Source organism: Coturnix japonica, chromosome 6, assembly GCF_054131305.1.
Source record: "Coturnix japonica strain WE chromosome 6, WE-NBRP24, whole genome shotgun sequence".
NCBI lineage: Eukaryota > Metazoa > Chordata > Aves > Galliformes > Phasianidae > Coturnix > Coturnix japonica.
The window spans coordinates 27842696-27914784 of NC_140668.1; positions in this window are offsets into that span (position 1 = coordinate 27842696).

The following is a 72089-nucleotide window of genomic DNA, read 5'->3' on the forward strand; positions in this document are numbered from 1 at the left end:
TCTCTGCAGCAAGCAAAGGCATCAGATCCAATGCCTGCAGGCTGAGTCTTGATTTTATTTTATGAGATAGGAAAAAAGTCTTTCTCTGGCAGTATTGCAATTAACAGGAAACAAGGACCAACAGTAACACAGAACATGATGCCAGGACTGCTGATCCTCCTCCAACTTCTGAATCCATTTAGCACATCCCAGAAGGCCCTGCTCAGACGAAAACTCTTTGATATGTTTTTAACCTCTCAGAGAGTTGCACAGGTGCAGCCCATTTGGAAAGCAGGCAGCTCCCATTTTTCCACCAGGGGCAACAATACTTTGAAATCATTCCATGAAGTCATTAGATGTGAGTTTGTTGTTATTGTTTTTAAGAGACATAATTCGTTCATTTTCTGGTTTCAATAGCTTAAGAGCTGCAATGAATTCAAAAGCCATCTCTGAAACCTATTAAGGTGATTCACCAAGATCCAGCCTGCTTTGTTGAACAAAGTGACTTAAGTAACTGCATTTATTACTAAAAGTAAAATGAGAAAAAACAAAATGAAAATCCTACGCAGTCAGCATACACATTTGGTTTTTTTTTCTCCTCCAAATTCTGTGTCTGGAGATTAACCAAACTTTTCTGTTAAGCTGTCCTGAAGAAATGGGAAGCAAAATAATGCATTATCATATGAACACATTTTCAGGTAGTTTTAAGAAACTGGAGACTGCTGACAATGTAATGTCTAACATTATTTATTTCAATTATGAGCTCATGGTCTGTTTGAAAAAACTTCACGAGGTAGCTTGGAAGCAGAGTCTTCCAATCTGTTTCCTGAAATAAGCGGAGCAATGTGGCAGTCATAATTTTAAAGTCTAGATAGATGCTGCCTTTCTTTATAGATAAAATGCTGAAGATAAGCATACATCGTAAGTATCAAATAAATAAAAGTTAAGTAGCTCTGTCTACAACTACTGAGCTGCACACATAATTTACTCACTGAATCAATAGGTGTTACAAGCAAAACAGACTGTTACGACCACTGTATTTGATCTCCAATGAGTAACACAGGCAAAACAGCCTCAATCATTAATATCTGCATCAAAATCACTATTTCTGTTAGATTGACAAAACCTCTTATAAAAAGATACCCAGTCTTAATACAGACTTCAAGTGAAGAAGAAACCAGTGTCCCTAGGTAGATTGTTCCTATTGTTAATTTACCCTTCCTGTTAAGAATGGTCACATCACTTTAAGCATGAATTTCTCTAGCTCCAGCTTCTAAACTCTAGACACTGTTATATTTTTTTCTACTTAAAAAGAGAGATTAAAGATGTCAGCAGTAATTGCATGAGTTGATCTACAATAACACATAGCCTTTGGTGTCAGCACTAATCAAGGTTAGGGGACTCCAGCAACATCTAGATACACAGCAGGAGGCAAAGGTTTTGTTAATTCAGAATTCTCTTGCCTTTGTGCTTCTGATGAAATTTTAATTCAGTTTGGGTGCAGGTCTATTTCATTTATTGTTTGGTGTTTGAAAATATTAAAGTGAACATTGGGAAAAAAAAGGATTTGTTCCTAGGTTTTGGTTAATATGATGATGTTTACTTGCATATATGTAGACAAGAAAATGCAAAGTGGCTCGGGGTCTCTTAAATGTTTGACAGTTGTACTCGCCCCACTTTATAAAGTTTATACTCAACAATGATTAGACACTCCATGCATTTTACAATCTAATAAAAAGGCATAAAGACTACCTTGAACAGTTGTAGCCCAAGCTGACAGAAATTGTAAACTGGTAAAACTTCTCTCTTTATATCAACCGCAAATTTCATCTAAATATAATTATTTTACAATAACTTATTAAAATAATAGTGGAAAATGGAAATTTCTTCTTTTTTTTTTAAAGAATTTTGCTTTGAATAGTCTAAGCTCCTTCCTAAACAGTGCAGAAATGAACAACACTTCAATTGAGATGTATGTTAGGAAATTTAGAGATCTGCTTGAATATTTAGAGATTTGCTAACAAACAGTGACACGAAAGACAGGGCAAATGGAAAAATATTGCCTCACTATGAAATCAGGGCAATTCGGAGGGCATTGGGACTCAGTAGGATTGAGAAGATCCTGTCAAAACACAAGACTTCTTAAGTGTTCCAAAGTAGTTACTGGTGGTTTTAATAAAATTGTAAACACAATTGGAAAAGAAAATAACTGTTGAGGTCACCCATGTATTTGTACACTGGGCAAAGAAAAGACAAAAAACCCCACAGAAATTATTAACTGAATACTTATAGTAGCATAGTATAAAAATAGTTTTCTTTCTGTGTAGCACTTCTTACTCCTAATCAGAAGCCATACAGATCTGTCCCACACACCATGTGGTAACTTCAGCCACATCCACTAGCTGTCAAAGGGAAAGCAGCTATTACACTTATTTATCAGGACTGGTAACAAACACAATACAACTCCCTTCACTGCCCACCCTTCAATACCATAGACTGGAACATAACCTCAGCTGAAAGGCTCTCCACATATCAACTACATACTTCCAAGCCTCAATCAACTTCAGTAAAGTAAAACCATAAATTCTGAACATGCTGTCTTAGTGGGAGCCAAAGTTTGGTGGAGGAAGGAGAGGTAGAAAATAAAAATAGAGCAGTTTGAAAGGTAAAGGTGCAGCTTGTAACTGGGCCTTCAAGAGGTGGATAAGCTTAACTAGAGATTTCCTTGTTTTTCTAACACTTGTGTTGATGTTATGTACACTTCAGAAACCTGGCCCTGGCCCTTGCTTTCACAAAGCAGGGGAGAGCATGTGGAACAACAGCTGCACTTCAAAAGCCACATGGCTTTTAGAGTGTTTTGTTCCCCTTCACACGTTTTTATGCCAGAAGGGAACATATGGTCCACTGTTTGGAAACTTCCCAGCCTAAATTTTTGTTTGATTAATTTCATCCAACTACTCCCAGTTACAAGCCCTCATAACACCCCCAGATAGTTATGTTCCTTCCTTTACATTTATATACTTCAATTAGCTTTAGATGCTTATGTGCCTTCTTAATCATCATACAGCTATGCACATCTAGTTCTTTTAATCTTTTCTTGCCATCATCTTTCCGCGCACTTCAGTGTTTGTGGATCTATTCTGAATTCCCTCCAACTTCTTAATCTTTTTGTCTGATCCGTAAGTGTCCAGAGCAGTACAAACTCCTGTAGGTGTAGTACTATGCATGACTGCTTCTGTACCAAGAATCACTTTATCTTCAGACTCTTACACAACATCTATCACAGTAGCATCTGAACAGTTTCTGACATCTTAAAGAATGTTACTGTCACTTTGGCCCATGACAACACACATCCCTGATTTTGGAACTTTATCTGACATCCTACGACAAGTTCATTCTCAATAATATGCTTTAACTATTGGTTAGTCCTGAAGTGATCCGGCAGTTGGACTTTACAGTCTTTGTAAGCTCCATTCAATACAACTATTCTACGTTATTTTATGATTTTACTGACTTCCCATCCATTTTTATTCTCCCAGTGAATCAGCTCAGGAACTCTGTATGAGCATCCTGTATAAGGCCTGGATGCCTTAAAAAATGCTAATGCTAGGCATGAATCCTTGCGCAAGCAACTAATCTTTGCACTGTGAAGAACCTGAACACATAGTAGCTGGATACATGCACCTATGCAGTATGCACATACAATATGCCTTGGATCTTAACTCATGCCTGCTGCTTATGGGAGTTTAACTAAATCATGGCTTAGTTAAGCCAGCTTGACCCATTCAAAACTCCAGTGAACTGATGGTACGCAAGTCTTCTCACATACTGCTTGAGCATGATCTAAAGTCTCATAATTTATACATTTTAAACAGTTTTTCTTCCCCCTCAGTAAATGGGTAACAGGAAACAGACAAAGCTCCTTAACTTTTCTTTAATCTTCCTCACTAGTGAAGTGAAAATCAAAAGATAATTGTCTGGATGATCTCATTATTGTCAACAAAACTGAAACCTTGAAGTCCATATACACTGAAATGCTGATACATTAAACAAAAAAGGGAACTGTGCTTACATGTTGTTCAATAAATAAATAAGAGCTATAGAGAGATCCATGATGAATGAGCACCCTGGGAGGGCTTCAGCTTGTCAGAATTATACAGTGACATTAATCACAGCATAACAGGATTGCTGCAGGCTTCCAGTGCAAAGTCCTCATTATATCTTCAAAACAAGACAAAAGAACAAAAATCCCCACCACTTCCAAGTCCCTCAAAGTGGAATCTTAACTAACAGATTTTTTCAGCTGAATACAAAACTCAAAATAAACTGGCCTTCATCCCATAAAAGATCATATAAGTAGTGGAAATCTGTCAATCTAATTGTACCATCCAACCAGGCTATATGTTCACCATGACCACTTGTATTGTCTATAACTTGGGGTCTCAGCTACATTAGCAAAGAACTATGACCTATGTGCCTCGTGTAATAAGTCATATTTGTAAAGCAGCCTCACTAGCAAATGCGGATATCATGTCCAGAGTGCTCTTGGGGGAATCCCACCCCTTCTGCACTCAGAAAGATGCTGCTGGTTGGCAAAACTCTACAACATTGGGTTGGCTCCAGAAATAAATGATGTTCAAAAACACAATGACCAGAAATGATTGTAGTATAATTAACTGGTTCTAATTTGCCTGAATCATTATTTTTTAATCTAAGAATTACATTAATGGGCCATAAGAGTGCTGACCATCTTATGAATTATGATTCATTCAGTTCACTACTTTGAATAATACATATACTCATACTTGTCAAATAAAAGCACTTAGGTGGACCTTTCCTAAGTCAGCTGCAGTCAGTTTTTACTACTAAGTCAACTGCTTTCAGCCTTTCTTTACCAAGTTTTTTTGCCACTTCTAGTATATTTAAAAGAAAAAAAAAGACAAAAATGTAATAATATGCATTGCTAATAGAAGAACACTTCAAAGAGGTTTGTGGTTTAAATTTCAGTAGTTTTGAGAAACAGTTTGAATCACTTTATGTATTGTCTCCTGACTAGTTTGCTTACCTTTAGTGGGACCACTTTGGGACTTTTTCTAATGGAATTTCCACAACAGCGATCATGTTGTAAACACCAACAAATGCAAAGAGTTCAGGTTCACAGAAGCATCACTCACACTACACATTTTATGTGCTATTTTGGGGAATTTATAACTTTTCTTTTAAGTACAGTTATATTTCTGAAAAGAGAACTTAAGTATCCAAACAATTGGGCAGATTTTCAGGTGTTCGCTACATTTGGTGCTGAGCTGTTTTTAATGTCTAGCATATACTTAAGCATCTAGTGGGAGTTGAGCAGTATTGAAAATCTGTTCCCACTTATGGGTGCTGAGAACATAAAAATCCTACCCCCATATAGACCAAGCCTTAAGCGTCATTGATCTTTTTCTTTCCCATTGAGCTCTAATCCTGTATCAGCAGAACAAAGAATTAGTACTGCATGGCTGGGAAGTTAAATTTTCCTCCACACCTGCAGGTCATTCCTCCTGGGCTCCCTCCACTGATAGCCAAAAAGTTATTTGCTTAAAAAGCTAATCATGTGGTGCAGCTGAGCTCCTTCATTTCCAGAAGAAAGACATCTGAAGTTAGGCCCATTTCACAAAGAATTCATATGAGAGCTGGGTTCAATCAGTGGGATCAGCCTGCAGAATCAGGGCCATGACTTTATTACTGTTTGTTTAGTCTAATTAAAAACATGTATCTCAGGTAGAATTTTCTTACTTTCAAAAAACTGTAATGCTCTGCGGTTTGAAAGCCTCAGATGAAAAGTGTCACATAAATGCAAAGTATTAAGAACACTGAAAGAGATTTTCATGTGAGATAAAAAAAAAAACAACAGACTGAATCAAGGTAATGATTTCTTAAAAGCCACCATTTTGAGGTAGAATGAACTGAAGAAAACTCATATAGTGCTTCATGGCAAGTGATTCGACTGAGGATGTAATATTCTCTGATTAAATCCTCGTTTGTAAGGAAGAACAAAATTATGAAACAAGAAAGACACAGAGAGCAGTAGATAAATTTCACATCTCCAAGGCAAAGGAATTCAAGGTACACAGCCCTCTTCTACCTTTCTGGATGTGGTCATCCATCCACCCCAAGTGTGTCCCACAATGAACTGGAAGGAAGCTGGAAGGGAGACAAGGAAGGGACTGAAGCCCTATCAGCCCCTTGGAAGACACAGGGAATCCTCCCCCTTACTCAAGCAAGTAAGTGGTACAGAAGGAATATCTTGTGACTTTCAGCACAGTTCCTCACTTAGCTTAACAAAACATGGAGAGAAACAGGAATTGCAGAGAATTCCATAAAGCAACAACAGCCATTTAGTGGTGATAGTATACCAGCTATCCCCTGCCCCCACTGTAGACTCATGTTTCAGCAAAACCAGAGCTGTTTCAAGGCTGCTATCCCCACTAGTCCCATTAAACTTTTTTGCATGCTGGGTCCTAGTTGTTTGGATTTTCACATTAGATTATATGCTGCAATAACTGTGGCCTGTGCTGTTTTATGTTCAGTCCCTCAGCACAGCGTTGATGTCAGAGCTGTGCATCCCCATGTCCTGTTGAAACCATCACTCTGACCATATCTTTGAAATACGGTTTGTTAGGCATTTTTTCAGTTTAATGCAATGCTGCTAGAAAAGCACTTGCTGCTAAGGACTATTGTCTCAGAAGAGAATGAGCAAACTGTTTATATTTATGGCTCAGAGCTGAACTGCTCTCAGTAAACAGTTAATCATTAAACATTCCCTAGAATCAGCGGTGAAACATGGAAGAGAAAACACAGAGAAATAGAAATCTTTCCTTATAGACATTAAAGAATCCCAGCTAAGGCTGATGATAGCTTACTTGAATAAGGATTGTAAGATTCTTAATCATATCACTGCAGAAATGTTACTTTTCCTAAGTTTTTGCCAAAAATCCCATGTTTCCACTTTTGTCTTGGATCAATAGATATATTTCCCAGGCTTCTCTATCAGGGCTATTTCCAGAAATAACAACCAGTCCAACAGACATTTTCCTAAAAGGGGTAGAACAGACAATATCCAGAAACCAAGCCACACCATAAGCTATTGGTAATATGTGAGCAAACAGATGACTTTGTTGCATGCATATCACTTCCAGTACTGCATGCCAATGAGGAACTTGATCACACGGAACAGAATTTTCTTTGGCAGCTCTAGGTGGATTGATGTTGTTATATACTTTATAAAATAAATGGAGATTTCTTTTTTCAAGAATCCAAAAGTCAGCATCATCTCCCAAATCCCCAAACCTTTCCTGGAAAAAAGAAGTTAAATAAATAGAAACATTGTTGGCCATACTGCTCATGTTCTCCTTTTGCTTTTTGTATGAGCTGCTATTTGTGTTTAGTAAAACTAATAATAATAATTCAGATGCTCTGTAGATGAAAGGGAGATAGAAGTGTGCAGACACTTTACCTTCTTCCCCCCATGTATATTTAAGCTTCTTGCTCTGATTATCTTACAGTTAGAACCATTTAAACATTCAAGTAATAAAGATCTTGTATATAGGTGAAACTCTGTTAGTACTAGTGTGATTGTATTTAGAAGCATGACAACTCCATCAATCAGAAAATGGAGATAATAAACATCTTTGAAGAGTGTTTTAGATGTCAGTGGAATATTTACAAATATAAATTTGAACTCCTGATCTTAAGGCTCTTGGGTTACTCTAATTACACTGTAATTGTAGCTCTCCATGTATACAAATACGTTTAGGGGTGCATAAGAATAAAGTGATTAAAATATTTCTGCATTCTTCCTGAAAAAAAAAAAAATCTTAAAATATATGGAATATTACACAGATCAGTAATTGAAGATTATTCTGATAAAATAGATAATTTTGGGACAAAAATAAATTTTGCATTTGTTGCATCTCTAGCAACTATTCAACACTGTTTACTATATTTCAATGTCTTCATTTATGCTTTGATACAGCCAAACCATTCTTCATACATGTGTCCCAGTCTTATAACCAGTTACACAAACCAGTACTCAGACAGGTTTCACAGTTGTGTTACTCCATGGTAGGTCCAAAATTGGAATTCAGATGTCTTCACTGGGAGAAAAGTTGCTGGAAACTGAATTCACAACAGGGTTTACCAAAATAAATTCCCTCTGCCTACTGGGACAGGAGAACTAAGGCATCCTGGGCCCAAAATAGGTACCGTGGCCTTCAATATATACAGAAAGATATTCAGAAGAGAAACAGGAATAAGGCAGCCACGCACAGAGCCTGACACACAGAAGAGAACTGTGCTACCTAAAGCCAGAAAGGACTTCGGAAAGGTATTTGGTGCCTTACTCCCAGGGCAGGGTCAGTTATACTCTTGTTATTCCTGTTAGATGTTTACCTAAAGAAATCTAAAACAAAGCTTCAGCAATTCCCTGTACATTAGCATTTTTTAGTTTAACTACTGGATTATTATTTTAACATTAAGCCAGAAGGCATTTGGTACAAGCTAACTTCATTATTTTCCTTCCAGTGTCTCACAGATGCAGAGGACACATTATTCCTTTCTTCTTTTCAAAGCTTTTTCACACTTGTATATTATGTCTCCTATTATCTTTCTTTAAATAACCCTATATCCTTCAATCATTCCTCCTAAGACATATTTGCAGTACCTCAGATCACCCTTCTTGCTTTCCTCTGGATTCTTCCCACTTTGTTCACACCATTTTCCAGTGAAGGCTATGCACACAATGACTAGGGCAGAAAGAGCAATTCATTTCTTACCCAAAATACTCTTAAGCAATAACAACATTCATGAGTCACCTTCAGCTTGTGAACCGCTGTAGTCCTTAGACACTTCCTGAGTAAATATTAGTTAATTGACTGTCCTAATCCATAATTCATACACTATTTTGCTCAAGTGCGCTGAAGGTGTATTTCGTCCATGGAAGGAAAATATAGACATTTTTCCAACCTGCAAACTTATTCTGAATTCCAACATTCCTGTAACTTTTCAGTCCTGCAGATTCATTTCTGTGAGCGGTTCCACTGGCACGCTCAGTGATCAACTTCCTTAGCCCCACTGCTGATCACTTTGTTGCATTATGTAATGTTTAGATCAATTTTTGTTCTGAGGTAAAATGACCATTAAGCAATTTTTGTACAGCAATAATATTCAAAATATTTTGATTTTTTAAAAATGCTTGTATTTAAAAAAGCCTCTTACTGTACCCCTGTACTTCTGTCTCATCTTTTTCCTTCAAGTTTAGGAATTCCTACAGCACTAAACACCACAGAAATCCAGGTCTGCCAACTTCTCCTTGGAGGGGAAGACAAGTGGCACACCAGTTGATTCGAGACATCTGGGAGATCCCATGTCTGAAAGGCCTATAAACTAAGTTGGGAATTCTTTCCTGCCAAAACCGAGCCTGCCTCCGAATTTGTACTTGCTTAGAAAAACACCGCTACCACTGCCAAGTCCTGGCCTACTCCATGTGTGCAGTTTTATGTAAATTCTTTAATAGCTTCTTTGGGTTGCAAGCTCATGACCATTAAAACATGACCTAGGGGAAGGAGGTCCCAGAGCCACTCAAGGCGTGGAAGGAGCTGCTGGGTGCGTCAGAGCTCAGAGGCAGAAGTCTCAGTGGGAGATTCAAGATGGTTGACAGGGCTCATGGCTACGGGTGGGTCCCCTTTCAGCACCGGGTACTGCACAGGGTGCAGCTCTGGAGAGCTCAGGGCAGCTGGCTCAGCCCAACACCCGCAGTAAACTTGGGCAGGATGAGCTTGGTGGCACTGCCTCACACCCAGGGGGAAAAGAACAAACTGCTCCACCGAATACTGTGTGCAGTCTGAGCTGCAGAAATGCATCACTGCCAGATAAAGATGCTGAGCAAGATGCTCAACACCAAGCAGCTTAGCAGACCTCTAATCATGTGTGAGGTTGCTGAGTGTCTAACAATAACAGAAATACAAATGCATCTCACTGGGAGAGACTGGAGAAATGCACTGTCAGAAATCCATACCTACTTCCCCTTCCATTTAAGGACAACAACTGAGCAACTTCAGTGATCCAAAAATGTCTGCAACAAAACTATGAAAAATAACGCTTCAAAGTTCTGATAATTTTAAGGCAAAAACCAAGCCAAAGGAATTCTCCCTTACACAGAAGGAAAGAGAAGATTCAGACACAAACCCTTCCCCTGCTTCTCTTTGCAGGTCCCCTTTAAACAGATTGTGCCCTTCCCCCTACCAAAAAAGAAAAAAAAATAAAAAGAGCTGTTGAAACAAACAACAGATGCTGTCCAAACTAACTGCACGGTAAGTGCACAGTACAGACACATGTTGTCTTCTGCCCAGCCATATGTCCTTCCCACACATGGACTTCCAGCACTGGTGATGTCTTAGAAAAACAGAAGGAGGGTGCACGGAGTGGCTGTGCTCCAGTAAAGTTCTCAGAAAGTCCCCTAAGATTTGTTTAATTGATGGCAGACCTAAAAAATAAACAATACAAATAAAATGCTCCAGGAAACCAAGATTACCTGCAACTATTAAAGGGATTTTTAAGTATAGACTGCATCACTGACTAGAGGTTGCCATATAACTGTTGCTTGTAAACTTGAGTGAGTGTAACATTAGATTAAAATGATCTTCAAGACCGATGAGGGAATTTATCACCAAAGAAGTCCCTTTAATTTATAGTAACTTGATTCACAAAGCTTGAACAACAAACTCTCAATTGAATTATACATTGTTCCCCCTGGATTCCAAACAATGTTCCTTCCCAGATGATAAAGTCATATGCTGTCGAACATACAGCTTAACTGTACCAGAACTATTACAGCTGGAAAATCAGGCTTGGAAAATATCAATAGTTACGCTTTGGCAGGGAAAGCTGTTGCTTCTAAGCATACGCTTGGAGGATTAAGAAAAGATCAAGAGGTAAGAGATCCCAGCTCTGGCCAGCTGTTGGCACCGATGTGCAAGGCACTGATGCTCCCAGCCTTCACATTGACCTCAGTGCTGCAGCTACAGCACGCTTGGAAGCCAGAAGAGGCTGTGGCCCACAGTATATTTCAACAACCCCTTTTTTGTGGGATAAATCCAGTTAACCTGAAAATTGTTTTTAAAAATCACCCAAGCCCAGCCAGCTTAACTACAGTTTCTCTTTATTAACCTCAAGTAACTTTGGAAAAATGTCATCTTCTCTCTTCCCTAATTTCCCCTTAGTCAAACAATAATTTACACATTGAAATCATTTTCAGGTGCTAGGTTTTGTGCATCATTAGAAACTTCATGACAACATCCTGGCATAAAGCCAGGCTGGATGAGGCTCTGAGCAACCTGGTCTGGAGAGAGCAGGGGATTTGAAATAGATGATCTTAAAGTCCCCTTCCAACCCAAACCATTCTATGATTGCTACTTCTCTGCTGTAACGTGGTTACATCAGCCAGCTGAGATGCTGCTCTAGGAAGCTCTGCCCAAACATACGCTTCACCTTTGATAGCACTGAGTAACTATTCCATAAACTGAAAAAAACATTTCTTTTGTGCAAAACTAAGTACATGGAATGATTACTTCTGCTCAAGAGGTCCTCTTCATTTCCAAGCCCAAGAAAAATCAGCCATTTTCCTGTTTTGTTTCTCCAGACAGTCATTTCTCCTACACCATGACAATCCTCAGATACAAAGTGCTGGCTAACCTTCTGAACAAAGTCCTGCAGCAAAAATGCTATGTGTTCTTGGCTTCAGGTAAGTCCAGGTACTTGAACATACTCAGAAACTGAAAATCCAAAAGGGATTTTCTTTGACTTCTGATACAAATACCACATTTTTCTGAAGACCTAAAGGTGAGTGGCTCAAAGTCAACCTTTAAATTCAAAGTCAGCATTCGTTCGAGAAAGTCAGAAGTAGATTACATGAGGATTTTCCAGTTTCCCTTTACAATTCTGACTCTCTTTTAATTATATTCTCATCTTCATATGCATGTGCATACGAGAATCAATTAGAAATGCTATAAGAACACTGTTAAATATGCCCAGTCTTGTACAAATGGTAATTCTGAGGTTTGTCAGTTCCAGAAATAAGTACTGCACTTGTTCTAATCTCTAAAACTGTAAAAGGTTTGCCTAATAATATATAAATAAATCACATTTTATAGTATCATTACTAAAGCATTTGAGCCAGGTAGCTACTGTGGACATACAGGTGGGTAGATAAAATGAATTAATCGTAACTTTAAGCAGTACTGTTTTTTTTATTTCCTAGACCTGAAGGGTTCAATTCTTGCTCCTGAGGAAATTGCTATGGGAGAAATATCTTCTCAAAATGTATTACAAAATTTTAATGTATTTTCTTTTGCAAAACATAATTCATATAAATCATGTATGAAGATAATTTCTTAAAAGTTTTAAGGACAGCATTTAAAGGGAATTTGCATGAAAATTTACTAAAGTTTTACAACCACACAACTAATAGTCATACCACTCTCAGGCTAATAAAACATTTTCCATCCCCCCTTTTGGCTTCCTCATTAATGCTCGAGAGGCCAAACTAGTTTTCTCTTTCACCACTGATTTATAAGTACAGGAGTTCTTTGAAACTGAGTATCTTATCTGTACTAAAACGTCTCCCAAGAGAACAAAGGTTGCATCTCACATTTCCATATTTGAAACACTTCTGGTGACATACCTGCTTTGTCTATCCAATCCACTCTACCTATTCAGCTGCAGCATGTCGACATCCAGCTTTCTTTAAGTTCTCCTGCAGGTGAACATGAATTTAGCAAGTTTCTCTGCCTGCATCACTGCTGACATGGTTTAGAAGGCAAATTCCCTGATGTTACAGTCACAGCTGGTGACCAGTTTGGTCACCTTATTTATTTCAGGGCAAACAGGGATTTCTTAGTCAAAGGCACGCTTTAAATCAGTTCAAAAGCTATTTGAAAGTCTCCCACAAAAGCTGTGTATCCTGCAAATCAGCATTCTCCAGCAGTTAGATCAAGAATGTGTGTCAATAAATTAACTATGTACCATCCTTTCAAGTGGATATATTTTATGGCACATCTGATGTCAGAAGCCCTGTAGTTTTCTAGTGGGTAAGCATAAAGTTTACATTGGTGGTAATTCTGAGTTTACTTCCAGATAACAAGGTAGCCCAAGGAAACAGACTTTGCCACAATACATAAGTGGAATGTGACAGAAAGATAAAAGATGAGCTTGCTTAGTTGAGTTTTCACAAACCCAAATATTCATTCAAGGTTTATAGCATCCCACTCAACAGTCACATCTTGGTTCCCTCCCCTCAGTCACTCATTTAACATTACAGTGGTTCAATGTAACTTGAAGTCAGTATTACCTTTGGATCTAACAAGACAAAACAGTACCTCCTGGGTTATCAAAAGACCCGGTGTCTCATATCCTTCCACTGTAAACCTACACTGGCTGTACAGACATGCAAGAAAGGATATCGCTGTACCATTGAAATGCATATGTAATGATTATCTGTCACTACATTTTGAAAACCAGCAGACTGTCTTTGAAAACACTTTAACAGTCTTGACTTGCAAGCTTCAAAACAAAGCACTCAAATCTGAGCTGACAGGGTTAAGTACTCATAACCATCAGATGAAAAGTTGTAATTAGATTTCAGATTTTGACTTACTGAGCAGGATCTGACCAAACTCGTACTCAATGATTAGTAGGCAAATAGAGAAGGGATCATCTATAACCTTTAAAACTTTTACATAAATGGTTACAGAGAAGAGAAAAAGGGAAAGGAGAGCTGGATGATTAAAAAGAAAAAGAGTAGCAGCAAGTTGTTCAGAAACCTTGATTCTTCCATTAGTAATTCCATAATCTCCAGTGACTGTCTCGAGTAACTAAAAATACACATGGATTCAAGAAACCAGATGACTCTGAAGATAAAAGCACAACTCAGGGCAGCTTTTACTGTGTTCATTAGAGATTTTCTGAAGGAGAATAGGAAGAGGAAAGCAAGGTGGTAAAAATTTAGGACATCATATTAAAGTCAGTCCAAACAGCTACATTAATATAAGGGAAGAATAATTCTGAACACACTAATGCTTCCACTTACTATTCACATCTATGTCATCCTACAGATGACAAGGTGCTGCCATTTTTTGTCACTTGCAGCCATTCTAGAATACTATTATGTTGGAATTATTATACTATTATCCAGGAATTTGGTGAAGAGATGGTCAGTAACTAGAATCTCAAGGAAGACCTGTGCCCTCAAGTAAGCGATGTCACGGATAATGCATTCTGGCCTTATTTTCAACAATGTTCAGTACATTGGATTATTTATTTATTTACTTTAAACTTCTTCAAGTAAGCTTTATGGTCTCGCTGTCAAGAATTAAATCCCCTAGAGGAACAGTAGAAAGAACATAAAATCCATTTCTAAGGCACAGCCAGATCCATGCAAATGCAAGTAAGATTGGAACACCTCTCTCTGATTCTCATTCATTGGTTGACGTGGATCTGGGCCCTGTAAACAAGAAGCCACTAACATCTGTGACCTTGCAAAAATACCAAAGATTTTATCTCAGTATCTCCTTTACAAGCACATTATAAATAGTTGGCTTTGTACATCTTTTCCATGAGGAAGTTTCCATACAGAAGATTGTCTGAGCAATATCAGTTTCCACAATCACTGAATAGCCCAAGGCTATTCCAAGGGAAGGATCATCAAGTCCAACTCCTGGCTTAGCATAGGACAAACCAAAATTCAAATATATTTTAGGGAGCACTGCCCAATTGTTTCTTAAATTCAGACAGGCTCAGTGCTGTGACTGCTGCCCTGGTGAGCCTGTTTCAGTGCCTCACCACTTTCTGGTGAAGAACAATGCTGCTGGTGGCTCAGGTGTGGATGGCAGCAAGTCACTCTGGAACAGAGCTTCCTGTGAGACATCGAGCTATTCACAGTGATAGGAAAACACATGCTAGTGTTTTTATACTCATGTTTAAAAGTTTTTTCAAGCTTGCTTCAGTGATAAACTGAAAAACAAAGAAAAATTGTTTCTTCCTGCTTTAAAAATAACACAAAAAGCTGAAATTTCTTTTGAAGAAAGTAGTCCAGGAATCAGAGAACTAGGGAACAAAGAGTTTAAGTTTCCATCTAAGAAAACCAAAGGAAATTTCTGCTTCCTACTGTAGCACATCAAACATTTTGTAGGGTCACTCTAGCCATCCTGTAAGCCCTTCATCCTCAACAATGTTCCTGAAATGAATAGTATGAATACTAATACAAATACATCAGTCCTTCCTGTTAAAGGGAAAAGATGGACTTTATGTTAGGTCTGTGCTACTTTAATGTTAAAGCTCACAATTTATTCCTGTTTTTGTTCTGCATGCAAAGTATGCAGCACAATGACACAGCAGAATATCAATTAATGGAGATCACAGCTTCTCTAAGAATGTACATAATTTGGAAAACCAGATGGATCATTTAGAAACATTGATTTTTTTTTTTTTTAAAGCATTTCACATTTGCTCTTTACTGGCAGTCAGATTTTACCGACTGAATAAAGTTTCTAACTATATACACACACCACTGTCTGATCTTATGTATGTGGTCTGGGTAGCAGTCAATACTACCGGTCCACCCCTTACATTTTTCAGAAAACCTCCAACAGGTGGTACAGGTGCAAAGGACAGACTGCTACATCAGCACTTCACTTTAATACTGCAAACAATCAACGTCAGTTCCTTGGGAAATAAATATTTGTCAGATTAACTGCTAAAATGAAAGCTTTGTCCACAGAATCTCTTCTGGGCAGTACTTGGAGAATCAAAGTTATTGAGAAATCTGGTGAGAAAACCAGCTGCAGGTTTTCCAGATATTCCTAGTACTCATAAGCATCAGTTTGAGTATCTGGAAAATATCTAAGGCAACAAATCTAACCATTTTTATTTAGTTTAAGCATCAAAATTTTGACCCCTGTTCTAAGGCAAAAAAAACCCAAAAACCCTATTACAAAGATACTTCGGTAGTTGTTCTTTGGTTTAGTTTTCATCCCAAAGATGAAATCTGTAAGGTTTCTCTGCCATCACAGGCTACCTTCATTGCAGGAGAATCCCTTAATGTTAATTCTTCTCAGGTTAAATTACATTCCAATTAATGTAATTGACAAATTTAATCATAAGCAACTTCACACACGTGATGGAATCATTTATATAGTAGAATAAATATGCAGGATGCATTCCAAATGTGTTGGCTATGGTCCAAAAGCCAATGATTGAAGCAAATTTGGTTTATCCACATGTTTTAAATTAAGAACTAACTTAAGTGTTTAGTGAATTAAAGACATCATTTTTTACATTTCTCTCCATGAAGATTTTATAATATTGTCCTGGGATATTTAGAAATAAGCAGAAGTTGAAAAGCAGCAATGTTAATATTGTTATGGATGGGAACAAGACAGTGAGAATAAGGGGGAAAAAAAAGTGAAATCTGTATAACGTGAATATCTGAACTGTTTCTATCACAGAAATCTACAGACTGAAAATCTTGACTGATGATTTGGTATTCAGCCGCAGGTTAGGCAGATTTATTTTTCAGGAACCTACTACAGCACAAAGTCAGATGAGCCTGAAAGAAGCCTATGTACCACTCCTCTAACAGAATGTTACCATTCAAGTTGCAAACCAAATGGAACATTCATTATTATTTGCCAAAGAATGCACTACCTTATCATAGTTCTGCCTTTTATTATTATTATCTGTCCTCATCTTATTTTCCCTTGTGCTTTAAGAGTTACAGTTCCATTTACTATATTCTCAGATGTACAACAGAGCTCTGCATGACAGTATCATTCTAATTAAACAAATACAAATGGTAAGCAAACATTATTGTAAAAAGGCAGCACCAAATCCAAAGATTCAGTGACATTAGAACTGGGAAAAAGCCACAACCCACAACTTACTAGATGACACAATTCTCTGGCAAGGATAAACAATTCCCCAGCAACAATGCAGCAGGCAAACATTCACCAATAACAGCGGGCAGCGTATGCCAAGATGCAATGATTACAAAAAGGTATTTCTTTACATATGAGATTATATGCACAACTGTGTTTTGGGGGATGCAGAAATAAGAAAAAGCTACAATTTTAACTAAGTAACTTAGCAGAATTTCAACTGATCTAATTTCCTTTTAAGAAGTTTAAGAGATTGATCTGTGCTGATCTGGCTCCAAACCTGGTAGAACAGAAAGCCTGAAACAGTTTACCCACAGTAACTTTTTAAGAAATTAGTAGTTGTTCTGAAACAATTATCTGGGCAGTTCTCGTTCATCCTTGATTTCTTTACATGTGGAATTTAACCTCTTTAGCACACAATGCAGAACAGCATGACTAACTGATATAATGTATAGGAAATGACTTGTGGAGCTAAAGCAAACAGTTGATGTGCTTACAAGATAAGTGTCAGCTTGCGGAAATAGCAAATAACAATGACACAATTCCCTCCTCTTGAAGTATGTGCACTGTGCAAAGACCTGCTGCTAATTTTCACTCAGCAAGGGGGGATGCCATCGGCCTTTTGTTACACAGAGGAGCTGCTGATGTCATTTGGCTTTGTACTGGATATTCTGTTGCCTACCAGTCTATGAGAACATTTTTCCCAGCTAAAAGTAGCACTCTGCTGCACAGAATTAAATAATTCCACATGAATCATTCCTCCAGGCTGTTATTTTGTTCATGTGTTGGAATCTATGGTTGAGCAAAGTACTGCATGGAGTAAAATATCATTGGCATCAAAATGGTTTTTGCACTCTTTGGACTAATTCTCTGGTTCCTTTACTAGTTAATGCCCTTATTTGGAATGGAAAAAGATGCCTTAGGTTTTATTTTCTTAAGGCAGTCCCAGGAATTCTGATGCACATTTTGGTTTATACAAAAAGTTTAGATCAAATTAAGCTTTGTAACTAAGCGTAAAGTGTCATTCCAGCAGAACAACAAGAGTAAGCCCAGACAAAAAATATTTTCCTAACTTTTATTTCTCTACTCATTTGAAAGTAATTTATTTTAACACTTCCTGCCATGCAGCAAAGAGCGGACCATAGCAAAGTCTGGGACAGAAAAGTGGGGCTTTTTTGGTGTTAGTTTTTTAAAGGAGATCAGCGTGAGCTGCACTCACACTCACTTTTTTTGTTCCTAGGATTTCCAGTTCCGCTTCCATGGAGGTTGTCAGAGGGTCTTCATCCCCAAAGAACAACAGTGAAATGGAGTAATTGAATGTGGCACTGCGGCTCTCTGAGCCTCTCCTCACTTATCAAGTGCTGGTTACTGCTTCCCCTCATTAATTCCATTACAGGGGCTGGCAGCCACTGACTTGACATGCCCCTGTCTGAGCTGCAATCACTTCTTCAGTGGGTGCCAGCCCCTCATTCCTTGCTCACAAGGCCACAATGCAACTTCTCACATGTCAGAGTTGGAAGAAGAAACCTAAGGCTCATTCACAAACCCAGCATGAGAAAAAAGAATATGTGGTAACTTAGCTCGTGTTATTATTTTTCATTATCAACTTTGTACAGTGTAGCAGTAGGTGGGGAACTCCACGTAGCCAGTAAATAACACACAACAAAAGTGACCATAAAAAGAAGAGCTATTAGGGAAAGGTGACAAGCACAACTCACATTTAATTCCTGCTGCTTTGTTGGTTGCTGTGTAACAGATTACTTTGTAATTTGCTATTGGAAGCTTTACTGGAAGAAGTGAAATTAAATGGCACATCTGAAGAAATGAAGATCAGCAGAGAACACCTGACCAGGCTTAATAACACAGGACTACGAGATTGGAAAGACCATCAACATTTGCTTGCCCAAGTACTAAATAACAATCCCAATTTTCAGTCTCCTACAAAGATAAACAGGCAGATAGATAGACAGATAAACCAATAATCAAAACAGATGTAGGATTGCCTTAAAGATTACTGTACCTAACAACCACACAGAAAAATACCTGCTCGAGGCAGCATAACTTCGAAATTCTTGAAGAGCAATCAGCTACTGGGTGCAGTATATTTGAATTAAAGTTCCACCTTCAGAACATTATCTGCTCCATTATAATTGAGAAAAGGGATATGAAGCATATTAAGATTCAGATTTGCAAGTAAATATATATATGTTAAATAATGAGTAAAATGAGTAACTTTAAGAATAATGTTACACCCATATGGATATTCTGTGATAAAAAACAATTTAAAATTCAGTGGAAAAAAAAATATATTTTCTGAATATTCAACGTATCATCTTAAAACACAGGTCCAGACATTGTCTGGGTATTGAAATTATAATGACTCTTTTCTGCAAGCAAGAATGTTAAACTATCATTATCAATTTAAATAATATTTGAGCAAGTGTGGTTAGTTCACAGACTTTCCTGGTTCTTCAACAATAAGTTCACCCTTACTTTGTAACCTATATTACATCCTAGTCACATTATTGTAATGGTTATTGTATGATCATTCCATTCAGCTCCAGAGGAAAGTGGATCCCAGTAGTGATGGGTGAAAGGGATGCCAGTGTGTGCTACAAAGCATTTGAGAAGTGAGGAGCTAACGGAAGGGCTACCAGATACTTGCAAACAAACCTGAAGAAGGACCTTTTGTCATCTTCAAGTCTTTGGCTCTGCTGTTGGCACCTCTCTCTGGTTTTGAATCTGTATTGCATTAATAAAACATACATGTTCCTTTCCACCATCTGTATTTTATCTTTCTTCAAAGCTGTCCCCTTAGATATAACACCCAAATATTAGTAGATTCCTGCTCACCTGAGATTATCAGTGATCTCAGAAACACACTTCAATGGGAACAAGTCCAAGGCTATTCCACAAGTCCTAGGCTATTCAGAGAAGTTTGTATCTGTTGATGTCCTCTTGCCTCTCTTGGGAAGGAAACCACCCAACTGACACCCCATGTTCTAGGGGTCTGCTAACCATTGAGGCTGAAAAAGTTCTTCAGCTCTGATGAAAAATCTGCGAGCCATTTTCCTAACCTGGTGAGCCAGGACAGTAAGACAGTAAAGGAAAAAATGAAAGAAACTAACATAAAGAGCTTTTGACATCCAGTGCCATAAAAGTAAAATACTTTAAAACTTGGCATCATATAGAAGTTAGCTAAATATAGTGGCGCCATTCATGACGATATAATTAACAGGATGTCTGCATTTCTATTATAAACTCCGATTTTCAGGGGTTTATGATATAGCCTGAACATTTGCTCTGGCCAGAGATTTGGCATGTCAAATCTCAGCCTGGAAGCAACTTTTTTGTTGTTGTTGTTGTTGTTTTATTACTTTTTTTCCCCCTTCAAATCTGAAAAATGAGAAACTTTTGGCTTTTTCAGAGTTTATAATAAGATAATAAAAATAACTACACCCAAATAATGTCATTTGTGCACTCAAAGACTTCAGGGTTTTAAAAAACAAATTTTGCCTTATGCTGTCTGATTTAATGATACAATCACCTCCCACTACTCATTTCTGGAAATGCTACTGAACTGCACACAGTGTAGGCTAAGGATGCGTCCAAAAATTACACACTTCTAACAAGGACCTGCTGTTTGAACAACTCCTGCACTTAAAACAGCCTGACATCTTCGTGTTCCTAATGGGCTCTTCCTTCTTCTCTCCTGTCTCTCTCCTGAAAGCTGTATGGCTGCCAAAAAAGCTGATCTTATGTGAATGGAATTGAGGTCCCTTTCCTGCATTTAGCAAACCGAGAAGTGGTTCCTTATGGAAAAAGAATAACACCCTACAATATGCAAGAGACAACTCTTATCTGAAAGCAGAGAGGGAAAATGAAAGCACATGTGGTGCTTTGGTCTGTTTGCAGAACAGACAAGTTTCCAGGTCAGTGGCTACCTGGCTAGTCCATCACCACATCTGGCTCCCTCTGTGACTTTAGAGTCACCATGAGAACAGTCTATCTTCTTATCTCCCTGACATAAAAACACTGAAACAGAGCTGGTACTGTAAAAGAAGCACTATAGGAGTATATATAACATTTTGTTTGACTCTATGAATAATTAGACCTTTTAAACTATTTAAGAAAAATACAACTAGTCAAATATTTCCCACTGATATCACAGAATGGTTTGGGTCGGAAGGGACCTTTAAGATCATGTGTATGTTTGGTGGCCCTGCCAGGCAGGGGGGTTGGAACTACATGATCCTTGAGGTCCCTTCCAACCCGGGTCATTCTGTGATTCTGTGATCATCTGGTTCCGACCTTCCTGCTACAGGCAGGGACACCTCCCTCTAGATCAAGTTTCTTGAAGCCCCAGCCAGCCTGGCCTTGAGTGCCTCCAGGGAGGGCACATCCACAGCCTCTCTGGGCAACCTGTTCCAGCTTTCTTTTTTTTTTTTCCAAAACAGAGCGATAGCCAGGGAATAAAATACTCCAAATGTCTGTCTGCTCTTTTCTGCTTTGTAGTACTCATTAAAAGCTACATTTTAACACTTAGACATTTTAAATAAGAATCATAGAATCATATTTGCTTATTTATTGTGTGCCCCGGTGGCGCAAGTGGTAGGAATGCCGCACTGCAACACTGGAGGCCCTGGGTTCGAATCCCCCCTGTGGCGCAAGTGGTAGAAGTGTCGCTCGGCTACACAAGAGGCTCGAATCCCAGGGGGTTGGACTCGATGATCTCTAAGGTCCCTTCCAACCCGCACGAGACTATGATACTATGATACTATTTATATACAAATTATATACAAATTTAATAGAAAAGTTCAGGCCAAAAATTTGTCATATCTAAAATCCTAATTTTCAGCATTGTACTGGGAGCTTCCATGTGATCTAGTGAAAGCCTCTTTCCCCTTGTCCCACTGTGAAATGTTCTGTTCCTACTATTCAGCTGCAGTCCCTGTGGCCTAGAGTAAATACCATTTGTCCCTTTGATTCTCTCAGAACCCTCCACAAGAAAGTAGTTAATCATTATTTTTTCTTATCCTACTTTGCTCCCCAACATACTCTAACCTCTCTTTGGATACAACCTTTGTCAGCATAACTATATTACACAGCTAAAAATTTCCTTCCCACCACCTCTGAATATTTTCCAGACGAAAAGCTATACTGCATCTCTCCAGGAGGCCAAACAACATTTTCAAAATGCCAGATGCACGTTCTGCACTAACTCCAATGGTGATGGTCTTTGTGCTGCATCTCTCCACCCTGTATTTGAGGACACAAGGTCTTAAAATAAATAAATAAATAAAGCTATCTCTATAGTACCTACACACCCAAAGAACACGAAGTCTGGAAGTCATTCATACTTATTTTTGTCCTTGAATACAGAGATCAGCAAATAATCATATGATTAAAAAAACATATGATAACCAACTGTTTATAGTTACTATACTATACAGTGAAAAGCATGTTCCTAAGATCAAATCATGGTTAAACATTTGGAAGTGTAATTATTGTGGCTACAGCCAAGGTATCTGGTGACAACATTCGTGACAGAGTTGTTAGAATTCATAAAAACACCACTGCAGCCAACAGCTCTGAGTACACTGGGGACTCTTGCCAAGGGACAGAAGTTTTCCTTCCCTTGCTGGTAAGGTTACAGAGGGGATTTAAACTGTGTGTTTGTACATGAATTGTGGAGGTTTCTAAGAATGTCAAGAGAGGCTACATCACAGCTTTTCTTGCTAAGGCTACCAAGATCTTGCATCCTCACCAAGCTAGTCTTCAGATAAGTCAGCATGCAGAGTATAGTCTGAAATGTTTTGAAGAGGCACAGCTGCTCGTACAGTGCACCCCAGGGACCTGAGATGTCAGATATCTAAAAGAAGTTAAGGGATATGCTGTACTACCATAGTCATTTGTCAGGCCAACAACACAGATTCAATCTGCAGGCACTCTCCAGGCCTGGCTTCCAAGAGCCCCAAGTGCAAGATATGCTCATGGATGAGCTGCTGCTACCTCTACCAGAACCCCTCACCTGGCTAAGTGGGAGAGATTACCACAAAGGACTAAAGAAATCTAGGGAACATCTAGCTCAGCACTACCGCCCCTCTACCGCCCGCTTTCCTTCCAGTGTAGGCAAATATATACACAAATGGAAAGAGTAAAGGAATGGATTCTATTCCTAACTAAGCAATATATATCTGCAGTAACACCTGTAAAGTGAATGGAGATACACTTGATTCATTTTGGTGTAAGTCACACTCTGGGTTTAGGAAATTACCTGCAATTTGTAATGTAGCAAACCTAAAAGACTAAGTTTCAGCAAGCATACAGCTTTCTGGAAGGATCATTTTAGTCAGTGCCTGGCTGAAGATATGAATGAACTGGTCATATACCATCTTTCAGGCATTAATACAGACACATAGGAAAGCAAAAAGAGCAGCCAGCAGTAAAAAACTGTAGGAAAGACAACCATCTCCTCCTTTGCCACAGACTGTTTCCTCCATTGTGATTTTATCTTTACTATCTGTTGCTTTTCTAAAAAAAAAGGCATTTTGTAATTACCAATTGGGACAAGTGAAAGGTTGTCTATGTAAACTGTATGATTGATTCCTATATGAGTTTGAAATCTAATTCAGAGAATATCCAAACTACCGATAATTAGATTTTTAGACAAAGTTTAAAAAGAGATGGTCACGAATTTTTTCCACAATGCATTTTCAAATGAAAATGACAACTCATGAAAAATTCAAAAGCTCAAAGGAAGTTGGTTTTAAAATAACTTCTGTTCAAACAGAGAGGGAGAGGTTTTTGAAATTAAAAGAATATATCTTCAAATGAGAAAGTCTCCTTTTTCATTCAGATTTCAAAAAGTAGTTTAAACTGAATTTATAACGTTGGAAGTCTTGAAATAAAACTAGAACGTCTCAATAGACTCAGTCCAAATTACTAGAAGATTTTATGTTTGAATAATATTTAGATTGGCTTTTCATCCTAGCTCCAGGAAAAAGATTAAATCTCAAAAATTCTCAGGAGTTGGGATAACCATGGTGTGCCCAGCAATAGAACTAAATCTAACTGTTCAGAATATCAGTTTCAGCTCATCTGACCGAACAATCAGTGGTCCATGTCTGAACTGTTTTCCTGATACCTGAACAATTGCAGGAACATTTTGGTACAAGCTACAAAGTCCTGAATAGAGTTGAATTAAGAATAGACTTTTTCCATTATCCTATCACCCCAGAAACGTAGAAAAGATCAATTAGAAATAGATTTTGTTCAAAATTAGATCAATTTATTGGGACTTTTTCCTCTTGTTAAAGAAAACAACATGAAATTTAAGAAAAAAAAGTGAAAAAATAGTTTGATTTTTTTAAAATTATAGATTTGCTAATATTATCTTTTATTTTTACAAACCAAAATCTAACTTCTGTACATGTGGGGCTGCTAGAACACATGTCCTTGGGAAAGTAGAAGTCAATAATTCGTTGTGTTTTTTTCCTGAGACTTTACTTCCATCTCTCATAAAAAGAAATAAGGAAATAACGAATTCCATATTTCTTTAAACTCCAGTGCCTCAGCTGAAGCAGGCATTACATCAATATATTACCTTTATTACCTTCTGAAGCTCTAATTTAACAGCTGCTCCATTTGATTTCCCCTGTGGCCCCACGCTGCCAGAGTCCTGCCCCCCACACCCCAACACACCTGAGTACCTCCGCAGTCCTGCTCATGGCCACAAACAGCAGCTGCTGCTCCAAGCAGAAGTTGCCTCCTGCCCACCAAAGAATCACCCACACAGCACTAGACAGGCTCTATGGGACCCCACTGCTAAGCAGTGGGCAGTGAAGTGCTGGGGTGAAGCAGAGACACACCTACATCTGTTTGGAGGTTTTTTTTCTTGGCCTTGTTCTCTCAGAAGGAAAATGTCTCCAATTTGCTATGCTCAGGGACAGCAGCAGCCTCAAAGTTTTTATGGGGAAGCAAAGAAAGTGCTGCACTCTTCTGATTCCACCTACAATCTGCTGGTGTGCAAAGGGCTGCCCTTCAAGGACCCCACTGCCTCCCAAGTCACATCCCCAGCACAAGCAGTGCAGGACTCTGTGGTTTCTGCCACATGCAGCTTGCTGCTTCCTCATCCATGGCAGCTACCACAGGGAGCAATCCCTTGATACTTTAAAGACACTGGAATCTTTTATTTGCAGCTGGTTTAAGCACACAGTCAAGGTTCAGGTCTACTGTGCAAGTGGCAAACCTTAGGAACATAAATTTTCTATTCAATAAGTTAGTCCCCCTGTACCCAGCTCTGCTGAGGATGCACCTCGAGCACTGTGTTCAGTTTTGGGCCCCACGCTACAAGAAAGACACTGAGTGTGTTCAGAGATGGGCAACAGAGACGGTTGACACTTTCCCAACCTTAATGATTATGTGATTCTACGATTCCATAACAGAGCGGTGTACGCAAAACAACCCAAAGCATCTATACTGGAAACTCCAAGCAGCATCAGGAGCAGTTGGTGACTCCCAATTCCATTGAGCCCCTGTGCCATTCATGCTAGAGTGCTAGAAAATCTCAGAAACAAATGCCTGGGCTAAGAGTACATAAATCAGTTTCCTTTTCACTATACAATATTATATAACTACATATTAAAGACTTTAAGCCTTCTAGGAATGTTTTGGCCATGCCAGTTATTTGTATCCACAATTACCATAAATAACACCCCATTCACAAAAACAGCTAATGAACTCCCAAGTCAAAATTTAAGCAGTTTGGAAATTAAAGCTTATTCAATAAATGTGGCTTTTGGAGCGCTACTGAGGTGCCGTTCTCACTTCACACTACTTCAGCAATGTGGTTTGACAAAAAGATCATGTCAATTCACTAGAAATCTCTCAAAGTGACAAGAAGACATAAACATTAAACAATTCAGTGATTTCTCAAGGGACTTCATGCAGTGTAACAATTCCAAAATTAAGAAAAACGAAATGAACAACAGGGAATCTGAATTTGAGACAGAACATGACAATTTTAAACTACCATTTTTATTTATTTATTTATTTTTTACTTACATGCATTCCTGCTGTGAAAGTGTGAGAAAGAGCTTCTGTAATGTATTTCTAGAGCAGCTAGAAGTGTCTGCCAATACAGCTACAAGATAGCAAACAGAGTCTGCTTTGGCTCCTCTATCACAGACATGACTCAGCACTGCCCCACTCACTACAGACTTGCTTGAGAGCCCTCACCTCCGTGGGGACAAGCAGAAGAGCTGTCACAGCAAATAACTTTATTTATAGGCCTACAGCTGAGGCCTATATTTATAAATATATTCATTAACGTTATATTAATGGTTGCCATAGAAGATATGAAAATGATTATTTGCCATTTCATGGCATGTGAGGTCTGATCTCCCCAGCTGCACACATTTCTAGCAGTGTGAAGAAGCTGCCTCTCACCTTTGCTCTCTGATATCACAAGGCAAATTTGCCTCAGTCTCCCCTTCATTCTTCTCTTTATAGCTGTGCCTGAGAAAGGATGTATGATCAAGAGGGGAAAAAACAGGTACAAATAGCTTTATCCCCTGTCTGTCTTTGGCCACAACAGCAAGGTCAGATAATAATGACCATGAACAAGGGAGTCCTATTAACAAATAATCACTTCTAGCACTGACTTTTCCACCAGAACTGCTGGCAGTAAATTTTCATCCCAAATATATTCCCAATGGCACACAGCTGACTAACGAATAGAGTTCTATAAAATTACTCAGGCAATTCATTAGAGGATGCAATGGAGAACGTTCACTTCTTGGAACTACTGTGCAGCATTCTACAAAAGAAACGTGTGTTTCTTTTAAACTTCTCTCAGCTTTTCTACAGGGTTTGGAATGTTGTAACCAAGTCAAATTTGTCGCCATCCATGTTGAGCTTACCAGCACACCATGCCATTCCTTACACATAGCACTTTTGGTGACATTCATCAGTATCTGACACCTGGCCCTGTGTATACAGTACCAATGAGAAAGTGCTACATCTCAAAGTAATTATGCCAGACATCTTTAATTTGAGTAGATAAAGATGTCAAAACAGTCACAGGGGTAAAAATAATACGCTTTGGCTACAGCTTTTAAAAATTGTCCTACGTATTCATGACATTATTTCCCAAACAACACTCTTTTAGCTCCCCCGCCCCATCTGTTTAATGCACGCTAAACAGAGGATTCTCTTCACATGCACTTTTTAGGAGAAGTGTGCAAATGCAGAATATAGCAATAGCCAGCTCTGATCTGCCTTGAAACAAGGAAGAAATGCTCCCTACTTAAACATTACTTTCACTGGACAAATATTTAGAGCTTTTTAGAGACAAGTGCCATTAAATTGTCAAACAATTGGCTCTGATTCATTTGTAAGTGTTCACAAAAGGCAGGGGAAGAGAAAGTAACAGTTTAATATAATTGTACTATTAGTTATATAGATGCAAAACTGAAGTAGCTCGAATGAAGCCAGCAGAGATCTCCAGATACACCACTATGGCTGACAGTAACACTTGGTTCAGTCTCTTGCAAAGCTCCATGACTGCTATCATGCTTATTCAGTCACCTCAGCACAGCAAGCAGCACTTTGGAAAGAAGAGGATAACTCCTCGGTGGCACATCTACTAGGTATGGATGGTATTCATTTGAATAGCTTTGCCAATGGATGCCATGCCAAGTCCTTTATACTTAAAAGGCTTGTGCTTGATGTTAATCATTCACTCTCTGCCAGTTAACATGTTTATCCTTCTAGGAAATACTTTGATCTATACTGGCACTTGAAATATAGCACCCAGCGTTGCTAGACTGGAAATGAACAAACACAATCCTGTGTGCATTGCCAAATGGCACAGTGAAAGGTGGGATGCGTGATACAGACTGTTGCTTAGCAACAGGAAAAGGCCACACACGGCATTTTCCTAGTTGGTTTTGGAATAGAAAATAAATGGCCTGGTAGTCATTTAAAATACACGAGAAGCTAGAACACTGTATTGCTCTAGAGACACCTGTTTGCGAGCAGTGTCTGTCAGGGGAGGCAGAGCGATCTCTGAACTCAATTCAATAGGAGCACAGTGGAGAAACTGTCTTTCAGAATTTTTGCCTTAAAATGGAAATGAAAGAGTAGTTTACGTTCAGAGCATGTATCCTGCTATTCAACCAGGATTTAAAACAATTGTTTATTTTTCACCTTTCATCTTCAAATGTTAAGAGGTCGGTTTGCTGTTTTTAATAGAAGACTATTAGTTCAATCCCCGTTTGCATGCAAGGAAATGGAAGTTTGGAGCAGTCAGAATTTACCCATGCAAGTTGCCATACTGTGAATGGATCAGAAGCATCCTTGGCCTAAGCAATCCAAAAAGACTATTGCACAACACGGCCTCCTTCCTTCCTCCTGCTTAGCTCCCCTAAACGTGGCAGCTGCTCCTTAGCACACACAGTATTTCACACAGGAAAAATAAAGGTCCCTGCATACATCAGTTACCTCCAATCATCTAAACAGCTCCTGTCTTTGTTTTCCCATTTCTGAAAGTGAAATAGAGATTAAAGTGGTTCTTGGAAACTCCATGGGAAGTGCACTAAGGTTGGGTTTGAGCAAGGATGCCTGGCATTCACTGTACCAGTACAACTTTCTTCTCTCCCAGCAGCACTGCTATCTTACACCAACCCTACCAACAACCTTTCCTTGCCAACTCCACCTCTCACCAGTTCCTGGGGCTGAGGCTGAGCACACAGCTCGGTACCCATTAAAGGAGCCACCTGCCTCCAGAGCTGTGGGAGAGAGCTTGGCCCAATGGACTGAGAGCTACGCAGCACATGGTGTGGCCAAGCTGAGCACAAAGGCAGCTGCTGGCAGGAGGTGTCAGGCTCTTAAGCTGCGTAACGTGGTGTAAGCTGTAGCCAACAGCCTTCTACACAATGCTGCATACGTTCACTGAAAATGGTGCTTCCCATAATTGCATTGTTTGCTTAGAAGGGACCTGAGATCCGGATCAAGTTCAACAAGATCTGTGTCATTCTAGCTAGTGTTGTTTTTCAAGCACACCCCTTCAGTGAACAGAAAGCCCTCTGAATCCATGACCAGACTTTCAGGGCCAGATAACTGACTGTTTCGGTTTCTTTCAAGTTGTATCGCAGTAGACACACGCAGTATCCTGGATACTGGACAGATTTAAAAGTGGGAAGAAAAGGTTCCAGCACACTGGCTTTAAAAGGGAGAACAAAGTAAGCAAGGATCAGAGAGAGGAAGGCGATCGCTATGACACTAAGACAATTAATCACTGCCAGATGTTAAGGGTCACACAGCACTGCATGCTGGGAAGATCAGCAGGGGTTCTTGGACAGGGAATAGAGGGAAAAAATAACCTGTCATGTCAGTGAGCGAGTCGGCGTTTAGGGTTCCTGTCGTTTAACTATTAGTGTGCTCTTAATAATAAAATGGCAGTGCAGTGCAGAAGAAGGGGAGGAAGATAGTGGAGTTGGCAGAAAAGAGGAAGTGACAGCTTAATAATCCCTGTCTGTCAAAAGCACTAAAAATACCATCCCAAATTCAATGTTCTTACTTTTGTAATGAACGCGCCAGGGTTCCTGTTTGATTAACAGAACACTTGTTGACTGACAAGAACAAATGTGCACATGGCTTGAACACAGTGTTGTGCATAAATAATTTAAATTGTACTGTGGCCAGAGCTCAGCTTGCACTGGGGTTCCTATGATAAACCCCTCTTTCAGCAGTCCACAAAGTGGCCTTAAAAGAGAAGTCAGAAATCTTGAGCCCAAAGTTGGACAGAGAAGGCTGCTTGGTTTGCTGTAAGTATTAAAAATAAATCAATAACCTTTGGCCGCTGCAGACTTTTGTTAGGCCAGTGATGCTGGTGCGTCTATTTGCCCAAGTTTTACCTAATTTCAGCAGCAAATAGATTGCTTTACACTGAATAATGTAAACATGTTCATGTTTGTAGATCTTCCCAATCTCCCACATTAACAGCAACACTAATGACAGCAATATATACCCTAAACTTGAGAATAGAGCCTTCTTCCTCTGAACTTTAGAAATCATTTTCAAAGGAAAGAGTTCACAACATTCTGTAAATGGTCACTCAGTTGCAAAGATTTCCTGCATTTCTTCAATAGATTATTTCAGTTTAATTAGCTGCTCTGTTTAAAATGAACTTCTTTCCCACAAAAGCAAAACAAAACAAAGAAGTCTTTTACTCAAAAACAGCAAATATTTTCTACTGAAACTTACTCTTCTTTTTGTTCCTGAAGTTATGTTTAAGTGCTCAGCTATTCATCACTTAACTACCCCTAGGGCCCACACACTAACTTAAAGAAATGAAAAAGCAATTAGGACATTCGTTGACATACTGTGTATGTCAGATAAGACCTTCAATACGTCTCAGTCCCACACAGGTAGGATGGATCAGGTTCCATCGTATCAGTCAGAATTTACTTTTCTGAGTATTTTAGCCACATGATGTGAAGATGCAAACGTTTGATAAAGCATATAAAGTTATGGTGGGTCTACAGAGCAAACTTTATATTGCAGTCAAATTGTATAAGGAAAAAGGAATGTACAAGGAAAAGGAATGTTCAGTAGCAGCCCTTCTCCAATGTGTTGAAATGAATTCAGTCAAGACTTATCCTCCCTCTTCAAAGCACTGCCACCAAGCAACCTCAGGCAACACCGGCCTGTGCTTCAATTGCCTCCTTTGTAAAACATAAATAGTTATTTCCTACTGTTGTCGATCACAGATTCTCCAGTATTAACAAACATCACAATATTGCAAAGAACTATAATAGGTTACTTCAGAAGAATTAAGAGCCAGTAGCAAACTCACACGTAACCAATGACTCACACCACATGGCAAAAGCAAGCAGGAGAGGCTACTCCACAAACAAGCTGCTAAAATAGCACCCTGCAGCAGCCAGTTTTACATCTCCATCTCACAACAAGGATATCTATTTAACTTCCATTGAAGATAATATAATAAATACCATGGGTGATGTGACACATTAACAGGCTACTCATCAGCGTTACTTCAAAGTATTAATGTCAACCCTATATTTATGTTAATAATTCTCACATGGGGTACATCTGCTCTACTTTCTTTTTAAATAGCACATAAACAAGTCTAAGAACTTGCTTCCTAAGGTCTATGTCTCACAGTTCAATTTTCTCCTACCTTTTCTTGCTGCAGTTCACAGAGATTAGATGTAATAGATGGTTGTTGCTTCTTTGTAGTGTTTATTTTTCCAGCTGGCCCAGAACACCATGTGTCACTGTGCTCTAAGGGTACTTTCAGGTGCACTGAAGTTTGAAGTACTTCGAGGCATGCAGAAGCCACCCGGAGTACTGATGCATTATCTGGAGAGAGGAAAAAAAAGACAAACAAAACTGGTTACACCAGTACAAAGCACATTCTTTCATCTTCAACAAGTAATGTTACCGTATGGGGCTGTTTGACGAAGTCGGATGCAAAAGATAACTAATGTAAAAGTAAAATAAATGTATGTATACCAAACATCTTCTGGTTATCTCATTTATCCCAAGAATTACCAGTCCATCACAAAAGTGAAAATAATTGAAGGCCACTAGAAATACAATACATCACATTGCTACAGCAGTATGTGCTGCTGCACTATGCAACCCAGTTGTGATATTCCATCTATTTTGGCAATGTCATCATCTTAGGATACCTGGAAGGTTGCCAATATATTTCTTTACCTGTATAGTCTTAAGTACACAGCAGATTGGGCCAGATTAGACGTAAATGAGTTCATTATAGAAACATACGCAATCGTTTGCATAATTACACACAGAGCATGTTAGTAGGGCATTTGTAAGCATAAAGTTTCTCTTGCTTCCCAGAACTTTCACGTGCACTTGAGTTTGTTTCATACTTCAGATTGTTCCCCTAAATGGCATACCATGATATACAGCTAAGTGATCTGCTGGATCAGTCATACAGTCACACATGTTTTTTCCACATGTGCCTACCAAAAATATCAGAGCCTCCATATAGCTTTCCTCTTTAAAGTAAATAGTAAGGAAAAGACTGTTTTATTCCTCTCCAAAACTTCAGTCCCAGTAGGCAAAATAGAGCTTTAGTGTTTGTGAAATGTATGGGCAACAAAAATGAATAAAATATGTCATAAAATATCTAACAAAAAAAAACCCAACAGATTGGCTAATGGCCAATTTGAAGTTAAATATATCTCTAATGCTTTTATACTTTTTTGGACAATGAGAATAATTAATTAAAAGCAAAAAGCTACCAGAACCTAATTTGCAGTTAAAGCTTATCTTTAGAAATACATTAACAAACACTAGTGCAGGCAGAACAATTCATCATTTTAGTTTGTGATGATGAGTAAGATAAGCCTGTACTCATTTGAGGAACTTGTTCCGTGTTGCTAAAAGTGAGTAGCTTTACATTGTAACATGATGCATATTAAATACAAGCCTTTTCTTGTAATAGTTGGAAAGAGATAATAATCTCTTATATCTATAATACATATACTATACCAAACTCACATTTTTCTTTTAAATGTTCCAGAAGGCATTTAAGAGAAGAAAAAAAAACACCTACACAGGTAGGTAGATGTCATTTTACCTGAAGACTCATCAGTTGTGCCTGCTAATCTGCAGGCTATCTTCTCACAACAGTAAAATTACCACTGTGTTGTTTACTGTACTTATCCAGCAAGAAAGCTGTTTACTTTAAGAACACTTTAGTAACCTAACAGGGTCTGGGACCAAATGAAATGGCTTCATTTCATTTTATGCAGGGCTGTGCATCTTTGTGTGCCTAAAACACCAGTGGAATTTAAACTATAGTGTAAACTAGAGTTACATGCTTTATACAATCAGGGCTGAATTTTAAACCATGCCAGACTGACTGCTTTCTTGACAGAGCTTCAACTGAACAAAACACATGTAGACAATTAGCCTCGTTTTAGAAGTTGACCAAACCCAGAGAAGAGCTGGAAACATATCCCTTGGTGTTTCTCATTAGAGCCTGACTGACTGAAAGGGTTTGATAGGAGAATGGCTAGTTCACAGCTGGCCTTTCATCTCAGAGGCTGGTGTGTAATGTGCCCCAGATTCTGTGAATGTGAGTTAGGTTGTGTCAGCACAGTCTGAACTGGAAGTTGCGTTCCAGAGCACACAAACAGCACATAACTCAGGGCAGTGCAGCTGGGAGCAGGCACAGAAGTGGGAGTACAGGGACATGGGCATCACTTCCCACCTGCCTGGCCATACTGCTGCTCCCGCAGTGCCTGCTCTCCCACCTGGCACACTGTGTGCACAAAGATCACAACCCTCAGAGCTCTGATCCAACCTCACTGGGGCTATTCTTAAATTGATTGAAAATAAATGTAGTCTTGCTCTCCTCATTATTTAAAAAATAATAACAAGTCCCAGCTCAATCTGACAAGATTACTTTAATTCACTGCAATTCAGCTCTCTCTTTCTCAAGCACAGCTATGCCTGCAGGTTGGTGAGTGCAATTGTCCTCCTCAGCACCTGGAGGGATTTGCATTTAAAGCACAGTTTGCTTCAGCAGTCTGCATGGAATTGCTATCCTACCATTTTTAAACAAACTTTAAAGAGGAGTTCAGTGTATGTAAGTCTGAGTGCGTTCTTTACCATCGGTGTGGTAATCAGACATGAACTAGCCATATTACAATCTAGGCCAAACAGAAGCATTAAATGCAAAATTACAGTGCATCTGCCACAAAAGGATATATTTATTTCCTCATACTTTTCACATACTGTCTTCAGTTTTGCTATTTAACCAGTATCTCTCACACTCAGGAAGCAAGTCCTGTTCCAATATCCAATTTCCCAGCACTTCTGCTAAACCACAAAGCAGTGCAATTTATGGAGAAGAAGATACACTGTGACACAGTTTCTCAGAGGGATTTTTTTTGGAGAATCCATCACCTTAATGGTATCTTTTTATTTTTTTTTCTTAAACTCATGCAATTTAAATATTTCTATACAAGTATTTCTATTCACATGCATGAATAGAGCCCATGGTCCTCAATGCAGGGCCAGCAATGCACTTTCTTGCAGATAAAACACATCAGATCCCACATAAAAAGCATGCACAATTTGAATATATGTATTTAGTTACATTCAAATTCTTTTAGAGACAATTTTTTTCTAAGGTAAACTTTGGCCTTTCAAAGAAGCATTCAGCAGAGATTCCCTGAAAGCGTTTCTGTACACTGTGTTGAAACAGAAAAAAAGTGAGATACCTACTTCTCTTCTACTCCTATTTAATCTGATGAACCCTCTGCTGCTAGTGGTCACACAGAGGCGCCATACTATCTGTCATTGTTCTCCATGCACACATTTCACTTCTCAAATATTTATGTGACCAGATACAGCCAATTGCCTTCAGCATATCTCCGGAAGAAGGCAGGACTATCAGCCTCTTCAGATTATTCTTCCCAGTGTTGCTGCATGAACAACGCAATCACAGCTCTCCAAGTACTTATTTCCCTATGGTTGCGACATCTGGAGCCAGTTAATATAACATAAGAATGAGATATGAGGGAAAGTCATCTAGCCTATGTGGTTACTGAGAAAAGTCACTCAGATACATCCTACAAGCCCACAAACCAGAACATAAAGTTACAATTTTATTTATTTAAAATATCATTAATTTCCAGTACTTAGGCTTGGCAACATTGTATGGCTGATCCTCTCCTGTTCACACAACCCTGGTGCAGCAGCTGACCTCAGGGACATGCACCGGGGTGTCCTGTTGCTTGAGGAGGATTGTCCCATTGTAGGGAGGCTGTGAGTTTGCTCAGCAACAACCAGAACATCAGCCCAAGGCAATTCCTCTTCACTCAAGGTGGTCCAGACAAGCCAAAAGGCTGGATACACAAATTATAGATAGATAGATATATATAACACTACCAAATAAATATCCATTAACAATACCCAATAGAATTTACAGGCAATGTTCATTCTGCTCTCTAAGACCTACGTGGGATTGGAATCTGCTCAAAGAGAATTAATTACATTTTTATAATATATGAGAAATTCCAAGTAGCACACAGCTACTAATTCATTAATGAGCTTTATATTGCAATGATACTTACAGCCATGCACTTAGGAGTGTACGTATTTCTAGACAGGTACATTAGAGAAAGCCTTCAAAAGAAAACAGGGCACTCTGGCTTAGACACAGGAAAGTAACTGACAGAAAAGGAGTTCTTGAAAAGTTCTGGAAATCTTTAATGCAAACTATTTCATTATTTTTTCCCTGGTTTTTGAAATCATACTTCAGTAAAATAACTACCACTATCTCTCCAGCTGTTTCCATCACTTTGGTAAGCTGAACATTTCCAATCTGCCTTGGTCAAAAAGGGGTTAGGAAAAACTACTTTATGTTGTCCTTCCCCTCTTGTTCCTGAGATTCTTCTCTCCTTTTTCATCTTCCTTGTGAATTTAGAGAGCTTCCCACTTCTAAATTCTCAAGCTTTCAAAGCATGACACGTGAGTTTAACACATCTTGTTAGCTTAACATCTCACAGAGAACTTCTGAAATATTTTAGGTTAGCTTTAAAACTACTCTAAGAACTAATTTGTTAAGGTCCTGATTCTGCTAAGCACCAAGTGTTCTCATATCTGGTCTCACAATTAGGACCTTGGTGATTTTCCCCTGGGAGCTGACAAAAATTAAAGGGCAAATTTTGGTCCACTGACATGAAAAAGAATTGTAAGTAGTCTCAAGGGAAGAAATAGTTTTAAAACAGCAATGGAAGGGAAGAAAAGGTGCGAAAGGGCTTCTAGCAATGCAGTGACTGTTGCTGCACTGTGAACACACCCTGACAGCTCCCAGAGAAGCAGCTCCTATTTTTCATATATCCTCTTCCTTTTAGAACTAGCAATTAAAAAAACACAAAACAAAACCATACATATACATATATTATTTCTTCTCCAGAATTAAGTAGAACACAAGATTTCAAACATTTGAACCACAATCACTGTTTAAGGGTTTAGCACTGACAAGAGAAACAAAACCTGCACGTTTATGCTGTCCAATACAGCCAAGGTGGGTGCAGCCCTTTCTGCAGCGTTCAGGGTGGCAGAACATGGTGCAGGACACTCCTGCCTGTGCAGAGGATAGGCAGACACTTTGTGAAGCACAGACTGAACAAAAGTGGTATTACAGAAGAGAAAGCAGGGACTTTAAACAGTCCTTAAAATGTGTTCTGATGGCATCCAGTCACATAAAGGAAGTCCACAAAATGCATTTAGCTTTTAAAAGCAAACAAATTTGAAAATAGTAATAGAAAATATTCAAGATCAAAGTCTAAATCATGTCCATATTAAGATATGTATGTAAAATATATTACATACACATTGCATAATTATATAAGTGTATGTATACATATATATACATCCACTTTGCATATATAAATATATATTTTATACACACATACAATTTGACCCTTAAAGCAGGCTTTATCTTCCTTCAGTAAGCTCTAAACAGTAGAGCAATTTAACATAAAAGTTGCAGGATAATACAGTCACAATTTACAAGTGTGAAAGTTACTGACAGACTTTTACTAGGATGCAGACTTTGCTAGCCTGCTCATCAGATGGTATTATTTCAGGACCAGTGTACTACGTAGCACTGTGTGAGTGTCTGTTATTTTACACTTCATGTGTTATATGGATAGAAGAACTCAGTGATATTAACTGGAGAAAAAGCCAGAAATTTCATCACTACAGCCATCTAAAGATGTTCAGAGTAAGATTTTTAAATAAACAAAACAAAGAAAGCACTTCTTCCAGCTGAATGCTGCCTGCCTGCCTCCCCCCCCACTGCCTCTCTCCTGTCTCCAACAGAGCCAACACCAGATGTTTCAGAAACCACACACTGGGCAGATACACAGGATCAGCTGTCTGTCCATCCATAAAGGCCTCAGCCAAAGGGAAAATATCTACTCGACTTAGTTCAAAGAGCAATCCAGTAGCAGAAAGATGCAAGCCTTCCATTTTAGATGCCTCTCACTTTTTAAAACAAACAAAAAACAGTTTGAAAGTTACAAATTTAAAACCTGCACGATTCTGTATTACAAACTCATGAGCTAGTTGAGATTAATATGCTAATCTAGGAACACAATAATGGAGAATATGTTCAGAATTAAGGTGAATACAGAATTACCACAAAAATTAAATGTTCATAGATTTAAGAAACAAATGAAAGAATTTCACTATAAAATATAAATATTTCACCCTAAAGCCCAGCAAATACTTTCTCAATAAGCAAGAATTTTCCAAAAATTCAAGCGTCATTTTACCCAAATACTTGTAATGATAGTATTGCACTTAGTGGTAAATAGGATTTTTAAAAGTAATGTTTATCAAAAATGAATAATAACATTTGGTAGAATGAGATTAGATACTGAAATTGAGATGAATACTTAAAAATTGTCTTATTACAAAATAAAATTAATGTAACGGTGAAAGATGTATTTCTATGTCTGTAAGTGTAACAGACTATTTTTGTTTCTGACTTTGGATGCTTTTTCATGTCTAAAAGCAGTAGCTACAAAGACACAGTTAAGATTCCTGCTGTCAAGGGACAGGGTCACAGGCAAGGCTGGGGAATAGAGAGCAGTGCCAGGATACCACCAAAGTGGGGCTGGGTAGCAGCCCGGGTCAGCAGCCCTACCCTCATTACAAGTGGCCAGCCAAAAACACCTCCTGGGCGGCTGTAAGGCACGCAGACAGCCTGCTCTGCCCCAGCTGGCCAGGCATCAAAGGGCTGGGAAGGTGGCTCAGTGCCACTGCTCCCTCTGGCTCTGCTCAGCCTCACAAAGGCCAAAACTCAGCACAGCTGAGAATCCATCCCAGCATGTTAATCATACTGCTTGGGTGGAATTGCTGTCATACTTAAGTTTTTCATTTCCTCCATCTTTTAGAGCCTGACTTTTTCAGAAGGACACAAGGGATGCTTTAGCAATGAACAGACAATCTAATTTAGAGATGAAGCATTTCGGTTTGGAAATGTCATGTAACTTGCAATTCTAGAAACTAACTGCAGGTTTTAGAAGTCAAAGCACATCACATACAGGAGCTGACAGCAAGACTACACCCAGAGAGTGGTGGCCAGTGAATCATTGCCTTGATGGTGATTGGTGACAAGTAGTGTCCCTCAGGGGTTGGTACTATAGATGTGGAATCCTCAATACAGGAGAGATGTAGACCTGCTTGTGCATATCCATATATATTGAATATATAATTCAATTCTTTTCTGTAGTCCAGACACAGAGCTGAGGCCAAGATAATTAGGAGCTCTTTACTATCATGATATTTAAATAGAACACAGAACAGGGACATATCACAACTCTGTTCCTATCTGATTAATAGCTCAATTTATTCTGGAAAACCCAAGACTGAATATTTATCAGGAATACGATGGATATTTATAATACGTATAACTGATATCTGCATAACATTATTTAATTGCAGAAGTTGCTTTTAGGAGTTATCACAGTCAGGGGCTACTGCCTCCTTTGTATGGGACAGATTAAGATTACTATAGTCCCTCACATTATGACATGCAAAGTTGTATATAAGGTCTCAGAGACCACGAAGACAAAATAAAACTTTGTATAATAAAAACATATGTCAAGATAGAAAAAGTTCCTGTATTATGAAAGTACATTTTTTCTGAATAGTTCCCTCCCTCCCCCCAAATCCCAGCCATCTTGAAAAGCAAGATGACAGCTCTCATAAGAATTTTTCTTCTTCTCTGCTATGATTTTAGATCTTTCCACTGACAGAGAGACTGCAAGACTGTGTAAAGCCCAGAGATCTCTAAAGCAGGCAGTCCACTAATGACTCCAAGTGTGTGCAAGATACAGCAAAAAGCATATGCAGAATGTGAGAGAGTGCGAAAGACAGAAGATAATGAATTACCCATCTTACTTGCTCATTAGACAGGGGCGCAGGGGCTTCTGTCCCACTGACACTCCAGGTGAGCTCCAGGCATCCCAATGGGTCAGGCTGGGGGGGCTGCCCCATTGCCACACCACTGCAAGTCACGTTTCTTCAAACAGAGCAACATACGGAGCTGTAGGAGTGTTTTCAGTGATTTCTTTAATGACTTATATTTTCGGTCAGCCAAGTTTGAGAACTTCTTTCTTTTACCAGGAAGTTTCATTTTTTTCTCTTTTCAGTATCAGTTGCAAAACTGCCTAAAGTCACAGTTGCATGTCAAAACCCTGACACATTTAATGATCCCCATTTTCATTCCAACAGTCCCATCCACTTAACTTCCTCATTGCTTGAGTACTGCTCCAGTACTCACAAATCTTCATTTTATCAGTGCTCCATAAGTTTCAGAGGAACAGCTCTATGGTCACAACGGTCACACAAACTGTCATGCAATAACCACAATTTTTGAACTAAATGCACTTTGCTTCTTCAGCAGTAGAAGAAACGAAACTGTTATGGATTTTTTTATTCTCTTTTCTGATGACAGTTTTCCCTTTCAAAACACTTTACATGGGTTCATATCACATATAACCATGAAATTAAAATAAGCAAGTTAATAGACTTTTGCCTTCACAATAAGTCTGGAGCTCTCACAGCATTGGGATTTTAAGAAAGAGACTAGTTTGAGTTTCAGCTGAGCAGAACAGGAATCATTAAACTAGGTCAACAGTGCCAAAGCAACTTATGATTTAGGTGGTGAGGTACTGGAATAGGATGCCCTGGAAAGTTGTGAATGCCTCATCCCTGGAGGTGCTCAAGACCAGGTTGGATGGGGCTGTCTGATCTAGTGAGTAGCAGGGAAAAGGAATTTAAGGTCCCTCCCAAACCAAGCCATTCTATGATTATTACTTCACGGGAGATGTTAGAAAAGGAGAACAAAGTACTGTTCAACCAGCCTAACAGCCCTGCCAAAGCTTGACCTGCATATAGACCATGCTGCATAGCCAAAAGCATGGACTCATTCCATACTGTTCTTCCCATATCATGTAACAACTTCCTATTTTAGAGTAATTGATTCAATTATACCAGTAAAATGCATACCACTAATATCTAAGCACCTAGGAGATATAATCAAGGCTAGGGTCCTACAGTAATCAGTGGTTTACAGACATCTTGAAAGAGCCAGCCCTGTCTTTTCCTAGTCAGTTTACAGAACAGAAAAACACAGCCACATTCTTTCTCCTTGCCAAAGAGAAACACACAACTGAAACACACAGACTCCCACAATGGAACTCTAGTATCTGTAGCTGGAAGAAAGTCTGTTTTGAGGCCTTACTTTATGTTTCATAAAAAGTAGTTTTGGTAGAGTAAGTTTCTTCCTCAGGAAGAAACAAGCTGTACTTCTTTAAAGGAGTAATAAACAAAGAACTAGAGTTTAATTAATGTCGTTGTACATGTAATCACAGCCAAAGAAAAGGACATTAAAAAAACAAACAAACACACAACAGAATCCAGAGCAAATGTCTCTGAGATAGTATGGTAGGTTTTAAAATACAGACTATGGAGCTGGCAAGCAAGATAATCAGTCATAACAGCAGATCATCGTCTAGAGAGCAGAAAGAAATCGTTATCTTTTGTCTTGAAAATATATGTATCAACCTTACAGTATGGAAAAAGGGGACTATAACCATATTCCACTGGGAAAATGAATCCTGAAACCACTCAGATAAAGTGGTTTATGTACCATGCTTTGAGACAGCTAGAAATATGGCTCCAGGAGATCAGAAAGGTAGAACAGGTGAGATGAGTACAGAGCAAAGCCAGGGAATGTACAGAAAAATCCAATTAATTTTGCACATAGATACCCTAATCTCACAATTTCAGAAGTACTCTAACACAAAATATTTATGTAAATATGTATACCCGGAAGATGAAGAAGTACAGAAGGTTACGGAAGTTTTAGTTAGTTCTCACTAGTCTTACAGGTCACATAAAAGAGACAAAACTAATGTACAAAAATCCAGACAAAGCACAAGTCTTTGTCTCCCCTTGAAAATTTCCAATCAAAAGCAAACAGAAGTGTTTCGTATCCCAGAAAGTATGTCAAAGGGACTGCAGGTGGGCAAACATGGAGGAGCCTAAAGAGCAAGGAGGAGACACAAATGACACCAACTGAAGAGAGAAGAAAGAAAAAGATATTATCCTCACTATACTTTTGTGGGTCTGCCTTCCTTTTCACAAAGAAGTTCTTTCTTCACAGTGAGATGTTTAAAGAAGTCTTTCAAAAATTCCACATGGTCCTAAGGTGAGTGCTCCCTTTAAAACTCTTAAAGGCTGGCTATTTTTCATTTTTCCTAAGCTACTTCCACTTTTATCAGTCTATCTTCTGGCTAGAAACATGTACTCCGTAACATTTGTCAGTTCTTACAAATAATCTTGAGACAATTTCATCCTTGGCCAAGGACAATTACTAAAGGCTGCTGAATATCCATGAGTAGAATGGTATGGGATCTAAAGAGACACCCCACATACTTGAGTTGACAACAAAAATGTATCACGTATACTGCTTCAGTAATGTTGTCGTATGTTACTTGATGTCTAGTGATAACAAAGAAAGTGAAAGAGAAGTTCTTTATAAATGTTATCATAACTTCACATCTTTCCCTTTTCTGTCTGATGGAGACATACTAAAGAAAGACAGGAAAGGAAATATTAGGTGGAGACTCCTAACTGGATGCTCCCTGCTGGATCCTGTCACGTTGTATTTCTCTTTGTTCATTAAGGAGACAGGAACTGGGGCATCATTTTGGCCATGAAACTCATGCAAGCCAATCCAAAGGAAAACAAAACAAAACCAACACCAACAAAAACCAAAGAGAGAATAAAGAATTGCTGACCTTCTTTTCCATTCAAATACTCCACATGCCACAGAAAGAATCTGTTACTTCTATAGTTGTTCTCAAAGGCTGACATTTCTATCTTCTTAATAAGACTTAGTTTCACTCATTCAGCTTTTACATTAGCTTTTACCACTGCAAAGTTTCTCAAATCTTACAACTAGCAGACCCACATCAAAGAAAAGAGTCCTTCTAGTATCTGATTTACTCATTGAGAAGAAGGTACCTATAGCAAAAGCATTGAGTCAAATAAAAAAGAATAAATGAATTATTCCATTTTAGCTCCTTTATATAATGTCTTCGCAGCTGAGATTCCTCCATCCATTTAGAGACCCAGCAACTTCCTGATGCTCCAGAATGAAATCCAACAAGCTCCAGACAAATTTTGCACACAGTCTCATTGCTCCTTAACTGAGAACTGAAGAAATATTTTTGTGGTAAAAGAATCTCCCCCGGTCTCATGTTCATCCCACGGGAGCTTCACTGCAAACTAAGGTCCCCACAGCATAAATGATGCTAAATTCACATTTAAGAATGAAATGAAGACTCAAATACTGTTATTCAAAAGTGCTCAGATTAACAATGTATTTTAATTTTTACCATTGCTTTTCTTATGAGCTCTCAGCTTTAAACAAATACTTAACAGTACTTTTGGTTTCTTTGCATTAGAGCTATTTTTGCACTTAAGGACCTGTGATCTATTTTAGCAGTTAAACAAGAAATGGTGATATATTCACAGGAAAGAAAAAGCATGAGAATCATTCTTGAATTACTGGATATCCCTTGGAAACCTTCAAATCCTATGTGAAAGGAAAGATAGAATGATGCCTGGATTGAAAAATGGACTTCCCTTCAAAATTATCTGGAGGAAAATGGTTAATAAATTGTCTGACAAGTAAATGAAGGCAAGACCTCAAGTTTCGTACCATTCTGAAGAGTGCTACTAAAATTTAAGTATAAATTTAGAAAATGATTTTTTTAAGACATTGCAAAGATCAGATACAGATGAATACAATCAGAATTTTATGTAAATTATACGCATCTAATCTACGGGATAAATAAAGATGATCACATCTTTATCTCTCACATATAGCAAATAACCTTCTTGTGCTCCCCCCCCCCCATCACTAAATGAGACATTATGGAAATGGTATCTTCCATCTCTTTCTACCCAAGCAAACAACCTCTTTTAAGATGAATTCTCCAGAAAGCAGATAACTGAATTACCTGAGTGCTGATCCACTTCAAAGGGTCTCTTTATTGGAGGCATAATCAGATTCTGATACTTTGATCAAGGGAATCTATGAACTTGCCTACTCGATCACAAACTCCTCTATTTGCCATGAAGAGATAAGTCATCAATTACAGAACTCACACCTGCTCTGAGTAACATTATTGATGGCTTGAGAGAAGGAATGCATAATTTAAATGCCTTGGGAGAGCTGGCAGAGGCTTGAGGATAAAGGAATTCAAATGAGACAGAGGGTGGCCAGCCTAGAGGTAAGTTTCACATGATTAAATGGGAACATCTGTTATGTTCCGTTTTAAGAGAAGGCACAATAGCCAAAGAAAGGGGCTCTTGTTCAAATCTGGTAACTTTGTTATTCAAATCTTGTTTAAAAGTGTTTAGTAATACAGTCTGTTAACACAAATCTTGCTACCCTTCACCTTCCCAGGGCTAGCCTGTTTGGTTTCACTGCAGAACCTGAGAGCTTCCGCTGTACCAGAATAAGAAATTCCTTGTCTAGAGAAGCTAATACGAAGGCAGAGTTTTGTTCTCATACCTTTCATGCCATGCACAGACATGAGCTTCCAAAGCTTGTGTTGCCTTTTCTCAAATGTCCAGGATCCTCCAGGCTTTTCTTAAAGATCTACCTGAAGTCAATGTGTCACTCCTTCGCAACTCCAGAACTTCCATAGTTAGTATTGTAACTTTTTCAGTCAGACACAAGGGAATGGATTTAAGTGAATATACTAGAAACTCTGTTTTTAGTCTACTCCTTTGTTCTTTACTTATTTATTTTGAAACTGACACAGGTCTCTTCTTGTTCAAACTTAAATAGGACTCGGAGAAAACCTCCTGTTTTTATGGAGGAAATAAGAGTTGACCTGAATAGGCATTCAACAGTAATGAAGGATATGGATAACAGCCTGAATGTTCTTGTATGCTCTCTTTAATGTTCATACAAGGAAAAAGTGACATGGAAAGGGAATAAGATATTTATATATCAATCAAAATAAAATTTTAACTAAAGAATTGTTAAACTTATGGAAGTCACTTCAGATTGACATAGTTCATCTGAAAAAGGAATCAGATGTTTACAAAAGCACCCATTATAAGTAGCTATTTTTCGATGAGGTCCAAGTTCTCATTAGCCTGTTTATGAGCCAGCTCCAGTTAAATAAGGGGTTACAAAGACATTTTTCTTCAGGAATAGGTTATTCCACAAGGACTCAGCCCTACTCCTTTAACATCAATGAGCTTTCCTGTTGAGTTCAAAGAAGGATCATGTCACAAGACTGTTTCTTGCAAAATTCTGTGCTGCTTCTGACACTAAACTTGACTGATAGTATGCCTGATTTTTTTTATGCCAATTTTTGTTCTGCACTGTGCTATGAGCCATACTGCTGTTGAAAATAGCCTCAGTTTGTCCATATAAAACCAACTGTTCGTAACACGTGAATGATACATGCATGCCTTCTTTTCTCTGATACCAGGTTTCTTACAAATACTATGAAGTACCAAATGTATTTTTTCCTATAACCTTCCTCAACTCATTCCAAAACCAGGCAACATTTGTGTAATCATATATTGAAAATGAGAAATTAAGACTAGCCTGAATATTTAAAATTCTAGTATAACAGATCACATGAGTAATTAGCACCAGACTGTAGACATAACAAAATTCAACTGTAATAATTACATCCATGTGCTAAAGACTCTTGCTATTGTACCATGTGAGCATCTCAGAGCAACTTCATGATTCAGGTTTATAGGAAATCAGCACCATCAACAAAATCTGAGAAATTCTACTGTTGAGTAGCATGGCTACAACTCTTGATTAATTCATGCCCAGATCCACAGATACTCCCCTTCCATTGGAGAGAAGTATGATTCATAAGATAAAGCATATATATATACTAAGCACAAAAACTTTGTTACCTTGAAAATAATTCTTCTTGAAATTCTAAAATGGGCTTTAAAGTAGGAAAGACTTTGGGGGAGGAAAAAAAAAAGTGAGATCACCACCTTTGCATTCTTACCTATAATTCAAAGATCCAAATGTTAGTTTGCCTAAAACTTTAATGTTCTCATGTATCCACTTAAATGAAAGACTTTTTTTTTAAAATAACTCAACTGCATTAGATCAAACGCTAAAGTAAAATGTTATTACTTTGTCTTTGTTTAATGCTTCAGTGGTCAGTTGTGGGCTGACTTTATCCATTGCAAACAGGACAACAGCTGGCCAGACAGATATGAAGGCAGCTCAGTCTCCTCCCATTCTGGCCTTGAATCATAAGCATTCACAGAAGACAGAAAAAGAAGTTGTCTGAAGCCTGGCCCAAATTTTGCTGAATCACTTAGGTAAGAACCTCAGCCAAATCCATGAGCCTCCCCATGAGAAAGGCTGCAAATCCTTTGTGGAAGGTAGCACTCACAAAGCTTGATTACAGCAGCTGTAGCTCAATGGCAATAACAACTGTCCACAGTTTTCTAGGCAATCCAACAATCTATGGGCATCTCTTATTCTCCTCATGTTTCAAATCTATGTGTAGTTGTTTATTTTGCTACCTTTTATTTCCAAGATGAAGGAAATCTATAGTCTATGATCAGAATTAACTACAATAAAAGAAAGGGGGGAAAAAAAGCACAAGTCATTTGAATTCAGTTTTTATGCAGCATGACAAAATAGGCTGAAGTTAAAAGAGATATCAGTGCACTGGATGAATTGTAAGATTTGTTTTTATCTTTCCTATTGAACAGATTCCTGCAGGTTACTTTTTTGAGCATCTTACAGCATCTTCGGATCAGCCAACAAAGAAATTTCTTTTGGACACAGCATGTGGTCAAATGAAGATTCTGTTCAAAGTGACATGAAATCAGAAATATTGGCTATATAACAGGTATTGTCTTTTTCTATATCTCTGTTCTTCATTGTCAGTAGTCGCCATAACTGAAGAGACACACTCACAAAGAAGTAAGAAATGTTCAAAGTGGGCAACAGATGCTTTATTAGAAGGCAAACCTTTCTCTTTTCTCTATTCATTTTATCCTAACACCAGCAGGTTTCCAAGGGGGAGAAAAAGCAGCTTTGAAGCTTCTTTTTTTCTCCCCTCCAACTGCTGTATTTTTTTAAAAGAGGTCCTAATTTCAAATGCTTTAGTGAAGTCTGACTTAGTGCTCTTATGCTACAAAATATTTAATCCTTTAATGGCAAGATCACTACCAGTTCTCCTTTGTATTTGCATTTTTTTCTCCCAATTATTAATTGGGCAGACAGTCTCAGCTATCAGTATGTGCAGAATCCTCCTCCAGAATGCAGACAGTACTCCTCTTGGGTGGCAGAGGCTGAAGGGGACCTTTGACCTGAGAAGCCTGGGAACTGCTTGCGGGTCTGTTCCAGCGCCATATGAAAACGAGTTCTTACCTCAATGTGTATCAAACTTGAGATACAAGCACCTTAAATTATTAGCTTGAGTATGCACCAGTGTAATCTCTTAACCGAAGTCAGTTGGTGTTCTGCTTAATCACTAACTTCTGAATGGGACTCAAAGAATAATAACAGCTAGCTGCTAAGCCAGAGTGACTCAGATCTGTCCCACTGAAAGTCATCTGCTGTCCACTCCAGATGTCCATGTCATGTGGTCAAAAAACTGCAGCCCTGGAGCTGTTTCACATACAGACCACATTATGCTGTTTTGAAACTGAGCTGTTCTGGTGTAGTTTGGAAAAACTGCAAGACTGGCACATTCTTACATGCCATGCCAGTGAACAAAAATGAACAAGAATAACTGGGCCTTGATTGCTATCCAGGAGCCACAGGGAATGGCTATATATCAGCACTGCATATAGTCTCGCAATGGAAGCATGCAAACTGCCATTTGATATGAGTCCTGTCATCAGGATAAGCAACCATCACTACTGCCATCTCAGATAGTAGCACAACATTTCAATAATCATTGACATAATAAGTGAGAGTTTAAGGGGGAAAGGAATAATGTAAAACAGTCACCGTGCAACACATCCCAAAACACACTCTTCCTAATAGTTCAATAATTCCACCTGCAGAGGGGCAAGTGTCATAAATACCAATATATTTTGGAAAGTACATCATGAGCAACAGCAAAGAATGAAATGGTCAAGCTGCAAGATAAGCACATACCAAGTTGAAAACCTAACTTAGCAAACTCGGACTCAGTAAAGAGGGTGATTTTTTAATTGATCTGAGGAAGACCAGCATTTTGCCTAGCCTCTGTTCACAAAAAAATATACTAAGTTTCCGCTACCTGGAGATGATCAGAGCTCCATGTTTAATTCCAACTACAAACATTCTCCTTTAAGCACCGTTTCATTACTGAGCAAGAATTTGCTCAGACAACGGAACTGTGCACGATTCGTCTTTCCTCAGAAGGCTGCCATTTAAAGAATGGCGCACTCAGCTTCTGCTCTTATGTCTAAATGCACAGGCAAAACTCACCTGAATACAGAAAAAGAGGGAAGGGATCCAGACTACTAGAGAGACTAGGGGTGATGAAGTCCAGTCCCCAGGCAACTCCTTCACACAAGAAAATAGATGTCCTCTTAGGATTGCCCACGGTACTATACAACATCTTACAATTTTATCTAAAGGTTTAGGGCTTGGAGGCACCCAAGCAGTAAAGCATGAGACCTGAAACACTGCAGCTTCCAGGGAAATAACATTTGAAGGAAGACAGATATTTTCATCTGTTATCCACTGCTGAGAGCGAGCTTTCAGCTCAGTGCTGGGGTCCAAGATCCTGAGAAAGATAGGCCCTTACACTTAGATGATCATCACCTATATCAAACAACTTGAACAAAAAAAGAACATCTCTCATGTAAATCTGTTCACAAAATGAACAGAAAGACCTGGAAAGGTTAAAGGCTACAGCTTTTAAAGCTTTTATTCATAGTAAGGAAAAAAAAAGAGACTATTCAAAAGCTTTATTCTTAGGCCATTTTCAACAATTCCCTTTCAAAAATCCCACTTTCATGAGAATACTCTTATCCAGAAAGTTCACAAATAGTTTCTTTTGCTTTCCCTCTATGTATGTCTGTCTGAGAATGACAGTAAGACTGTATCGATCTTTCTTTCGCCTGTTCATTCTGTACTTTTTTACAGTAAATACCATCTGAAGAGCCTGGCAGAGTCAGTATAAGTTTTGATAGGTTTCAGATTTAAACCGTTCCTGGCAGTCTCATCTCAGTTAGTTTGTCCACTTGGGTATTTACTTAATTATTTCATAAGTACTCTGGCAATGCCAACAATCATATATCTATAGACAAATAGGACATAAACATACATATGTACACACACCTAATCAAATAGCCCAGACATCTTTTCTACACCTAAAGATATATATATATATACACATACCCCTATACTAGGCCGGATTTCAGTTTTAACCTGAGCTTTTTTCAGTGAGTTGCAGTTCTTAGAACATATATTTTAACAGTGCTTCTTTTTTAAAAAAGTAACCGAGATATTGAGCAGAATGAAGAACATTCCTTCTGAGAACACCCATGGAGAAGATGCTCATCTTTGTGGATTCCTCTTTTTCTAACATTATTGGCATTTTAGAATCCTTGCTACTACCAGAGCCCTTTGATCCCTTCAATGCAGTGCCACAAGATTTGCCCTCTGTATGTTGTGAGAAGTTAAAAAGGGTAGTTTAAGGGGGGCAGCTTCTGTGTAATTGTATATTAGCCATACTTAGAATGATTATGGCTTTCTTGACATTGGAATAACGTGTTATGAGCAGTATTTTAAGGTTTCTAGGCTGGGAAAATTGCAGTTCCTCCCTGGACGGCAACAACAGCTGAAGCTATAATGAAGATGAGGAAAAAGGTGGATTTCACTACCACATAATTATTTCTTACAGGATTCATGCGATGGTTAAATTCTCACTCCCTCTCTGTGCTATATCTTCTTCTGTCACTGTACCAATACAGACTCCAAGTCCGTCCTCTTCTCAGGACTCAGCAATAGGAACATTTCACAAGGGGCAACAACTGCCAGCCAGGAAATAATAATAATCCCATCAATATAATAAAGCCCAGGAATTTATTAAATAATATGTGTTGATATCATCATGCCTGAAATTCACTTTTTGATGCTTTCACATTCTACATGATGTGTTACCCTGGTAACATACAACTATAAGTGTTCCAAATGCTATCTGGCCAATCTCCATACACAGCAGCAAACAAAGCAATTCAAATTCTGCACAACTGCAGTCTGTAAACTGCTGCATACACAGATAATTTTACTTCATGTTCCCAACAGTTGTTTTTTAAAAAAAGTTTAAATTTCTTTGTAGTACTATAAATTAATATTATTCTTCTCTTTCCAAACTTATACATTCCTTAGTAGTTATTTGCCCCAGTAGTTGAGTAGAAAGGAATCAGAAGTCAAAAAACATCAGTAACAAGTTTGTTCCTATTCTCTTGAGTGCAATTTAAAGAGGAACATTTGATCAGTACCAAATTTCTAAAGGGAATACCATTTCAATGTTAAGACTAATGAGACTAGTTTAATCTCATCCCTATAAACAAATCAGCTTAAGCCTAATGAAATCTTATTTTTGTAAATTAAGGCACAAAGGAAACAGTTCACTGTAAACAGACTTGTAGTATACATTGTTTAGAGACTATTGACTTTCAAATTAGCCTGCTTTTCAAACATTTCACGTCAAAAATATAGTCAAAATGCAAATGTAGCATAAACGGCTCTATAATAAATGTTCATTCAACATTTATTCTTTCTCAAATCATCTTTTAAAGCTCTTTCATGCTAATGTCTAGAAGATGTGACATTAGAAAAATTGCTTTGACATGCTAAGGGGCTCCAAGATTAACAAAAAGAGAAAGAACAAGATAAAGCTTTCAAAAGACCTATTTCAGAGGAATTATTACTTCCTTTGAAAGTCTTCCAAGGTTGCAGTGCATTTAAGCTTGTTGGCATACATGTAAATGAAGGACTACAAAAGTATTCCACTAAATACAACTTGAATTAAACCTTCAGGCTAATGTTACAGAATGAGGATAAAGGCCAGACCCTAGGCTGGCAAGAACTCATTTAAATTGAATTCTTTATGAGATATCCATGAGAGAGAATTCTTATATTATATATATAAATATATATATATATATTGTGTATATATATATACACACACACAAAACAAGAAATTATCAATCTAAACCCCATATAAAATGGCTTGGACTGACAGACCTTACTGGTTGAACAATGAGCAATCTAGATCAGTACATCAGTGAATTCTGAGCCATATTATAAGCCAGAAATAATCTCAGCCAACAATTTCTTACTCTCCTTGCATAAAGATGTGTCAATTTGCCACAATAAGGTCACAACTTTATAACAAACAAAAAACAGGGATGAGATTATCATGGGGAAAAAAAAAAAATTACATTGTAAAAACTGTGGTTTAGACCTTCAGCCCTTTGACACCCAAGGAAACATGATTAATGCCATTCCAGTTACTCCCTTCCCTTCAAGCTTCATTGGGAGAACACCACAGAGAATCCATTCCATTGCAGAGGTTTATATTTAACCAATTTAAAATAAAATTAACCATCCATTCAGAGTTCCCAAGTCTTTCCAATCAGAACCATTCAAGAATTTCACATTAAAAAACAGATTTTAGGTTTCATTACACAAGGCCACATTGGAGGGAAAAAAAGCCACCAAAAAAAACCAAAAAACAAAAAACCTCAAAAAACAGCAGGTGTCTGGTTTTGGTTACACAATGAACAGGAACACCTATGACTGAAATTCTGATTCTTTCCCTGAGACGACACGTAACTCAACAGATAGCAAATTCTAGAGAATATTTATTTTTAAATCTTGTAATGACTGATCTTCCTCCATCATTAAGTACTCAGAATATTTTAAGCTCTACTCTTACCTCATAAACTGTATCATGATCTGCTGTACTCTTACTGTGTGGCTGCAGTGCATCCTCCTTTTTCTTGCCACAAAGTTTTAATAAACATACATGTCTACGCTACAGAAATAATACTGAATAATCAAATTAAATAATTCACGTCTCAAATGTTTGGAAATACGTAAACAAATACAGTTGTAAAGCCCAGTGACTTACATCAGAGCTATTAGTTAAGAAACTCCCAGTTTGTTACCTTCTACTCACTAGCCTCATGCTAGCTAGCAGCACTGTAGCTGCATGATAATTTTCCAGTTACTGGTAATGATGGCTTCAAAGCTCCTTTTTAAATATTACCTTCTGTTCTATTTCTTTTCTGGTCTCTAAAAAGACCAGACAAATGAACAAGGTTAGTTTAGATTTAATGTTGTTTTAGGAAGTATCAGAGGCTTTACATTTAATAGTTTCTTTACTACTGTTATATCATGAAGCTATTACATATAAAAGTACCTACTTTTACCAAGCAAGTACATACTTTTGTTTCACTGCCTTCCTACACATCAGGCTTTTCACACTGATCACTCTTGTCAGCATGAAAAAGCCTTCAGCTCTTGCTGAAGAGATCCATTTGCACAAGCAGGAGCATCAAAGCCTCCATTCTCCACCCATACTCCCTATTCTCTCATATGCCCATATTAAAATCTCTCCACTCCATTAAAGATAACTTTCTCAGACCATAAAGACACGTGGACTGAAAACAATCCAAGAAAGTCCAGGCAAGTGAGAACAGGAAAGGTTCTTCACAGAATTCTTGTCCAAAGTCCACCTCCTTGTGAAGGCACAGCTACATGCTGGGCAGCCATTACAGTGAAAATCCTGCCAGACATCTGGCCCTGCACAGATGGGCCAATTCCTACCTGGTATAGTTAAAAACTCCATCAGATGATATACCAAATTAAGCAGTACATTTTCAGCCATATTTCCTCATAAACAGCAGTTTGTGCTATCATAATTTTTACGGCAGATCAAGTAGTATTGCCTCAAAGGAACATCACAGAAACAGCAGTTGTAAGAGATCATGCTGCAAGACATCTTTTCATAAGAATCACAACTTCCTATAAGCAGACAGCTTTGGAAAATTAGTTTATTAGCATTCTAAGTTTACACGCACATTGGTAAGAATTTTAGATCAAAAATACATAGCAGAATATTTAGTGATACATCTCCAGGAAAATACGATTCAGAAGAAAGAGAAATAACTAGTGAAGTATTCCATCTAAACACATTTTCTGAAGCATCTCAAAAGTATATGTGACTTCCATACGCCCCTCACCTAAGAAATCTCTCCAATTAGCAGCAGCACTTCCTACAGCTATGCAGCCCTATCCTCATTATATGCTTGCCAGCGTGAAATCCAAGTTTGGACAATTATTTGAGGGAACTGTATCAGTATTAACATATGTGGATATATTACTAAGTTCTTCTGTTACTTCTGAGGGTGCTAGATCTGCAAAACTAAGTTAATGCAAAATCCTATCAGTAAAATCTAAAAGTAAGAAGCATCTAGAAGTAGCATGCTAAGAGATCACATTGCTGGTATCTAGTTGCTGTCTGACTGAAATAATAACAGTGACAATCACATGCCTGTTATAAAACACTACTGTAACTCAAAAACTGAGTAATCCTTCATTACAAAGTGGTGTGCCCATATTGACTTGCAAACACCTTAAAAATGAGCACAGCCATACATGAGCAACATAAGGAGCACAGAAAAATCAGCCTTGCTTTAGCCTAACACTTTTTAATTCCCCCCCAGAAATATCACTTGATATAATTAGAAAATTTTAGATGTAACTCTATAGCTTTCTTTTTCTTAGCTCACTTTCTCTCAAGGGAAAGGAGGAAAGGTTCCTGAGATGAATGCAAGGCTGACAGCATTTGCCTTGGTTGCTCTCATATTCCACCTGAACACTGAACCATAAAAAAAAATGAAGCTCTTTGATGCAGAGTTCCATTCATCTGCCTGTGAAACACAATGTCTGGAGCAAAACACCTTCTAAGCATCTAGTTTCTTACACTAGTAGTTCACCTGAGACTTCGCTAAGCAGAGAATTAAAAGAGCCAATCTCCATAAAAATCTGCTTCGGATGGTAGTTTTGATGGGACTGATAAATTTTATAACTGCAATTTTTAAGTAGCTTTCTTTATCCTGAGATTTCATACAGACCAATGAAATTAAAAGAAAATCCTTTAGAATATGCTGCATTTTGACATTCACTTACCACACAGATGCAAAAATATCTGCCAACATAAATAACCCTATAAAATTCTGACACAAAACCAAGCAGGTAACATGCACAATATGCTGAGCAGATGGGGGAGGGGTACTACAAAAGGCAATCAAATACAGTACAAGCTGAGCAATTAAAATGTATTCTAATCCAACAAAGTTATTGCTGTAAATCCTCATTGAATATAAATGGTGCCTCCAAAAAGGTGCCCTACCTGCTTTCTTTATTGTGATCTCGCTTCCAACACTTTATCTTTACCAAACTGTTACTGCCCCTGGGAAAACAAAGGCTCCATACTACAACTATACTGCATCTCAGGGTTAGGACAGTCTCCTCACATTTCCTTCAGTCTTACCAAAAAATCCTTGAGCACTGGACAGAAGAGAGACTTCACAGGAGGGAGAGTCATGCAATGATTCAAAGGCAACCTGATCTAGCAAATGTGTATGTTTGGTGGCCCTGCTAGGCAGGGGGGTTGGAACTACATGATCCTTGAGGTCCCTTCCAACCCAGGTAATTCTGTGATTCTGTGACTCAATTTGGGCTATGCAAACGAACGTCTGTAACACCCTCAGTTTACTACACTTAGAAAAACTGAGCTACAGATGAGTACAAAGCAGTGCATCTCTAATGTGTTTGCCCCCAGATTCCTTGCCAGCCTTGTGACCATAAGAATTTTGTCAGTGTTACCAGACAAAAGGAAAAAATTCAGTTCAATTTCTCTACCAGATGTCTCATTTTCAAAGAGAGCAGGCCTTTTTTAAAAAGCAAATCAAACAAGAAAACCCATCCCAACTCCACTCACTTTTCTACTTAAATTTAATCACAGAGGATTTCACGTGTTCCATTTCAATGCTTTGCTTCACTGGGTTAGAACTAGTCAGAACTGACAGACAGGGTTCAGAGACTCCTACTGTTACAAAGAGCCATACCGAAGGCTACACTAGCAATCAGTATTTCGCAGAAAAACATACAGAGAATCAATCGTATGTCAGCAGACATTTCCCTGTCTGGATACAACAAATAAAATGGATAAATAAAGTTTTATTATATTTGAGGTTATGGTTAAGTTTTCTTTTAGAACTTGGTAAAGTTGCCTTTAAAAGATAAAGATGCCTTTGTTAAAACTGAGCAATAGTTGATGCTTCTGTAAACATTAACAGGTATCCTTAAAGAATCCTTGTAATTATCAAACAAATTATGATATTCTGAATTGACTGTAAAATAAACATAAGTAGATGTGTATTAAGAAATACCCCACAAGAGTAGTTGGGGAAATCAATCTTTCAAACAGACAGCAAATCAAGTCTGCAGAAGATCTGTTGCACACTATAATTTTGAGAAGTTGGTCTTTTATACTTGTAAATTCCAATTCTTGGGACAGAAACAAGATCATGAGGGAAACAACATCTAGATGTTTAAGAACCAATGATTCCATAGTGATGTCTTTATTTCTAAGACTGAAGCGTATGCTGCTTTCATCTGTAGGTGCTACCTATTTTTCCTAATTAGCAGTTTGAAAGAGAAAGCTGGAGTTTTGCAATGCAGAGGAAATGCTTTTCTCTCATCTCAGCCTGTTCCAAACGTTCTGTTGACTAGCGGCTATCTTTGAAGTTGTTCTGTGACTATCACTTGAATCACAATCATGTATAAATGCAGTTACTCACCCTTATATTTGAGTCATATTTTTTCCCCTCTGCTTCCTGCAGCAGGCAGTTATTTGCCACCACAAAAAAAAATTTCCACCCTTTGCAAAAGTCTTAGAAAAATTAAAAGCTGAGAACTTATTTAAAATGTACTGTGGCTTTAGATTTTGTGCTGTCTAATCACATCTTTGAAGAACTAGCATAATTTTAAGCATAGAATTTGATTAACTGAGCAGCACCCATCTAATGCAGGCTGCCCAGTGAGGTTGTGGATGCCCCGTCCTTGGAGGTGTTCAAGGCCAGGTTGGACGGGGCCCTGGGCAACCTGATCTAGTAAAGGTGTATGTTTGGTGGCCCTGCTAGGCAGGGGGGTTGGAACTACATGATCCTTGAGGTCCCTTCCAACCCGGGTAATTCTGTGATTCTGTGATAATGCCCCGACATCTTCTGCTCCAGTACCACACTTACTCCTGCGGGTCATCAATTGCCACTCCTACCTCTCAATACTCTGCTGCTTACCTGCCCCATTTATTTAAGTAGATACAATATCCTCTCCCAAGAGACAGCTTTTGTTTTTTTATGGATTTGCTTGCTGATACAAGCAAGTAAAACAGTTTAAACAAGGTAAAGTCTACATTAATTAGAAGTTGTACTAAATGCACAAAAGTCCCCCCTGCCATTATTCATCAGGTTCCAATGGCAACAAGTGCATCGATCACAACAGTTGTACACAGTTGATAATCTCAGAAAATAAACCAACAAGCAACTTAATTAAAACAGGTCCAAGAGAATTTTTAAAGTCACATCCTTTGTTGGAGTCATGGCAAAAATGTACCCTCTTCTATCACGTGTCAGAAGAGTTCTTATCCCATGTGTTCTGCCTAGCAGGTATCTGAAGCTCTAGCAGTGATTTCCAGTGCTCCACATGACAATTTTTAGACAGATTTCCTGTGGGTCAGCATCTTATATTTACTGAGAACTTGCGCACAATTCTCATCTTCTACTAGAATTAAAATATGGCTGGTGCCTGACTCAAATATCTTCTAGCTAATTCTTCTTCCTCACACAACTTCCAGTCCTGACTAAAAATACAGCCATACCTTTCGGAACTGAAATCTGCTTTGCTATTTAAGGATCAGAACTTAAAACACTGCAGTGCACAACAATTACAGATCACACAGTTTACAGCTACTGCTAGAACTGCTTATTTTGTGACTAAGACTGAATAAACTTAGCAGAAAAGCACAAACTGCTTCAGCTTTAGAGTGGGCAGAGTTATGCATTAGAGTCCCATTTGCATGAATTATAATTTTATCTTTTATACATCATGCATTATTACAAATCAATAACGGTAATTAACACACTGCTTTCTGAGAGTGATGTGCTCCACTTTCCCCACTAGCCTAAAAGCTTGTGGTGTTTTGTTTTTTTTGTTTTTGTTTTGTTTTGTTTTTAAATAAAAATATTATTGGAATCCATTCTGCATAGTTTGTATGTGAGGAAAAACTAAGACCACCTTTGGATCTCCTTTCCAAACATATCTTTTAGTAGAAAAATGGGCACAAGCTAAGTAAGAAAAAGTGAAAAAAAAATAGAGAAGACTGAAGTTTCCATTGGCACATATTAATTGGAATTGTTGTTAGCAGGGTGTTTGAGTGCTTGTAAGCCTGTAAAATCCTGCGTTGAATTTCAGTCAAATGAAATCTTTAGCATTTTGTAATTAGATGTCAGTTTGCTCCAAAAGTAATTCCTCCTATTTATTTCCCTGGAAACTACAACAGATACAAATAACAGAGTAACATTATTTAACATATGTTCAGTTACAAAACACTACTTTTCAACATAGTCACAAGCAATAACTATGCATTTTTACCAGCAGTGACCAAGAACCTTCGCGCTGCATTCAAAACAATATGTACCAGGAGAGGTGACCGACTGTCACCGTCACCACTGCTGAAATGCACCACCAACCACCTCATTGCACTCACATCCACTGTTTGGCCTCCATAAACAATCTGCAAGCATCAATGAATGTCCATGGATACCATTTTTCCCCCACCTGGAGGAATTTAGCGACACATTTCCGTGTCAGACACCATTTGTCAGACTACCCCTTTGCTGCCATCTATCACAGAGGAATAAAATGTAATGGAATACTGGTGGGAAGGTCCAATCTCTACTGCCATACCACCAACATTAACCTTTGAGTCCCTTCTCTATTTGTGCATATATCTTTGCAAAGAAAGACAAAACTGTCAAGCTAAACCTGTTCCTTTAGGTTCTTTATCCAATCCTTTCTGGTTTAGAAAGGTTAGATGCTAATCCAACTTCCACTATCCAATAGTTGCTTTGCCTATCCAATAGCCCATGTGACAAGTGAAGATGTGCTCTCTAGGCCAAACATTCTTTACCTAAGCAACAGACAGGTAGCAACAGGCTGTATGAAAAACAAAGACAGAAGTCTTGTGATGGCAAAGAAATCAAAGAATTCATCTCTGAGCATCAATCACTTACCATAATTTCTATCATCTGTCAACTCACATAACCACTATGATTGCAAATCCATTTCTCATAAAATCCTTTGGACCAGGGGCACCTTGTCTTTTGTTATTTCTAAGGTGCAACTTTACAGATTTCTACACTGTTCTATCTTTATGGGACTCCAAAACAAATACATATTATAAACATGAATGACACATTAGATTTTTATTTATTTATTTTAAGAGTGTGGTTATTGTGGTCATTCATTTTCCCTTTTAACATCAGTCGTGGGAGCATACCATAAAATGCTTCAACCATAACAAATCTGTGGTCTAGTTATGCCTTATTCATTTTGATCCTTCACCCGTGTTGATAAGGGCTTCGGCAAAAGAGTAATCTCTATGGTTTCTTTGAATGACCTTAGTTAGCTTGGACCCTAAATTTGTTAGCATGTGCACATAGTTTTCAGTGAGGTTTAATATCATGACTAATTCTCCCAATTTTCTGTTAAATATTGATTATTCTTCCAAGATTACATTACTTTTTCCTCATTTTCTGTGGTTCTTCTGTAATAGAAAGCCTTAAAATGGCTGAAAGATGTCAAACACAAGAAAACAGAACCTTGCTCACATCAGGTGATACAGTGGAGAGTTCAAAAAAATCTGAACAAACAAAAGAGGAAGAGAAGAAGCACACAGTGCTGTAAAACTGGAAAAATGTAATAAGCTACAAGAAATTTGGAAAAAAAAAAAGCATTTTAGCACAGAATTTATCTTTATTCTATATATTTATACTGATACCATATAACTTTAGGGGAATTTGTACTTAGGTAAGGGGTATGAGGTGATGGTTTATCTTGTGCACATTTTTCTAGCTGTTACCAACTATGAGATAAATCACAAAAATGAGATATTTCAGTCTTCTTGAAATACAAAATACGTTCAGATGCACTGTACCCACTGGAAAGAATTGATGTACAAGGTTATTCGTGATGCAAACAGTGATATTTCAGTAAACACTTCATATAAACAGGCTATAACATGTTGATATTCAAGTAACCTTTCATTTTTGTTAACAGGATTGAATAGAAGCCAGACTGCACAGAATTAAAACTAGAAACAAATTAGTTAATGTAGTGACAACCAAAGATGTTGAGGCAATTTGTTATATATATATAACATATATGTTAATAATGTGAAAAGCATTAGCTAATGGTAATAATGACAGCAGTATTTCTATTCACACTACAAGATTACTCACAGTACTGCAAATAATAGCTGAAAAAGCTCATTTAGTACAAGCTATTCAGTAGCTGGAGTTTTGTATCCTAAACCTCCAGCCGTATGCTACTGCAAAAAAAGACAAAATCCTTAAAAGATTATAATAATGAACAGCTATTTATATTTCAATATAGAATTATGTTTATCTTATATGTGAGCACTGTACAGAAAAATAACTAATTTCCATGAGAATAAAAGAGTACTAAACATATCTATATCAGCAGCCATTGATCTGAATCTCTTTAATGGCCATGCTAATTCAAGCCCCAAAACACAATCCTCCTTTAACTACTAATTCTGCAAAGTACATAGAGAATCTTAGTCACAAAAAGAATAGAATGAAGTGATCGTTATCTTTTTCACTCAAGAGAAAAAGTTTAATAACTTCCCACTCCTTGCCTTTTGTGAATAAAAATAACAATCATCACTAGCTATAAGTAAAATATCCTAATTTCCTGCCATGCCTATAAGCAAAAGAATAAAATAATGAGAAAGCAAAGCAAACACTTCTGTGGTAGGAAGATATGACAATCCACAATCCCATACTGTAGTGATGCTGATAACTGACTATCACACTGTAGTCCTTTGTCATCCTAAAGAAAATTACTCAAAGTTCTTCTGCTGAAGAAGTTCTGCTGAACTACTGTGAACAGTAGTCTGTCCACACTGCAGATAAACTATTTAAAATGTCAGTATAAGCTAAGTATAAAGGTATGTGAATACTGTTTGAAGGGGAGCTTTGTAGAGATTTGAAATTCTAGATTCAGCAAATGAAGTGACTGCAAATAATAGGAGCTTTTCTCGTGTACAGTACATGCTTGTGCCTTTGAATTAGTTGCTTTGCCTTTGAGAATGCTGAGTCACAACAAGTGGTACAACCAAGAAAGACAAATAATTGTTCATGAAGGGAAGGAGGAAGAAATCAGACATTACAAGGTAGAGATCTTATAAATGCAGGAATAGATAGTGGGATGTACAGTCAAGAAACGATGGGAAAACAAGTAAGAAATATACAGCAGCATTCAGGAAGGACCTATGGGATGAGTACACTGCAAACAGAGAGCACCTAAGCATGCCCTCCATTGCCAGCTGAAGGTTGAACTAATAGCATTGTGTAGCACCTTCTCTGCTCTCACTACATATTTATTTCCTGCCTAACATTGCAGAGAACAAGAGGTATACAGGAAGCTCAAGATTTCTAATAATACAGAGCCCTCAGCTGCTTGTTTAATTTCACTTGAGTTTTGTGGCAGCCACTGTATGCACTTACCCTAAATCAAATGCTCCTTCTGTGCACAGTGCCAGTACTTACAAGATCAAAGCCTTACAATAGATGATGCAAGTTAGTAAACTTCTAAGATATTAAAATTGAAATGGGACATATTTTTACCCACCTCATAATCTCAAAAGCTAGATTCCTGAGTCTGATCTGTCTGCAGCCACAACTCCCCTCCCCCCCACATTCATGCATAGGGATGTATCAGGTCTTCTAATCATGCTTTATCAGTGTTACTATGGCAAAAACCTAATGGTAATATAGAGAGACTGTTCAGGAAGATAAATGAATACTTCAGGGAATATTGTTATCTATGCCATTATAATTGAAGACATTATTACACATGTTGCCAGATATATTTCAGAAAGTACATTCATGATGTAATGCAGTGGCCATGACACTGGATGCTTCCAGTACCAAATACAAATAATTGTTGCAGCTTAACCCAAATTATTTTATGCTTCTCATTAGTTTTGCTTTGCTTTACCCTGCTACAGGATAGGTTTAAGTATTTAAATTAATCATTGCATTTCCAAACACAACATAATAGAACAGTGTTGACAGAAAGGTAATAGCTCCAGGAATTCTGACACACAGGTACACAAAAAAGAGAGAGATCACTTTTGACTGTATTCTCTCAAAACCTCAGCAGGAAAAAGGCTTTTCCAAAGCTGAGACATATATTAAAATGAAGAAGTTATCTATGTTGCATGATAAGAATGGAATTTGGTACTTATATATAAGTCCGTGAAACATACCTGAATTTCTATTGAAAGACTTGAATAGACTTTGATTAAAGTGTGAAAATCAATTCAGGGCATGAAGAAACACTCTTCATAGGAAGGAGAAACTAGACATTTGGTCAGTAGCTTGATTTAGTAAAGCAGCAGTAAAATAGTGGAACAGAAAGGAAGTGACATAACTAATCTTTTAATCCTGTCTTCTTCTACCCATTTGGGTATAGAATAAAGGAGGTCGACAATAAGCAATAAAGATGCATATGTTGCCCAGCAGGGTTTCCATTTTGTCCATTTATATGCACTATGGAATTGAGATTTTCTCATCTTTCAAAGAGAAAGTTACTGAACTCTTATTTATTTCACTGAAGTTGTAGTTCTCTCCAGTCTAGCTCACCTTTGGGATATGAACAAAAGGAAATGAAATCCCGAGTACAAAAAATAAAGAAAGAGATGGAATAAAAGAATGCAGAAGCCTCTCAAACATCAACCCACAAATGCAAAACCCATGTATTGGTACCTGGGCTACTGAGCAGATAAATTAGCTGGATAATCCCAAACTATATTTAAAACCACAGAAAATCTGTATAGATTCCATAACAGTGAAAATATAGGCCAGATAATCTCTGAATGCTGTTTAGGGTACTTAATACATATCTATGTTATGGAAATAGCCTTGCCTACTCTGTTAAAAACAAGATAGACTTTGTAAAATACAAAATGTGCCTCTCTTGCAGATTTTATCTTCAATTTATTACCATTATTATCTCCATCAAGGCTCATTTTTCATGAGCTACAATCTCCATCCTCTTTTTCCCTTACAGACTGCCCCATGGACCATCATCTCTAATTTGGCAAATTCACAGTTGCTCGAATCCATGGAGCATTAATTCTTAATCCAGTACAAACATGACAACAACGCAGTTGCAGTGTTGGCCTTATCTTCCTTTCTGCAGAGTTTTGCAGATGGTTCACAGAACTAACCTGTAATTAGTCAACTTCTTCCAAAGGTATATCCCACCAGTTTCTAAGTAACAGCAAATGAATTCATAAGCAGCAGTTTGGTATTCTTCATCTTCCATCAGCATGATGTCCTATACTAAAATCAAATCACACACTATTTGTCCATACAAAATTCTTATGCTATTTTCATTAACAATCACAGACTCAGTTATGTTGTAAGGAATTTTGTTCTAAACATGCTGATCCAGTTCCCGGGAAAGTTCTTCTTGAAATTTTCATTTTTTTCCCTCTTTTCTTTACTACAGTTGTTACAGAAGTAGTAGCTGGTTTGGGGGACAATTTAGTAGCTATGGAATTGCTCGTGGAAATGCTTAACTTTCCCCAGCAAAACAGGAATAAAAAAATACCTGCAGTTAGAAATTTGTTGTTTTTGAATGAGCAAAGCATAAATATTTTCTGAAGAATTAGATGTGAACTGAAAGAGATGGCTAAAAGAAGAGTTCGTTTGGTCTGAAAGTAGCAGTATAAATGTGTAAAAATGATACCTACTCAAAACTGCTGCATGGACTGCACATTATTTAAAAAAAAAAAAAACAAAAAACACATTTTTGTTGCATTTTATCCTACAGACCCACATGGCCAACGTTTTACAGACAGGACTTATTTTTATTTATTTGCACATGAAACAGAAACAATTGCTATAAAACGTTCTGCTTGCTATCATCCAGGACATAATGAGCTTGTATAAACAATTGTTTCTGTAAGCAGAAGATGAAGACAAAGGGTTTACCTAAGTGTCAGGTTAAAGCAAATGAGGATACAGTATTAAACCTGTGCAGATGTCAGGAAGATTTGGAAAGTGGATGGAGAGGCATCTTTAGAATTAACACATTAGCTTATATTACTGGAAGATTTTGCCCACATTATGAACCCAATACTTAATTTACTGTCAAGACATGATTTCACGTCGGAATTTCCAGATACTTCTAATTATGGCATAGATAGAACAATTGCCACTGTTTTACTAAAATGATTTACCCCAATTCATCATTACAATACACCAGCATTTCTGCCTTATTAACATGCTGTAGAAATACACTGAAGTAATAATAAAGCCTGATAAATTATTGGTATAATTTCTGAGTTTGCTTTCCACAAATCTTACAGTATCTTGTCTAAATCCACACAAAAGTACAGCACAAGCACGACACTGACAAAATATAAAATACAAAGGAAGGGATCAGATCCTCAGCTAACCTTGGTCACAGTGGTTAAACAAACCACAATCAGGTTAAAATAATTGCTATTAGCTATATGTTTGCCTCAGAACTATTGAGCTCATGGGATGTTTTATTTCTCCAACATATTTCATTTCCATTGCAGTTCACCGTAATACATTGCTCTTTATTCTCCACTCAAGATCTATGAATCATCAATGATTTGGGTCATTCCATCATCACAAACCTTAAATTACCCTTACTTGGTGGGAGTCAGGCATGTAACACCCATTGGCATCTTTAAGAATGTCATCCCGATGATAAAGAGCACTTTAAAGCAGTTTGAAATGACTTAGTCCTGCCTGATTTAAACTGTTGTTTGGACTAATGCCTTGAGTAAAGGACTGTATTTGCAGCATGGTTGAAAGCATATATAATCTAAACTCTCAGAGATTATCCAGAACCCATTGTAGTAGACAACCCAAGATTTAAACCATGCGTATCTATTATCAATCAAGCCAATAACATTGCGATGTCATTTGGCATGAGGAAACAACTATCTATAACTAGAACTGTTCAAAAAGAGAAGTCCATGGATAGGCCTTTAATTATATGCACAGGCTTCTTACTTCCTCTTCAAACATATAAACAATCAGCTAGAAGAAAAAATTCTTTGATACAGTGGTACAGAGGAAATGTATTCAGAAGAAGGAAAAGGAAGGGGAGTCACTATGAAAAGAAAATTTCAAAAGGACTAAAAAAATGCTGGGTTTATGCTTTGAAATATGTTACAACTTGTGAGACTTAGAAGGCTGCAATAACAAGACTAAAATAATTCATAATTTAGAAGTTTTTCCCAAAGAAATATTTAAAATTGTTAAAAAGTAACAATACATAGTTTCAAAATCCTCATATCCCTTGAAAAATAGATCAGAACAAAACGCTCCATGACCATGTTTAGGGCAGTTGCTCAGTTATAGATTGCTACCAGAAAAAAAACAGAAGTTTACAAAAAATTTGTTACCTAGTTCTAATGCTGCCTATAACAATCTCTTGTGCTTATTAAGTCACACACTATTTAATTATCTGAATGGGCTTATATGTATTTCTGTGCAGTTGTGCGTATACCCATAAAAAAAAGAACATTAAAAAATAGACAACAAATCTTACATTGAAATTTGGAACAGTTCAGCACTCCTGAAAAGGAAGCATCAAGCAGGTTTGTGCATACAACCATAATCCAGACAGCTTCTGAGCACGTGCACATTTTTCTGTCATTTACTAACTCTTGCATATGTCCCAGACTAATCCTCTTGCACTTCGCTGCTTTCTCCCCATACCTGGCCTAGAACTAGCAGATGTGTTATTTAGAACACAGGGAAAAATAAAATCCGTCCTTTTGCTGCCAGGGTTCAGGTATTCTCACAAACACAGCATCTGTCCTCAGCAGCCCAGGACTGCCATTTGGGAGGCACTGCAGACCCAGGTACCATTAACCTCTACTTCCCCTTCCAAAAGCAGCTAAGTTTCACGAGTGCTGCTACTCAGTGCAGATCTTAGCAACTGCCCAAAGAAGAGCACAGCACTGATCGAAAACACCAACACTGTCCTCTCAACAAACATTAGCATCCTGAACTTGAGCAATTTTTCCAATATCGGGATCACAATTTCTTGTTACGCACAAACATTTCTCTCTTTATCCTTATTCTCATAGTGAGGGGTACAGCAGAAGTCTGAAGAGAAATTTTCAATGCAAACCATTAAATTTTGGGAAAGCCATCAGCATGAGTGAAGTATTACCTTATACAAAGATTCAGGCAACCCTCACTACAGGGAATTAAACATCACAATCGTTGTGGGTCCCTTTGAACTCAAGATATTCTATGATTCTGTTTTGTGATTAGTACCATCTAATGGACACACATCAACAGAATGCTACTGCAAATGTCACTTCTTGCAGGCTGCAGTGTCAAAACTTATACTGGACTGAAGATTTTGGTGAGTGAGACCTAAATCAGATTTCATCTAAGCAAAAATCTAACTAGGATTTATCTAGGTGACATCCTAAGTCTTTCTTTTTCAAAATTCAGCATTCATACTTTTCACACGGACATCAACTTCCCATCTTTATACAAGATGGGAAACTGGATCTAAAATGTAAGGTCTGAGAGGTCTGTAGACAGTAGAAAAAGAACAAGCCCAGCAGTTTGTTGTGGTGTCCTGGGACCAACAGAACCAGCACCACTTCTGATACTTTCCTCCTATCAGGTATATCCTACCTGATGATACTTAAAGAAGGCAGCTTAGCTTCTGTAGTACAAAACAAAACAAAGGCAAACGCTTTCACTACATGTTCACACACAGGCTGGACAGTATGTTTCACAGAACAATTACAGAAAAAAAAAAAAAAAACCCGAACAAAAATAACAAAGTTCAAAATGCAGTGAAGATGGCCTTAATATCCCTGGATCTTATTTGAGGACCACACTGCTTACACCTGGAATGGGGCACAATTCTTGGTCCTGACCATTAGCTGCCAGGACAAAGGATTTTATTACACTTACGCATTTCACAGGCTGCCAGGTTTTAGTTTCCACTCCGATCTATATTTTATGGTGCTTTTTTTTTTTTTTTTTCCTGTGTGGTGTCATTAATCTGCTCCCTGGCTGCGCAGAATAATATCCCACAAGAGCAGACTGCTTTTTGAATATTTTATTATCTCTCATTGTATTTCCAAGCTAAAATATATTTACAAATGCAACCTCCTACAGGCAGAATGATATTGTTTTCCTTCTGTTTGAGAACCACAGTGTAGATATCGAATATAAATAGAAAAATCTATCTACTGTCATTTGTATTGAAAGATAGAACCAATCAAATATCACGCTGTGCAAGAGAAGAGGAAAAAAAAAGATTTGCATACTGCAGCAGACAATAGAAGAGGAGGGAGGCACACAAAGGGGTTATGTTCCTCTTGGAAGACATCTTTTAATTCTGCTGAAGGACAGCTCTCTTTTCAGCATGCCCCTCTCACATCCAAACAGATCATATACAAGAGGAAGTGTGCTGAAAGGCTTGGAGGTATACTTACACTTCACAGTCCTCCTTTCAAAGATTTTCCTCCAGTTGTCTCTATTGGCACAGAGGCCATTTCTTTCCTAATTTTTACCTGTGGCTCTCTGGCAGTAAGGATAGTGAGGGTTCCTTCATCCACCCCCTTGAGCTGAATACAAGGTGCCATCCCTTAGCCCTCAGCTCACAATTGTTCCACTGCAGGAGGAGTAAGATCACAGAAGGAGGACAATTCATCCCTAGTTTCTGAACAAGAGAAAGCTGAATTTCAGTTGTCTCCAGATAGAACACACAGGAACATCCACTTGTTGTCAGCTAGTCAAAATGAGTTAAGATCTATGATTCTGTGAAATATGAAGTAGAAAAAATACCCCATGAAAACTTTGGAATTATCTTACGGTGGACCAGATTCCTGTTTTCTTTTTACCAGGTTTCCAGCCTCTAACTTCTGTGTTTAGAGAATGTGATTGTACATTATGAAGATATTCAGGTGGAAAAAAAAGACCACCCCTTTAAATTCACTTCAGTTTTTCCTTTTTTTTTTTTTTTAAAAGATAGGGAACCAATATAATCATGCACGTAACTCCTCACCCAAGAGCACCATAACAGAGCTAGGAACTAATTCTCTGAATCTCAGAAGTCTTAAACTGTTCTATCATAATTAAGACAGACACTGCATGCTTCTTATGTGGATTGGAAAAAGTAAAGGTATGATGCCATTAACGATTGAAAATGACATAACAATGTCTTGCTTCCCTCACCAGGAAAACTCATATACACCAATCATAGAGGTATCTATCTAGATACAGGTGCAAATACAAGGAGAACACAGTCTTCCCAATAACCAAAGAATCTTGGGACACTTTCTGGAAAACTAAAGCACGCACACTGATAAGGCTGTAGGACATGTGAGCAATGACAATTTGTGTCATAACCATTTATTTCAGCTAGGTGAAACACAGAAAAGGTCATAAACGGAGTCTAAAAGCAAACAGCAGCTGCTGCAGCTTAGAAAGCAAAAAAATATTCTTTGGATGAAAGTACCTGAGTCAGCATTCAAATGAAGCTGTCTTAGATTAAGTAACAAATGTTTTACTTCTCTTTTCAGATAAAGGGACTACTTCATTTCCATGACCGGTGCATACAAAATTTATATGAAAACTAAGAGAGGAAAATAACTTATTTTCTTCATTTAACATAAGAATATCATGTTGGAAAGAGAATATGAAAAAGACTAACTCAGGAACCTTAAAAGTACCTAGGAATAAAATGTAGCTATGCCAATTCACTGCTAGACATAGCCCCATTACTTTTTAATATATGGATTGGTTTTAATGCTAAAAGTATTGAAAATAACTTATTATCTGACATATCCTCAGCTCACCTCTCTACCAAAATATTTGACTGAATAATGTTTATACTTTGACATTTAATTTTTAAGAGTTTCATTTTCTATTTTTGATGTAATAAAATATAAGGTATATATTCATCTAGATAAGTGATTAATCTCATATGCAATAATAATATTAATTTAATCAATATTTTTTAACTATCTAAAAACCATGAATATAAAACAACGAATTTTTTTTTCCTGTTTGCAGAACTCATGTTGCAGTTCTTATATTTTTATTTAGAGTAATCCACACACTCATAAGAAATGAAAAATATGCCCTTTGTAGGCAATATAAATCCTCTATTTCATTCTCAGTACACTAAAACTTATTTTAAAATTTAATAAAAAGTAGTATGCATAACATTAGTTCAGTGACACTGAATAAGAATTAAGCAAGAAATTCCTATCCAAAAGGACGAGAATAAAATTTGGCACATTTGTGCTTCGCCCACACAAGCAACTCTTTCTCCTTTACTGAATACATACAATTTTTTAAATGGTCTGTCCATCCAATGCAAGATGAGTATGATTAATGGCTAATTGCTCTTTCTTGTTTGCTATCCTTTGCATGCTATGATATCAGAGTTCCACAAGGGCAACTGTAGTGGGCTGGCCAAAAAGCCTGGAGGGGAAAATTAAATCCCCTTCTTAAGTAGCAGACTAGCAGTCTCCTCCAACAAAGGCTTTCCTTCCCTTGGTGGTAATGTGATTCATTTTCCTATAAAGAAGAAGTCTGGTATTTCAATGCGTAAAGACAGCCATTACTGTGACATTTAACAAGCCTGAAACCTCTGGCTTTCTTGCTAACCTAGATCTGCCTTAAGGCTATCAGAGACAAAAGAGGCCTTCTCCTCCAGCAAGCATCAAAGACCTAATAAAAAGCCAAGAACGAGTAGGCAGTCAGCTTCTGTGTCAGAAATGCAAAATAAAAATATAATATATGCAAATTTGAGGCGTGCAAAAAAAATCATGGAACATTGCTTGTGTGTACAGTTGTACTCATAAAACCTGTAATGCACTTTTTGAATTATTCAGCACGAAGAGGCTGAAAAGCAGCAAAGCAGCTTATTTTGTTTGCTTTGCTTCATAGACTATTAGGTGGACAAAAAGAAAAAGGAATTTAGTTACGCTTGCTTATCTCCTAACCTTATAAACTTGGGATTAACAGATCAAAGGAGGATTTGGTTCAGTTGATAGAAAATGGAGCTCTTTTATAGCTGTTTGGTCTCCCTGTCCCTTATGATCAAATGAGCTTAAGCAATTGATAAAATAAATGGGGTTTTGAAATCATGTGTTTTAGTATATACATGTAATATTTGTTGCATTGCATTGTACATTGGTATGCAAAATTAAATAACAAGTAAAAGAGGATTAAACATTATACATCAGATTTTTCATTTTATTTTCCATTCTGCACATGGCCTAACAGTGGAAGCCAAGGTGCAGATACAAGGTACTGCACTAATGTAATTTAATCCACTTCATGGTCTTATGAGGCATGCAGGGCATCCACATACTACATGTATAAAATATTTCTGATGCTTCATTTGGTGACCTTACCATCAGCCTGAAAATAAACCCATATCCTATCTGCACCTCGTGGTGTACAGGGCTGGGATGTGGAGAAGGAAACACCTCATGACTCAGTGGGCCAGGAACACTGTGCTCTATGCAGCACTGACATTACTGCCAGGTCAGTACAGATGACATGCTGCTGTCTGTTTTCTTTCAACATCTAAAAAACAATTGTAATACATCAAAAAAGTGACCTTGTAATGGCAAAGACACTACTACTGCTCTTTTATTTTTTCTCCAGCATCTCTCTTACTTTCCACTTGACTGGATATAGCTGTATTTCTGTCAAGATCTGGATGACTTAGAAACAATTTCATCTTTTAGAGGACTGTACATATTCATTGTGAACCCACATTAATTTACACAAGCCTTTGAAAGCTGAGGAGAATCTTCTTAGCTATGAATTACCAGAAGATATATATCATTTCATTACAGAAATTATCATCCCATCCACATGGAAAATTCTTTTTCAGTGTCAACTATGTAATTCCTAGCTACAAAGTATCTTCTTTCTAATAAAGACTAATTACATAACTTTCTTCATTTTCAGTAAGGGCTGCTCTCATAATGGAAATGCATGTTTTGACAACAATTCCAGCACTGTTACTATAAATTGGCCTATAGGATAACCAAATGTGAACTGTGCAAACTACCCCCCAGCTTGGTTAGTACAATAACTCATAACACTTTCCTGCTACAATTTGTGAATCATTAATAATAGTAAAATACAGTAAAATATGGAATTCCAACATATCATTTACTCCTCAAAACCTCAATATCATTTACTGCTTTGGTGTGTTTCTTCTCTATAATATTTTTGTTTAGAAACATTGTAGCCATGACAGGGCCATTCCAAAACCAGCATAGGAAGATGTTTCAAGATATTTATTTATTTGTAAGATGAAATCTGTTTCTGCAAAAAGTTTCTTAAAGAAAATCACCAAAGCCATTTACTAACATAAAAGTGAAAGGAGGCAGAAGAAACTGATTTCATTTGGAGTAATCAGTAAAATATCAAGAGATACAGCTGAAATTCTGTGATTCACGATTAATGGAGTGACTCTCCACCAGAGCTGGTTACTGACTTCAATTGAGTTTCAGCCCAGGTTTATCCCAAGTAACATCTAAATCAGTGACTGAGGAGAGCATGGTCAGAGTGCTGCAACTGGCCCAGAATCAGTGAAATCAGGGCGGTGTGATGTCACTAATGGTCACATTTGTCAACTCAGTATCTCAGGCATTGAGACTGCAGTATATGCACATGTATATTATGCAATATTTAATGTAACGTTTTATATATGCAATACACATTACTTGCATATACATGCAAATTATTTCCACCTTTTTCCAACTTATTTCAAGTCTCAAAATCAAGAGGAAAACTCTTAAACTTTTCCCATATAAATTTGCCAGCTCTAACAGGTTAAAAAAAAATAAAAATCAGTGGATCTGATGCAATCTCTATCAGATTTATTTTTGCTGCAGTGAACTTCAATCTACACCCATTAGACTTACTGTTTAAGCAACAATTTTTCAACGTGTGTTTGCTGGCAACATTCACTTGAGATCAAAGGAGGAAAATGCAGGGGGAAAAAAAAAAAGGAAAGCTTAACAGTATCTGGGAAAAAGCAGAATTTTCTACATAAATACGAGAACCAAAAAACACATCCCATAGCTATAGAAGTATCTCAAATTTACATCCCGCCCCATTTTTTCAGAAACTGTAGATTCCTTATCCATTTAGGTATAGCATTGCAAGGGCCAAATAAACAATAAGCATTGGCTACATATTGTCATTTTGTTCTGATAACAATATAATTTTTGTTGGAAATATAGCAAACAGCAGTCAAGCACTACAGTGCTCCTGGGCTACACCACAGACCTATGTACAACTTCACTAAACAAGTTAAATAGAGGAAGAAAATACTATATTTGTGTACTATATTACAAAGGTAAATGTTAACACTTGCATATTTATTTAGTACAAGAAAATAATAAGTTCAGTACAAAAAAAAAATCTTCAGGATATCTGGCCTCAAATATTGTTCTATAAAACATCTGGAATCTAAGACAGAAAATAATTTTATTTCTGTGACATTATTTGGCAGTAACTAAAATAACAGGAACAGATTTCACTTTCTTATTGGCTTTAAACAAACACAATAGATAAGGGTACATAGTTTATGCAGCACGTCAGAATGTCTGTAAATCAAAGATATTTTTATTCACCACAACAAGGCTCTTTTCATGTTGTTGAATTCAGCTTATTAATGTATATATATATATATATATATATATAAACACTTTATATGGAACACATGCTGAACAAGTTGAAGACATGTAGACCCCATGACTGCACAACCCCTTCTCTTTCTTATAATTCCATTGTGTAGCAGTGCTATTCAAATATACTAGGGAGACAAAGTTTATGAGGAGAGGTAACACATTACTAACCTTTAGTGGTGTGAGAAGAGAAAAAATATCTTAGGGACAGAACCTTTTGTAAAGCATGCCTAAATGGGTGAGAAAGATAAATACCCCAAGACCACTTGTACCAGGAGTTGTCACACATTTTATGTTTATCTAAATAGGAAAGCTGTAAAAACAAGAACCAGTTGCCACTTGTTTTAGTAACCTTGGAAGTTATCAAACCTTCTGAATTATTTCAGCTTCAATCAGAACTATTGTTCTTTGGGTGCTATGTAGAGAGGCAGTTCAAACGTGTGGGGTTTTTTTAGACACAATCCACCTTTAAGTATGCTGTCAGATGTGGCATCACTGACTCGCTAGTAACGATGCTTATTACTTGTCCTTGTTGAAAACAAGAATATGCCATATCTTTTCATGTAGCATTAAAGGAAATCTCATGATTCACCTCTGTATTGTTCTGTGAGGTTGTCTCACAGTAATTCATTTAACACATACCACTGCCACCATTTAGCCCTTCCAAATATTATTTAGGAGGGCCTCATACAGAACCTCACTGCCATTGCCAGAGAGCACCAGTGCTCTGCTCGATTCATCACAATACCTACTTATACATACACACAGTTATACTACATAATTATTTCCTGGAGTAGGACTTACTTGGTTGGCACTCTAAACATGATAGTTATGTACCAGGAAGTATGCAGTATTAATATGCAACTAAATAGCATGGTAAAGAATTTGAACT